At 43.3% G+C, this 72,089-nt stretch overlaps 1 protein-coding gene across 5 annotated transcripts; it reads left to right on the top strand.

The window, feature by feature from the left end:
- Nucleotides 1–11,998: 11,998 nt before the first annotated feature.
- MSRB2 (methionine sulfoxide reductase B2) lies at nt 11,999–51,056 on the top strand. Of its 5 annotated transcripts, XR_003519903.2 has the most exons (6): nt 11,999–12,161; nt 20,504–20,604; nt 32,092–32,168; nt 37,382–37,559; nt 43,919–44,112; nt 47,262–51,056. XR_003519903.2 is itself a non-coding variant. In XM_027593950.1 (5 exons), exons 1-5 carry the CDS (start codon nt 12,050–12,052, stop codon nt 43,952–43,954), a joined length of 504 nt encoding a protein of 167 aa, XP_027449751.1. In that variant the 5' UTR covers nt 11,999–12,049; the 3' UTR covers nt 43,955–44,161. The 5 variants fall into 5 exon arrangements, 4 of the variants coding, with proteins under 4 accessions (XP_027449751.1, XP_027449750.1, XP_027449749.1 ...); XM_027593950.1 differs by lacking the exon at nt 47,262–51,056 and having other exon boundaries at nt 43,919–44,161; XM_027593949.1 differs by lacking the exons at nt 43,919–44,112; nt 47,262–51,056 and adding an exon at nt 38,699–39,463 and having other exon boundaries at nt 37,412–37,559.
- Nucleotides 51,057–72,089: the final 21,033 nt, after the last annotated feature.

The following is a 72,089-nucleotide window of genomic DNA, read 5'->3' as shown; positions in this document are numbered from 1 at the left end:
ATCAGATACCAAAGAAACAAAAAAAATTATTTAAAAAATCAGGGAATGAGATAAAAAGAAGCAAAAAACACAATTGGACAACTGGGAAACAAAAAGCAAATAACTACACACCCCCCTCCCCCAGCCAAGTGTTATGGCGCTGGGGGTAGCTCAGTTCCTGTGGGAAAAGCCCTTACAAATACTGTTATAGTCACAAAATCACATAAACATAGCAGCACACAAAATCACTAGTAACACCTATGATAATTTACATACTCATATTAATTCTAATTAATTAATTCTAATATTAAATTAGTATGAATGGGTTTTTAATAATCCCCACCGACTCTCTTGTACGCCAAAAAAACTTTAGGACCTTCTTTCCTAAGCAGTTTGAACAAGAAGCTTGGGAGTCTGCCTTGCCTCAGATAAAATACATCTTAAGACTAAGAGCTATTTCCCCAGTGATTTGAGGTATTTCTGATTCTGTGTCTGGGAGTTCCACTGTGGCTGCTAGAGATAAAAAGCTCTGGTTGTCACCTTTTATTTAAGTTGCCTGGCTTAATGATTCTGATGCTCTCTCCGCCTGCAGGAGGAAGTGGAAGATATTAAACTCGGAGCCATACAGACCTGCCCTTGGGGTGTCGAATTGTCAGTCCTCTAGATCACCCAGCAGTTAGGCTGCAGAGAAAGACAAAGAGCCAGGTGCAAATGCCCTCAGTGCATGGGGGAGAGTGACCTGAAGTTTGACATATGGCGGGACTGAGGAACAGGTCATGGGTGTTGTAGACATAAGTAACCCGAGCCTCAAAGCAGGAGGTTGTTTATGGCAGAAGGAGTTACAGAGGGCACACTGGAAGGGAAGCCGGGGGAGGAAGAGTTTGGGCACAATGAAATCAGCTTAGCGGGGAGAAGAAGCGAATGGAGGAGGCTTAATTCTGTTTGTTTCCTTTGATTTTCCTTTTGCGTTGACTCCCATTCTTTAGAAATTGCCCTTCTGCCTGGGCTGTGCTAAGGGGGAATCCAGTACATTCTTCCGTTGTTATTGTTGTTGGCAGCACAGGACCCTGGACACTGATAGCTCTGAAGGGGCAGGCAATGTCCAACCGGAAAGGACTGAGACCCATGTGTGGATGCTCTCTCTACAGTTTGGAGATACCCTTCTATAGCTCCTCTCTGCCAACACAGTGGAGGGCTCCGGGTTTCACGTATTAAGGCAAGTCCTTCCTTTACAGATAATGTCTCGGATTTAATTCTACCACTGTCATTGTAATGTGAACACAAGCAACTTAACCTCCATGTACTTTGTTATCTCCATCTAGAAACGGTGGAACGGGAGATTTACAATGCACCCAACTGGTGGGGAGTCTCCTGAGACAAAGTCATTACAAAGACTTTTATATCATGTGTGATAAAATAGAATTAGGATTCCATTTCTCCAGCTTTTAAAAGCAATGTGTAATGAAGTCAATGCACCATTTTACAATGACTAATAAAATCTAATTTAAATACAAACTTTAGTAATTTATAAAATTGAAAGAAATGCCAAGACTTACTAAGGTTTGTTTTTTTTTTTTACTTTATTCAAAACATATGAACACTATTTTCTTGTTCTTTCATGACCTCTTGATAGTCATAAAAGCCAAGATAGTACCCACATCAAAAATGTTTTAAGTCTATTACAGTTTCTAAAGGTGGATTTTTACTCCGTGATCTTGGTAGTATTTCTAAAGAGGCATTGAGCGCAAGGACTAGACTCACTTTCATCGGCTTGGTGACTGATTTCCTTGCTTTCCTAGTGGAATTTAGAAAGCTTCGCTTTTTAAACCTCACAGCGGCCATCAAATTGAGGAAAAACATTGACTCAACTCCCAATCTTTCCTGGGGTAGAGCTTCAGTCCTGGAGTATAAATCGGACTTCTATGGCTTGCTGAAGGTGGTGTCCAAGGGTTTGCGATTTCCATTGCAGAGCTGGCCCTCTAACGAGCTCTAGAGATGACTCAGATTGCCTCAGACCGGAAGCCAATCAGCAGGGATAGGTGAGTCCAGTTACGTGATTATTTCCCAAATCCAGTGTTTTGATGCTTTTGTTTTACTTTTAAGTGTGGCCAAATCCAGACGTCTCTTAGCTCACGAGCAAAATTAAAACAGATACACACATTGATGCAGAGCAGCAGACAACCGCTCTCACACTCAGACATAACGCAACTCAATCAGACTCAGCTGTCTGCATGGCAAAGGTCCGTAAAGAAAGGCTTTGCACAAAGCTTCTGAGGTTGAGAAACCCAGGGCTCTGTGGAATAATTTGTTCTTAGTTTGTTTTTTTCTTCCCCATGGTTCTGATTTTTTAAGTGTAGGGGATTACCCATTGCCTGTAGCTCATTAATCACAGGAGCTTTTGATTATGAAAAGTGCAATCCAAAAGATAGTACTCTGAGGACTTGGCAGAGAGGTTCTATGCCCATCCCTTAAGTGTGCCAGAACACCCTGCACCCTGCCAACTATGATTACACTTGGCATTAATTGAAAATGCTGAGAGCTCTAAGCCTTCCTGAATTTCGCCACCTGGAGCAGATTAAAATCTGGGTCCTGCTGGTGAGGAGGTCTGAGGGATTGGGAATACAAGGCTGTTTTAATCTTTTCCAAGTCAGGCTGTTTAGAAATATCCATACATCAAATGTTCATGGATCTCATACAATTTCCTTCTCTGAGGAGAATTCAATTACCAGTAACATGAAGTGGGATTAGCTTGTTGTGGTGAGCCATCTGGAGAGAAGAGATTCACCATCACTGGGAAATATGTTCAGAGATTTGCCACCATGATTTTGAAGGAGTTGCTGAAGGTGCTCAAAGGTGCAGTGATGTTTCTTATGAAAGCCTTGTTCAGTTGGCCCAGTGAAATTAAAATGCAATGGGAGGAAAATCTAGACCTCCCTCCATGCTGAAATATTCCTCTGCCTCAGGAGGATGATGTTTGGGTTTTAAGGACTGGCTTGGGTACTTTGTAAAGCTACAACAATAACAAAAACCCCACGGTGGAAACTGTAATGTATATAGATAAACAGAAAGGCTCATGAACAGGAAAGGGAGTGAAAGGAGGGACTAATGGGGAAATCACTCTGAATCAGAATTCAGCTCTCTGGATCGTTCTAGAGGGTCAGATAATGGCCGACTCCCTTGAAGAACATAGAAACAAATTTAAATTAAGCTCAGAAAGCTGAGGACTCAAAGGAGCACAGAAGGCAAAGAAAATCTTCACATTTTAATGGGAAAAAATAAATCAGCATAGTCTGGGGATGGAGACAAGATGGTGCAGGAGATCCCAGGCCAACCCAAAGCTCCCTGGGCCAGCTCAGGTCATCTGAAATGAGGTTGGTCTTCAGAGCAGTATGTCGGTCGTCTGGAGGGAGAACTGAGCCTCAGTGAAAAAGCAAGTGCCAGCCACACCAATTTGGCCAGGAAATGTCTGTGATATGGGGGCAGAACCAGATAGGTCAGGAAAATAACAGATTATTTTAAAATTGATTTTATTAATTATTTACCACCCTCACAATTAAAATTAGTAACGAACTATACGTAGTGTCTTCTTCAATTTGTAAATAAATTATGATAATCCAAGTAATAGTGAAGCCATTAAAATTATGATACATAGCTATATCGACTGATTTTTAACAATAGGCATAAGAACTTCTAGACTCATTTGGTGAGACTAGCATAAGTTTGATATTAAAACCAGCCAATGGCACCATGAGAAAGGAAGATAACAAAGTAAACTCAGTTTTTAATATAAATGTGAAAATCCTGAATAAAATATTGGCAAACTGTCTGAAAATGTGTAAAAAAATACATCATGACCAAGCTGGGTTGATCTCAAGATTTCAATGATGGTTTACCATGAGTAGAGAATCTATTACTGTAATATACTACATTCACATAGTAAAAAAGAAAGGCCATATGATCATCTCATTAGATACAAGAAAGCCAACAAATAAAAGTCAACACTCATTCATGACAAAAACTCAGTATACTAGGAATAGAAAGGAACATCTCCATCCTAGTAAAGATTACCAGAAACCTACAACAAACATAATGTATATTGGAGAAATGTTAGAAGCATTTCTGTTAGAGTCAGAACGAAACAAAGGTGCCTGCTATCCCTATATCTGTTCAACATTTACTGCAGGTCCAAGCCAGCACAATAAGAAATTAAAGATATAAGGACTAGAAAGAAAGAAAGATGATGTAACAATAAGATTGTTTTCATAGAAAATTCAAGAAACTCCTCAAGACAAACTACTGAATATAAGAAGACAGTTTGGAAAGATTACTGGATAAAATATTAATATGCCCAAATTGTGTTCAAATACACAATAAATAATTAGAAATTAGAATATGTAATTTAACACACACAAAAGCAACAAAAGTTAGAGTTTCTATAAATAAATGTAACTAAATATGGGCAACCCTTCTATTGATAATAACATAAAACTTATGGAAAAATGCAAAGGAAAACCAAAATAAATGAAGACCTACATTACTTTTATCAATATTATCAAAAATAGCAACTGTCTACCCCTTAGTTTACAAATTCAATGCAATTCCAACCAGCAGTCCAATAGAGTGATTTTCACACAACTAAATAAATATATGGAAGGCGCTTCTATATTTTACTTGGATGATTGTAAAGCCAAGAATAGCCAATACATTTTTGAAGAAGGGAGATTTATATTTACTAAATCTTAAAGCTTAATATAAAATTATAGCACTGAAAAGGTGTGGTATTGGTACAGGGATAAACACATAGGCCAAGGGAACAGAATAGACTCTTTGACAAATGGTTTAGTAAATGAACAGTTATAAATAGTTCTGACAATTGGTTCTCCATGTAGAAAAAGACAAAAGTAGGCCCTTACCTCATACTATACACAGAAATTAATTTCACACAAAAATTAATTTCAAGTGGACTAAAAACGTAAAATGTGAAAAATAAAACTAGGAGCTTAATATAAAATTATAGCACTGAAAAAGTATGGTATTGGTACAGGGATAAACACATAGGCCAATGGAACAGAATAGACTCTTTGACAGATGGTTTAGTAAATGAACAGTTATAAATAGTTCTGACAATTGGCTCTCCACGTAGAAAAAGACAAAAGTAGGCCCTTACCTCATACTATACACAAAAATTAATTTCACACAAAAATTAATTTCAAGTGGACTAAAAACGTAAAATGTGAAAAATAAAACTAGGAGCTTTAGATGGTGACATGAAAGAATGTCATTATTACATAAGATCCATTAAAATAAATAAGAGATTTTTTTAAATCCATACAGGTAAGATTTTAAAACAAAATATTAAGAAAAGCAAGTTGGAGAAGGATACATACAGTATGATGACTACAGTGTGTACTGTTTGTGGAACATCAGACCCATACACATATGTGAATAAATACAATAAAAGAGCATAAACAAACTCTAAAGGTAAAGGTAAGTAGACTTGACTACTTAAAAGTTAAAACTTCCATACAAAAGAGATAACGAGCAAAGTAAAAATCCAATTCACATCATAGCAGAAAACAATTGGAATATAATCACCAAATAATCACCGTATAATCACCAAAAAATCGGTATGTGTAATAATAAAAAATTCTAACAAGCTGTAAAATAAAGAGAAACAATCTAAAAGAAAAAGAGACAAGAATGCACACAATTCACAAACGGAAAACTTTAGTGGGTAGTAAATGTCTGAAAAGATTCTCAACCCCATTAACATTCAGGGAAATGAAAATTAAAGACCAATGAAACCCCGTTTTGTACCCATCATATTGGTAAAAATTAGTAAATCCCATAACCTGAAATACTGACGAAGATGTGAGGAAACAAGGACTCGTGCATGTTGTTGGTAGCACCCCTTTGAAGAGCAATAGGAAAGGCCTGGGAAAGCTGAAGATATTTGTTTGATTGTTTGATCCAGCAAGTCCACTTCTAGAAATCTACTCTAGAGAAATCCGGCATGAACAAGGTTTGTACACAGTTATGCATTCATAGCATGGTAGCCTGGTTTGCAAGAGCTGAAGAATGAAAACATCCCACTGTCTCTAAGTAGAATAGTGCGTATCTTCTGGCTTATCGCTACAACATATTCCATACAGCAGTTAAATGAATGAACTAAACCTATATCTATCTATATATAAAGTACTGAATGATAAAATCAAGTTATAAAAGCATAGCAACAGTATGATACCTCTTACGTGGGGCTTAAAAACACCCTAAACAATAGTTTAAAGTGTTTTAAGATGTAGTTATTTGTATCCCATGAATGGTGCCCAACCGAGGGTGAATTTGCCCCCGAGGGACATTTGATAATGTCACAACTGGAGGAGGATACTCCTGGTGTCTAGTGTCTTTAGACATTTGGGGACAAATAATCCTTTGATGTGCGTTGGAGGGAGGGTGGGAAACTGTTGTACAATAAATGCATTGTAGCGTATTTAGCAGCATTCCTGGGTATTACCTATTTTGTTTTCTGCCTTTCGCCTTGACATTATTTCATATAGATCATTCCATAAATCCAAATATTCTTCATATTGGATATTTTAATGGTTCTCTAATGTTTCACTGTATTACTATGTCGAGATTTACTTAACCACTTCCCGGCTGTTAACGATTTTAGATTCTTCCACCATTATGAAAGTCACAGCTATAAACATCTTTGCAAAAATTGCGTATTTCCCCTTACTGAGTTCTTTCCTTAGGATTTGCTCTCCAAAGCAGATTTGCCAAATCAAAGGATAGGATGGGTTCAGTGATACATGAACTTTGGTACATGTTGTCAGATTTCTTTCTAGAAAAATGATGCTACCATTTCTACAATTAATGTATGAGTATACTTGTGTCCCCAAAGCACTATTAACTCTGGTTTAAAAAATTGTTATTAATAATTTAATACATATAAGACAGTATCTTGGGCTATTTTAATTTGCAATTCTTTAATTATTAGGGAAATTAAACATTTTTCCCAGCATTAGTTCATTATTTGTATTTTCCCTTGTGTAAACCATTTGTTTATACCCTTTTACCATCTGTCCAGTCATATCTGAGTTTGCCCATATAGATAATATTAATTTCCCTTATATTATAACAGTAAATGTTTATAGGTTAATACAATGCTCCCCTGTTGTTTTCCTTTTTTACTTTTCCAATTTGGGACTGTGATGGTTCATTTTATGTGTCAATTTGACTGGGCCACGGGATACCCAGATAACTAGTTGAACATTATTTCTGGGTGTGTCTGTGCGGGCGATTCTAGAAGAGATTCATGTTTGAATTGGTGGACTGAGTAAAGCCAGCGGCCCTCCCCAGCGTGGACCAGCATCCCATCACTGAAGGCAGAGGAAGGTTGAATTGCTCTCTGCCTGACTCCTTGAACTGGGTCATCGGTCTCCTACTGACCTCAGCACTCCTGCTTCTGAACACTCCATCTCTCAGAGCTTGAACTACAACCAGCTTCCTGGGTCTCCTGCTTGTAGACTTCTCCATCTCCATAATCATGTGTGCCAACCCCTTATAATAAATTTCTCTATATTATATACATCTCCCATTGGTTCCGTGTCTCTGGACAACCCTGACTAATACAGGACTAATCATTTTTTGTTCTGTACTTTGTGGTCAGCATGTACGCATTTTAACCTCCCTGCACTGAACCTGTCCATCTCTGCATTGGTTCATTGGTAATTCCTTTAGCTGCTTCCATTGCTCGAAAATCCTTTTCTTTCCAAATGGATATGTGTAGCCTTGTTTTATTTCATAGGTATATATGTACACACACATATATATGACACTAAATTTAACTCAAAAATTACTACTTTTGGTTGAAGTAAGTTATCATTCTAAGCCTTAGACTCTAAGCTTATTTTCCTGTCTTGATAGTAACCTTCCCCCAGAACACATATTGAAGGATTTTATCTCCCATTGTTTATAATAGATTAAATATATATTGATTTGGGGAATCTCTATTTGCCTCCCAGGCCTAATTTTTGGTTAGCCCATTTTTGATAAATACTGTTTCCTAACAAGGAACTTTAGTATATGGTGTAGCCAGTGTTACTTTTATTACAAAAGTATTCTTTTTCTCCACACTTATTTGAGTTATTTTGTCAATTTTTACAAAGTAACCCATTGGAATTATAAATGATATTGCTTAAGTCTATAAGCTAACTTAAATATTATTTTAATCTTCACCATTCCAGCTCTCTGGTCAGCGGGGAAGTATAACTTCCCATTTTTCACCAGAAGTCATATGATTACAGACTTAAGAGAATTCAGATATCAGTTAATTTCTAGTTCTAGGCCATCCTGCTCTGCGCTTATCCCATTTTACAGATGATCACCAAGGCCCCCAAACCTATATCTGGTTAGGGAATGGCTGAAAATAAGACCTATTTCATCTGGCACTTTTTCTATCACACCATTTACTCAAGTCTTCATTCGCTTCTTTTAATGCTTTAAAACGTTTACAGATGTGGATGCACGGGTGGCTCAGCTGGTTGAGCGTCCGACTCTTGATTTCAGGTCAGGTCATGACCTCGGGGTAATGGGATCAAGCCCTGGGATGGGCCTGTGACAGGCCCATGACAGGCCACCAGTGGGCTCCAAGCACAGTGGAGAGTCTGCTTGAGATTCTCTCCCTCTGCCCCTTCCCACACACACACACTCTCTCTCTCTTTCTCAAAAGAATAAATCTTAAAAAAAATAAAATGTTTACAGATGTTAGTTAGGTGTATCCCAGTTGGCTCATTTCTAGGACTTTTCTAGATTGCCATAGAAAGTATGGGCATTGATACTGAACTTTACGCATATGGTTTCTTCAGTGGAGAAAAAATGCACACAGCTTATTCTCTCTTTTTTTTTTTTTTTTTTTGGTAGGGAAAAGCAAACCGGCTTTTGAACTGACCTCCCATTTTCTGGGTCACTCTTATCTTTTTAGGGATTTTATTATGGACAGTAGTTTCTTATGTACCACAATCTGCGGGGAAGTATGTTAGGTACACAAAGAGGTAAAGTTACAGAATCTTGCCTTTCTAAGAGATTCTCACAATCAAATTCAAAACATTAGATATAGAGTATCAGTTTCAAACAATAGAAAATCCCAAGTAACAGTGGTTTAAAGAAAATATGGACTTGTCCATGTAATGAGAAATCTGAAGATAGGAAATCCATTACATTGGTTACACAATGTCATCAGGGACCTAGGCCAACTGCCTGACTTCCACTTTGATATCAGGGTGTGGGGCTCGTAATCATGTATATCAGAAGATTGCTAATGCTCTAGCCATCATGACTAATTTCCAGGGTGAAGGAAGACCAATAGGCCAGTACTAACCCAGTCAGATCTTTCTAAACTGGTTTTCCTGGAAGCCTCTAGATGATGTCTGCTTTTGTCATTGTCCAGAACTGTGTCAAATGACCACCACTAGCAAAAAGGGAGCTGGTGGGTGAAACAGTTTTAGCTAGGCACACTGCTACCCTCAATAAAATCAAAGATCTGTCTGTAAATAAAGACGGGAGAATGGATATTGACCCAGTAGCTTATAGTCTCTACCACTCAGCATCCGTGGTAAAACATAAACAAGGGTTTTCTTTAGACTAAGACCATTTGCTAATGAGAGATCGGCACATGGTCTTCATGGTTAAGTTGGACTTAGACAAATGGTGGTGGGCAATAACCCCAGTTTAGAGATAAAGAAACTGAATATTTGGCCAAGGTCATGCATCTTAAAATGTAAGATACCCTGAATTGGGTCTTAGGCCAGACTCCATGTTTTTTCACAATGTCACAAGGTTAAATTTATTTCTGGAGAATAAGTATTTATTGGGATTAGGAGGGAGGAAGATGAGTCGGATACACTTCTGCTATTTCTTGACAGTTTCTAAAATCGAAACCTTAGGGGGACTCTACAAACTCTTCAACCAACTAGCCATGGGACCATGGACAAGCTACTTAACCTGCCTGGATCTGAATCAAATATGAAACCAGTCAGACATTAGAAGAAAAGAATACTACAGACCACTATCCCTCATGAACACGGATGCAAAAGCTCTAAACAAAATTTTTAATAAAATTAGATGAATAAAAAATTTAAAAATGCAATCTAACTATATTTTCTGATCCAGCATATATGTGTGTGTATAGATCTATATCTTTATCTATAAATCCTGGATTCATTCTTTTTTTTATTTATTGTAATTTTTGAAGATCTACCTAGGAGGTTCCCAACAGTGAGCTAAACACTATACATTGTGGAAGGAGAATGAACAAGGCTGAAGCTTACAGTATTGGGCTAGGGAAGATTAAAAAAAAAAAAAGCTTCAAATGCTGTTCTATGGTTTATTGGTTTTGCTACCATTTCTGAATTGATATCGTGCATCAAAAGCTAAAAAAGAGGCATAACTTTATTGGAAGCCTCCTCTATCAAAATTCAAAAGAGAGGAAGGGGGAATGGCAAGAGCAATCTCAGAAGAGGATACAAAACGCTGCCTTTAGAGTAAAGCACACACTAAACAGCACACGCAAGTTCCACAGGTATAGATTGGAGGATGGGAGATGCTTGGTGCTAAATGTACCTTCCAGATGATATATTGTATAGTACCTTTCAAGTGGAAAGTGTAAGAATTAGGAATTTTTGGCACTGAGAGAGGGCTGTATGTGTGTGTGTGTGTGTGTGTGTGTGTGTGTGTGTGTGTGTGTATCTCTATCAAGAAAAATCTCAAGAACATCCTTCTGACTTCTCTTGTCTTCTGTTTGGTGACACTTCCATTTATCTCTATAAAAAATAGTGCTGTCCTGGCTTTGGAAAGCCACACTTCTGATCCTGATTCCTACATACTGGTTGGTTGTTATAATAGTGATAAACCACTAGCTACACTGGCCCCATTTTCACCATGGACGATTTAAGGTAGGTGGCCAGATGATCTTGCCCGCACCTTCCAGCTCTAAACAAAATGCATGGCCTAGGTGAGTGATTTCTGCCACTTGGATCCCAAGCATACAGCATGCTTAAAGTAATCACATTATTTTATTTTTTTTTAAAGATTTTTTTTTTTTTTTTATTCATTTGCGGGAGAGACAGAGAGAGAAGAAGCAGGGGGAAAGGCAGAGGGAGAGGGAGAAGCAGACTCCCTGCTTAACAAGGAGCCCGATGCGGGACTCGATCCCAGGACCCTGGGATCATGACCTGAGCCGAAGGCAGACGCTTAACGACTGAGCCACCCAGGCACCCGTAATCACATTATTTTAATATGAATTCTATACATACAACCTTATGACATGGCATGCAAAACACTGGAAAAATTACATCACTGGAATCATCCAAAATGAGGTCGATCACTTAACATTGCAGTGCTGTGACATCTTTGATAATATTATTTACCCAAGAGAAAAGGAAGCACATATGCATACAAAGATTTGTACAGGAATGTTCCTAGCAGCTTTATTTCTAATAAGGAAAAATTGGAAATAATATACATGTCTATCAATAGATGACTAAATATATATATAAATATATCCATAAATGGGATACTACTCAGCATGAACAAGGATTCCATTTATATGCAACTCAAGAAAATGCAAAATAATCTGTAGTTCCACGATACATACAATTCTGCAAACAAAGTAAAACAGATCGGTGTTTGGGCTGGGGCGTGGGAAATGGAGTGGGGAAGGGTGGTGGAGGGAAGGGCCGGGGGAGAAGCATGGGGAGGCGGTGGGCACGCAGGAGCAATCAGGTGGGCAAGGGAGAAGGGGGCTAGGGAGGCCGGTAGGGGTAGGCGCGGGAGATAAGTAGGAGGAGGTACTGGGCGGGGAGTTGGGTGGTGGCAGGACTTGCGAGGGTGGTGGCAAGGGTGCCAGAAGCAGTGGGAGGAGAGAAGCAGGAGGAGGAGAGGCAAGGGTAGGAGCCCGGCGCGACGGAGGGAGGCGGGGCGCGACGGAGGGAGGCGGGGCGCGCGGGGAGGGAGGCGGGGCGCGCGGGGACGGCCTGCGTCGGCTCTGAGGGCCCCCGCGTGCGGCGTCATGGCGCGCCTGCTTCGTGCGCTCTGGGGTTCGCCCTTTCGAGGGGCGCCCTTGCGGGCCGTGGGGGGCCCAGCGGGCAGAGGCGGCGCGGGGGCCGGTCCCGAGGACGCAGGTAGGACGCGGGCCGCGCAAGCCCCGCCGCCGCCTCCTGGCTTTCGGTTTTACTTCACCTGCCTGGACTAGAGGGCCTGAGCCCTGGTTCTGCACCTGGCGCTTCCTTCTCGAGAAACTATTTGGGTGCGCCCGTGTCCGCCCCTCCTTGCGGTCTTGGACGGTGGGTGGTACATTTAGAGGGGTGTGGGCGGTTGTTACTGATTTCCTCACCCCCCCGTAAAATGTCGGGCTCAGGAGCCCCTGGCTCTTATCCCCGGACTGCAGGTGAACTGTCGCGGTGGTTGGGTCAGCGACCCGACACCGCGCGCTCCCTCCTGTAATGGCCTGTGGTCTTTCACACTGTCCCCCTCTTAAATTCTGCGTGCTGCTTTTCCTAGGTGAGAAGCAAGCAGTTCAGACTTTGGATTCCTGTGGATTTGCTTCCTGCCCTGCTGTTTCTCTGTGTGTGTCCCGGAGCCAGGGAGACGTGTGGGCTAATAACTAGTTCCCCTTTAGACTGATAATCATTGTCCGTCATTGGCTACGAGACAGACCAGGGAAGTGTGTGTGTGTGTGTGTGTGTGTGTGTGTTTCTTCGAAATGCCTTTGGCTCCTCTGTTGGACTGTGGCACTTTTGCCTTTCACCTTTTAGTATGGAGTCACCTGTGGAGACCTGTGTCAACGGCCCTGTATTTCAGATATATTTCAGGGTAATTTAGTGCTCCCTGTGCTTTGGCTTCATGGGCAACTGCCCCGCTGTCCCATCTCTGAATCCGATTGTGTTATGTAGCCATTGAAGAAATGTAAAGATACCTATCTCCTCTGAAAATGTATCCAGTCACTTGGACTTCTTTTTATCCCCTGAAGTTTTCAAAATGTAGTTTTAAATAAATAAAAGCACAGGCAGTGTGGAGTAGTGGCTGATCCAACATGACTTCCAGTCATGGCCTTCCGCACCTCTTGGTGTCGTCATAGTCAGCCAGTCTGATGATATTTGTTGCATACCTACTGTGTGCCAAGCATTGGTTTTCTGAGAACCACAGGTGATGGAAACATCATACTTGTAGGCTGGAGCTCTCCTCATTCCCCTTTATAGGATAGTGGTTTCAGTGGAAACTTGTCCTTTATGTTTGTCCTGGTGTTGTCAGAAATAGCCTAATGAATTGCCTTAGGATCTGAAGTTCTTCAGCAGCATTTAAAATTTGGCCAAACTCCAGTACATAACAGGAGCTGTGTAACTTATCAGACACCCCCTCCCGGGGGTGTCTCCCTTCCTTATTCTAAGGAACTAATTCAAAAGAACGAAACTGTGTGTACAAAGGTGTTTTTAACAGCACTACTCTTAAGAACCAGAAACTGGCTATAACCCAAATGTCCATCAGTTAAAGAATGCTTAAGTAAGCCAGAAAAGTTCAGTTCAGCAAACTATTAGGCACCCATTAAAAATTATAGACAGGTAATAGTTGGTGGCTAAGGGCTTTGGTGTTGACAGTGCCACTTACTGGCTCTATGTCTTTGGGCACGTTCTAAACTTGGGCACGTCCTAAACTTGGTAAGCTTAAAGCTGTTTTTTCTTCTATAGAATAAGAATAATGATAATAATAGGGTTGTACAGAATAAATGAAAAAAATTAAAATGCTTCATCAAAATGGCACTTAGTAAGCACACAAATGTTAATTATAATTACATAAATAAATGGAAAGGACAAAATGCAGCTACATTTAACCTATGTTATAGACTTAGGGAAGGTTGAAAGAGAAACAATAAGATGTTGATAGTGATGGAGGACAGTTCCACAGCACTAAGATTTCTGATATGCAAGAGGTACCACCCCTATGATTTTGTCGTCAAGATTAACAAGAGCAAAGTCAATGCTCAGTCTCTCAGTCGAGACTGAAAGAGGAAAGTAAGAAGTATCCTGGAGAAAACTGTTGTTTCAGGAAAACACTCCAGAAATACTTGGCTAGGAATCCATCCTGAGCATTGCTTCAACCAGTCCAGTCACTGGGGTGGGAAAGAAGACTAGTCTGCAAATTAGAGTGGGCTGGGGATTCGTTCTGTGCCAGTTCGTAATAGATTCTGTTAGTATCAACAAGTATTTATTGAAACAAGGCTTGTTTGTGTGTGACACTTGGCAGTATATCAGCTGTGGCCAGAAAGGTTAGCAAAACCAGAAGGAGGTAACCAGTAGGTGACCATATGACCAAGAGAGGGTGTTCTTCAAAGATGAGAAGATGTAAGCCCACCTCAGGAAACACGTGACCAAGAAGAAAGACGGCCTGTGCAAATCACAGCACAAAGAGAGAAAGGAACCCAAAGGACTCTGAGTTTTTCAAAGCCTAGTTCAAAGGAAAGCTGTGTAGCTATCTAGTACAAGAGCAGAGCACCCAAGTCTTTTGATAGTGAAGATAGCAAGAGAATGCAGAAGGAATCTGGAAGACATGCGGCCCCAAAAGGACCAACTCAAGGTGCAGATGATGTGGGTTGAGAACATAAAACACCTCAGTCACGCACAAAAGGATGGGAGGACCAATGCAGAATCCTCTCTGGCCACTGTTGGCCACGTGACCTTACTCATTCCTAAATTCTCACTTGTTGTGTGTTGTATGTACAGGTACCAAATTGCTGTTTGGTAAAACCATGCAGAATTTACTCGTGATACAATTTTCATTCAGAATTTAGTTTCCAAAAGCATGGTATATTAGTTGGCTGGAACAGCCACAACAAAACACCACAGGCTGGAAGGTTGAAACACAGAAATTTACTTTCTCATCATTCTGGAGGCTGGAAGTTCAAGATCAAAGTATCAGCAGGGTTGGTTTCTCCTGGGGCCTCTCTGGTTTGCAGATGGCCGTTTCTCTGCTCACGCATCCCTAGAGTCTCTTCTTCTTCATGTAAGGATACTGGTCAGATTGGGTCCATCCTTACGGCCCCATTTTAACATAATCACCTCTTTAAAGGTCCCATCTCCAAGATACAGCCAAATAGATTAGGGCCTACCCATATAAACTCGTTTGACCTTACATATCTCTTTAAAGGCCATATCACCAAATACAGTTGCATTCTGAGGTACTGAGGTGTAGGACTTCGACATGAATTTTGGGAGGACACAGTTCAGCCCATAACACCATGGTTACAGAAACCTCTGTAAGTGATGCAGACCACATACATGCTGACGTGAGGGCACCTAGCTGTCCACCGGTCATTTTGCTATCGAGGCAGAGTTTTCTTCTCTTGACAGAGTCTTCCAGGCTGGCAGATTTACAGTTAAATTTTGCACAGTTGGTGCTCGAAGAGCAACTAGTCTGAACATCGTTACCTACCTATGAAATCTTTCATGCACACAGTGTAAAAGGTACATACTGATAAGGATTAGCGGAGCCATGAAAAATGTACTTTCTGATTTAGATGAAGGAGTAATTCTTCCATCTAACAATTTAAGTATTAGTTTTAAATTTTAAGCTAAAAAGAAAAAGAGGGAGAAGGGGAGTATCTGAAAACAAGTAGTCATTCTAATAGGTACAGTAAAATACAGAACAATTGGAGAGGGAGCTGGGGTCTCATCCGGGATTCAGATTTTAGGTTCAAAGCTGAAGTGTGGGAGTCCCACTGAATTTTAGCCCTTCTGGAATTTCCACTTTCTCGCGTCAACTGTTGTATTGTATTGCATGTGGAAAGACACTAAGGACGATGCTTCCAGGAGACAATCCAGTTTGTTTTTTTCCACTAATCCATTCCACTTCCTCCCCAAAAGGGGAAGGGAAGATAATAGCAGCTTTCCAGATTATAATTACTAATCTGCGTACCAAGAGTCAGTTTTCCTCTTAGAAATCCGTAGAAATAAGGCAAGATCTTTGCCAAAGCCAAGAATGTAGGTGGAGTGACATGGCAGGCCGGGTACTTGCAGGGTAAAGAAAGTGTTTTATCATGGTGCGCTGTTGCCCTTTCCTTAACAGATGTCAGTGATAGCCAGGGTTCGGGTTACGCACATTCCCCTCAAGACCAGTTTAGATTCTGGGAGGAGGAATCAAATCCTACTAGCAAATCCTGCTCATGCTCTTGCATTCCTTTTTTTCACTGTATGAGGTGGCCTCTGTGTGACCGATCCCAGCTTAGGTCATGCTGACAACATTGGCTCTGGCCAAATTTTGGATCTTGCCCTTTGTTGAAGGCTTACAAAATATACACATCTCTCGATCTTTTAAAGTGCCTAAAATGGAATGCCTTCCACTTCCCTTATGATTCAGCACATAGTTCACATCCATTAAAACCAGTTCTAATCCTACTTGCCCTGGAGCCCAATGCAGGGCTTGAACTCACGACCTGGTCGAGACCTGAGCTGAGGTCAAGAGTCTGACCGACTGAGCCACTCAGGTGCCCCTCCCACTTGCTGTTAAAACAGCAAAAACACCTTTCCCTGCTAAGCCAGCCTGAAAAGATTTCACAGTGTTCCCACCACTCAGCTGGTGGTTAAGCCAGCATTGCTTTGTAAAACTCTTCTATTGTTACCTTGATAGTTATCTAAAGCTTATACAGTCAATAAAATTTTCACAATTTAACTGGTCTCCCATATTTCATTTACCCAAGGTCAAGCTCAAGAACAGCTCCACAGCTCTTGCCTTTTTCTCCTAAATGATCAATTTATCCTCTTCACTGGATCATTCCCAGCAGCATACTAGAATACTGTGATCTTTCTCATCCTAAAAAATGCTCTTGACCTCACTTCCCCTTCCAGCTACCTCCGGAACTCCTGAAAGGACTTACCTGTTTGCACTGTCTCCCTTTCCTTCTTCCTATTCTGTATCAAATCTGTTCCAGCCAGATTCACACACCCACACACACACCCACTCCTCCACCTAAACTGCTTTTTCAGGGCACCGCTGACCGCCATATTGCTAAACCCAATGAATAATTATTAGTCATCTCTGTCTAGGACACCACATTCTTGCAGTATTCTTCCTGCCTCTCTGCTTGTCCCCATCTCCTCAACCTGTGTATCTTGGAATCCCTCCAAGTCCAGCCCTTGGGCCTCTCTGTTTTCTCGACAGTCTTTGACTTGGGAATTTTCCAGGCTGATGGCTTTAAATAACATCGTAACACTGAGGAGTCCCAGATTTATATCTCCACCTTGGACTTCTCCCCAGTTTCTAAATCTATGTATCCAACTGCCTACTTGACGTCTCCATTTGAATATTGAACTGAACATTGAATTTTGAAAATACTGAATTTTTATTAACAAGCCTCCAAACCTGTTCCTCCTGTAGGCTTCCCCATCTTCTACTGCTCAGACAAAGAAACTTGGAGTAGTGCCCCTTGACCGTATTCTTTCACGTACTTCACATCCGCTCTGTCAGCAAATCCTCCAGCTCTGCCATCAGAATACATCTGGTGTGTGACCCCTCTAAGCTTTACTACTACCACCACCCTGACGCAGAACTCTTCCATCTCTCAGCCAGGTTGTTAAAGTGCCCTCTGTCTTGGGTGCCCTGCTGCAATCTTTGGCCTCCTTCAATTTCTTTTAGTATATCAGCCAGGAATCCTTTTAAATATGCTAGGTCATGTCATGCCTCTGCTTACCTTCCAGTGACTTAGAATAAAAGCCACCATCCTTAGGGTAGCCTTCAAGACCCTCGTTGGTCTTCCCCCTTCCCCATTAGCTTTCTGCTCTCACTTCTAATAACTTTCCTGTTCACTCCACCCATTCCCCCTGGCCTTCCTGCTATTCATCAAACATACCAGGCACACCCAACTAGTTTTTTCTCTTGCCTACATGCTCTTCTCCTAGATATTCCCATGGCATATTTTCTCATTTTAGTGTGACAACATTGAACAGTTTGGGCAGTGAGAAAAAAGAAGTGGTGCAAATAGGGGAGAGCATAAAACTTAGGAGACTTTTGTGATCATCTTTACTGGAGTTAATGGTGGCCTCATCCAAGGTAGTGGCAGATATGTGAGAATGAGCAGATCCTAGAGTTATTTAGGAAGTAGAAGCAACAGGGCTTGGGGCAAGGAAAAGGGAAGAGTCGTGTATGATGGCCTGGCATTCTGATTTGAGGCATGGGGTCAATGAGAACACATGAGAGGAGGGGCAGATTTGGGTTGGGGCAGGGGAGATACGCGAAGTCCTTCTGTGTGTGGTGTTTGAAATGGGACATCCTCGTGGAGGTCTCCAGGTGTGGTTATATATGGATCTAGAACTCAGCAGAGATCTAGGATGGAGGGTAAAATAGATTTGGGAGTCTCATCATGTGGATGGTACTGTAAGCTACTCATTGGATAAAATCACCCAAGGGGCAGGTGTGGTGTGGTGATAGGAGCGAGCCTAGGATGATAGATTCATCTGAAAACCACCAGTATTCCAGGGATGGCTAGAAGAAGTGGGGCTGAGGAAGGACGCTGAAAGGGAATAACAGGAGAGACAAGAGTATGGGGCACCAGGGAGGCCACGGGAAATAAAAGCTACCACAGAAGAATGTCAGGTGTCAATACTGTGGAGAAGTGAGAGAGAAGGATGAGGTATTCTAGGTTTTACCGAGAAGTCCTCAGTGGACTCTCTGAGAATGGATGCAGTGCAGTGCGGGGGAGGGAGGGTGCTGTGTCTTCAGGGCGTCACACCGGAGGCACGCGACATCGGCTTGCCCCACTGTTGGTCGTGCTTACTTGGCTTGCTTGGTTAAGGTGGTGACTTGTACATTTTTCCATTGTAAAGGTACATTTTCTTCCTTTGTAATTAATAATATTTTGAAAATGTGTGACTCTTCCATTCTTCAGCAGTTTCCCACCCAGGGTTTTAGAATTCCCTGATGATTCTTGCTTGAGTCACTTACTATTTTAGTGATTATAAAGATTTTTTAAAAGGTTTATCGTTCTGGGCACCTGGGTGGCTCAGTCAGTTAAGTGTCTGCCTTCGGCTCAGGTCATGATCCCAGGGTCCTGGGATCGAGTCCCACATCGGGCTTCCTGCTTGGAGGGGAGACTGCTGCCTGCTTCTCCTTCTCCCTCTGCCATTCCCCGCCCCCCCCACCCCCGCCTTGTGCTGTCTGGTTCTCTCTCTCTGTCAAATAAATAAATAAAATCTTTTTAAAAAATAAAAATAAAAGGTTTATCATTCCTTGTCCATTTATTACTTGGCATTCTGCCTGGTAACTCTGAAAGCCACTGAGCAGCAATAATTGTCACATAAATACATTCTGCTTTGCTCCCCAAGAAATGAGTTCCAGAAAAATTGTGTATACCTGAGCTATATTTTCATAGGCAATTTCAGAGGTGCATTTCCAGAGTAAACAAGAAATCCCCATAGCCTTGTAAAAAGTATTTAAGAAAGGACAACTATTAATATATTTAACAGATTAAAAACCTTTTAATAAAATGTAAACAACCATAAGCAATCAACAATATACAATATGGAACATACCATATTGTATAGTATTATGAGCTAGCAATGAAGACGGTAGTCTTTTCTTACCTGAAAGATAATTTAGGACTTTTGGTAACCAAAAATGAATCTCAGATATGATTTTCAGACATGTTTCATATTTGGTGGTGATACCACAAATGTCTCACCTTTCATCTGTGTTCCTGTGATCAGGTTACTAAGCCTCCAGGCCTCTGTTTTCTCATTTGTAAGTCGAGGTGGACAGATTATAAAATCCTTTCCAATTCTTAGTGTTAGATGATTGACACATTGATTATATACGTCAGGCTTCCTATTCCCCTTTGGCTAAAAGGAGTATTGTCCTACTTGCTTTGTTTACACTCACTGGAGTAAAAGTAGTAAGACTGAAGCATAAGAATAGATTCTGGTAGGTCTCCATTTCCTTTCAGGGGCATCGGCTAGTCTCTTCTTTTTGCCACACAAGAAGATTTTTTAATAAAGACCTCCATTGACAAACAAAATCAGAGAGATTTTTATAAACCAGCGAAGGAGAAGAGTTTAATAACCCACTAGCTCAAGGTTCTTTCCTCTCCAATCACTCAGCTACTCCCAGCTGTATCCTGACGGGAAATACTCCTCTGAACGTAGTCATAGAAGAAGGATCAATTTCTACCCCCCGGGTACCTGAGGAGAATTTATTCTGCATTATTTCATATTTGAGCTGCCTCTTTAGCTTCTGTACCCCAGTGGGACTGGAAAACTGGCTGGCGGCTGGCTGCTCCTTTCTTGTTAAACTAATGAGTCAATGGAAGCATTTTGTACTGGGGCTTTCTGGTCCCTGTGAAGAAGGAAGATGAAGGAGAGGTAGGGGACGGCCTTGTTCTGCTGGGGGAGGGGGTCATGCACTTCAGGAGAAAAGCTGAAGAAAAAACGTCATTGTGCCTTTTTGTTTTAATTTTTTTAAAAATTCCTCTTGAACCACACAGGGTCTCTCCCAAAGCATGGGCCGTCTCTCACCAAGAGTGAATGGCAAAAGAAGCTGACTCCAGAGCAGTTCTATGTTACGAGAGAAAAAGGAACCGAAGCGGTAAGCTGCGCCCATGACAGTTTTGCGATTGGATGGGTCCGGGATGGCGGGAGGGCGGGTTGGGAGAGATGTAGCTCCAGAAGCCGACTCACCCGCATCTGCTCTGCCAGTCTGGTCCTCCTGTGTGCTCCTCCCTCTCGGGCACCGCCGCCCATCCACTGGTAGGAGGCCCCGGATGCCTTCCCTCCCTTGCCTCCCCGCCTCTTCTGCCCCCTCAGTAACCTTCCAGTTGCTCTGCTTCTCTTGCCCGATCTTGCCTCCACGCTGCCCCAGGTCTCCCCCGGCCTCTCGCTGGGTGGATGGCGTGTGGCAGCCTCAGGCCGTTCTGGCTGCCATTCTCTACGAGGCTGCCAAAGAGGAGTGCCTGGGTGGCTCAGTCGGTTAAGCAGTTAAGCGGTTAAGCGTTTGCCTTTGGCTCAGGCCATGATCCCAGGATCCTGGTGCAGGGAGCCTGCTTCTCCTTCTCCCGCTCCCCCTGCTTGTGCCTTGTGCACTCTGTGTGTATGTGTGTGTGTGTGTGTGTGTGTCAAATAAATAAAATATTAAAAAAAGGCAGAAGAGATCTAAAAAACACAAATCCAACCACATCCCTGCACTGCTAACAATCCCTCAGTGGCTTCCCACTACTTCCAAGGTAAAGAAAAAAGTTTACAAATGGCTTATTAAGCCCTACCGACTCTGCCCCCTGCCTTCTGCCCCTATCCTCAGTCTGGCTGTTTTTCCTCTTTATCTCCACACTTCGACCACACTGCCCTTCTTTCAGCTCTCAGACACCCTGGGCTCCCTTGTCCCTAAGGCCCTCGACTGCTGCGACCTTCTTCTCTCCCCTCACCTCGCCCTGTTCATTCAGACATACCTCCTCCCTCAGCTCCAATCCCATGTGCTCGGCCCCAAGCTGGGCTTGCTTTTCCCAGCACTCTCCCTTTAGAGCATTTGCCATTGTTGGGACAGTCCTGGCACCTAACATCGTGCCCGGCTAGAATCTGCACTCAGAGAGTAAATTTTTGTGAGTACTGCATGAGTGCAGGCTGAGAGGCGCAAACATTATTTAAATGGCATTCATCAAGCTCAGCTTCCGTTCATTTCCGGAGGGAATTGTCCTCAGTGGTTCCTCATTATAGTTCTGTTTTCCCAACACAGTGTTTCTTCACAAGTCGTCTGTCTTAGACCCAAATATAACCCTTGGAATAGAGCTGTTGAACGTGGTTATTAGACATTTTCATTTGTGAAGCAGACCCCACAGAGTGGACCACGGTGGTTTTGCAAAGTTGTAGAGTATATATATCTTTTCGTCAGCAGTCCCTGCAAAGTCCAGACAGCTGTCCATGTGCACATGGCCTTATCATCATGGTGAACCCTCGGCTTCTCTGATGCTGAAGTCGTTAGGTCAGCAGATCCCAATGGAGTCTTGTAAAGTACTGGTATTTTTTAAAACCTCCTGTGGGTGGGATTTTAATAATCCTTCATGGGGAGGAAAGAGACACAGTCATTTATTGCAAATGGTTGGGGGAGCCACATGTGATGCTCTGTGTGCAGTTGGGTGTATCCCAGGATATTTAAGCCAGCCCTTTCTCAGGGACACAGCCAGGTGGGGTTTGGTATATGTACAGAGCCCGGAGATGAGCTGACAGATGTTGAGGAGAATAAATCTGTGGGATTCGCAAACAGATGGTGCAGTATACTCTGTGCATTTGGCCATTTTACAAAATGAGCATCATCCATTATTTTAAGTAATGTTATAAATCCCTTTCAGTTGATCCATTTCCACATGTAACTTTTTAGAATATTGCAGAACCAACTGTAAGCCTGGCTAACGAAAGGGAAGTAACACATCTCAGCTTTCTGTTTGGTGACTCAAACTTAAGAATTCAGTTGCATGTGTTTTGATCGGGCAGCAATAAAAACGTGCACTCTACTAGACACAACAAAGGAGTTTATAGCCTGGTTGCACAACAGCTAAAAGTCAAATATCAGTAGAAGGCCAGTTTCCTGCAGGCCTTCCTCTCTGTCCCCTACAGATCTGCTCTCCATATGCTTCACTCTGCTCTGGGAAGAATAACATGCTCCCTTCCCTTCTGACTACTGCTCAGGTTTGGCCAGTGGATGATGCTAGCAAGGTCAGAGGACACAACAGAGAAATGGGATCCAGGGTCCTCTAGTGCAGGCTGTAGCTCCCGCAGGCTGCCCTTACCTACAGGCTCTGGTAACTGCCTCTTCCTTTGTCCCATGGGCCTAGTTGGGGTGGGGTGTTCTCAGAGCGCTCCCAGTGCTTCACCCTCCCTTGCTAGTTTTCACTGGCCCTGTTCCCACCTTTGTAAATCGTTCTGTATGAAATTATCTGCAAATCACCCCTTTGGGTGTGCCGTCTGTTTCCAACAGGTATGTTGTATTGACCAAATCAAAGGAGAGGTCCCATTAGTCCAGACAGACTGCCTTTGGGCCACTGTAGCAGGATACCACAGACTAAGGGGCTTAAGCAACAGACATTTATTTCTCACAGTTCTGGAGGCTGGGAAGTCCAAGATTAGGATGCTGGCCAGTTCAGTTCCTGGTTTTTCCCCCCATCTCTGTAACCTTAGCACCCAGACCAGCACTGGGTACATACCAGGTTTTCAAGTAAATACGAGAATGAACAATTGAGATAGAAGTTGAGTTTGGCTCTAAATAAATGATAGGACTTCTACAGAATTGAGGGAGGGGGAGGGAGACATCAGGAAATCAGTCTAGGAGGCAGTGGATAGATGTCACTTCATAAAAATGCCTCCGCTAAGGATTTCTTTTTATTTATTTTTTTTACTGTGATACCTGTTGCCTGTTACTTCCTCTGTTCACCTCTCCCCTGCAATGACAAAATTATATTTTGATTTTGATCACACTGTCTGGATCCTATGAGTAGGCTTTCCAGATCAGCTTCAGGACAGGTAGCCTTTTGGCACATGTGTCTCGTCAGCCCAGGTGGGAGGGGTGTGAAACTTCATGGCAGATTCCGATCTGTGCCAAGGTTGGGAGCGGCATGCAGGGGGACAGGCCATAAAAAGATCAGCTTACTACTGTTCAGATTTCTGCAGCTAAGTTTAGAGTCTTTAAAGAGGGAAAACGTCCAAGTGTGCCCAGATGGTAGGCTCAGTGGGTTATTTTAAAATTGTCCATTATGTGGCTTGCTGAAAATGTGCTGTTAGTACTACTATAGGGAATTTGAATGTTTGACCTGTGAATTGGTTGAGTTGGGGAGTCTAGAAAGAGCAGAAGAGTCCAGCTTATTTTCTAAGTCAGTTCTGTGACTTGGTGACCCATTCTGTGCATTGACTTCTCTTTCATCCCGTGAAATGGGATAGTGCTTGCCACCAGGCTCTGGTTATGGATCTTCCGTGGTTGGTTTATTGGGTTTTATTTTTTCCTTTTAATTTACTTTAACAAAAGGAATTGGGCAAGAAGATCTTTGTTCCTTTTTTAACAATGAAATCCAGTTTTCAAAATAGCATTTTGAAAGGTACTGACTTGGCAGACTCATTGCCTCAAGTCTCCTGTGTTCTTCTTGGGAGACCTTTGAAAACCTATACAGACTCTTTAAGCCACAGTTAATGAAGTAATTTCATCTAAGTAGTAACTTCAGCACTGGGATAGTCTAACTCATTATTTAAACATTTATTAAGTATGCTGTGTCCTAAACACCATGACGTGAGGCATATTAAAGGCATAGCCACAGCCCACAGAGCTATGCTTTTTATGTATTTATAGTCTATCTTTAATTGGGGATTTCACAGTGTTTTATTTTTTATTTTTTTTAATAATTTTTTATTGTTATGTTAATCACCATACATTACATCATTAGTTTTTGATGTAGTGTTCCATGATTCATTGTTTGTGCATAACACCCAGTGCTCCACGCAGAACGTGCCCTCTTTAATACCCATCACCAGGCTAACCCATCCCCCCACCCCCCCTCCCCTCTAGAACCCTCAGTTTGTTTTTCAGAGTCCATCGTCTCTCATGGTTCGTTTCCCCCTCCGACTTACTCCCCTTCATTCTTCCCCTCCTGCTATCTTCGTCTTCTTTTTTTTTCTTAACATATATTGCATTATTTATTTCAGAAGTACAGATCTGTGATTCATCAGTCTTGTACAATTCACAGTGCTCACCATAGCACATACCCTCCCCAATGTCTATCACCCAGCCACCCAATCCCTCCCACCCCCCACCACTCCAGCAACCCTCAGTTTGTTTCCTGAGATTAAGAATTCCTCATATCAGTGGGGTCATATGATACATGTCTTTCTCTGATTGACTTATTTCACTCAGCATAACACCCTCCAGTTCCATCCACGTCGTTGCAAATGGCAAGATCTCATTCCTTTTGATGGCTGCATAATATTCCATTGTGTATATATACCACCTCTTCTTTATCCATTCATCTGTCGATGGACATCTTGGCTCTTTCCACAGTTTGGCTATTGTGGACACTGCTGCTATAAACATTGGGGTGCACGTACCCCTTCGGATCCCTACATTTGTATCTTTGGGGTAAATACCCAGTAGTGCAATGGCTGGATCGTATGGTAGCTCTATTTTCCACTTTTTGAGGAACCTCCATACTGTTTTCCAGAGGGGTTGCACCAGCTTGCATTCCCACCAACAGTGTAGGACGGTTCCCCTTTCTCCGCATCCCCGCCAACATCTGTCGTTTCCTGACTTGTTCATTTTAGCCATTCTGACTGGTGTGAGGTGGTATCTCATTGAGGATTTTGATTTGGATTTCCCTCATGCCGAGCGATGTTGAGCACTTTTTCATGTGTCTGTTGGCAATTTGGATGTCTTCTTTGGAAAAATGTCTGTTCATGTCTTCTGCCCATGTCTTGATTGGATCATTTGTTCTTTGGGTGTTGAGTTTGATAAGTTCTTTATAGATTTTGGAAACTAGCCCTTTATCTGATATGTCATTTGCAAATATCTTCTCCCATTCTGTCGGTTGTCTTTTGGTTTTGTGGACTGTTTCTTTTGCTGTGCAAAAGCTTTTTATCTTGATGAAGTCCCAATAGTTCATTTTTGCCCTTGCTTCCCTTGCCTTTGGCGATGTTCCTAGGAAGAAGTTGCTTTGGCTGAGGTGAAAGAGGTTGCTGCCAGTGATCTCCTTTAGGATTTGGATGGACTCCTGTCTCACGTTTAGGTCTTTCAACCATTTGGAGTCTATTTTTGTGTGTGGTGTAAGGAAATGGTCCAGTTTCATTCTTCTGCATGTGGCTGTCCAATTTTCCCAACACCATTTGTTGAAGAGACTGTCTTTTTTCCATTGGACATTCTTTCCTGCTTTGTCAAAGATGAGTTGACCATAGAGTTGAGGGTCCATTTCTGGGCTCTCTATTCTGTTCCATTGATCTATGTGTCTCTTTTTGTGCCAGTACCATACTGTCTTGATGATTACAGCTTTGTAATGGAGCTGGAAGTCCGGAATTGTGATGCCACCAGCTTTGCTTTTCTTTTTCAATATTCCTCTGGCTATTCGGGGTTTCTTCTGGTTCCATACAAATTTTAGGATTATTTGTTCCATTTCTTTGAAAAAAGTGGATGGTGTTTTGATGGGGATTGCATTGAATGTGTAGATTGCTTTAGGTAGCACTGACATCTTCACAATGTTTGTTCTTCCAATCCATGAGCATGGAAAGTTTTTCCATTTCTTTGTGTCTTCCTCAATTTCTTTCATGAGTATTTTATAGTTTTCTGAGTACAGATCCTTTGCCTCTTTGATTAAATTTATTCCTAGGTATCTTATGGTTTTGGGTGCAATTGTAAATGGGATCGACTCCTTGATTTGTCTTTCTTCTGTCTTGTTGGTGTATAGGAATGCCACTGATTTCTGTGCATTGATTTTATATCCTGCTACTTTACTGAATTCCTGTATGAGTTCTAGTAGTTTTGGGGTGGAGTCTTTTGGGTTTTCCACATACAGTATCATATCATCTGCAAAGAGTGAGAGTTTGACTTCCTCTTTGCCAATTTGGATGCCTTTGATTTCTTTTTGTTGTCTGATTGCTATGGCTAGGACTTCTAATACTATGTTGACTAGGTGAGAATGGACATCCCTGCCACGTTCCTGACCTTAGGGGAAAAGCTCTCAGCTTTTCCCCGTTGAGAATGATATTCGCTGTAGGTTTTTCATAGATGGCTTTTATGATATTGAGGTATGTACCCTCTATCCCTATACTCTGAAGAGTTTTGATCAAGAAAGGATGCTGTACTTGGTCAAATGCTTTTTCTGCATCTATTGAGAGGATCCTATGATTCTTGTTCTTTCTTTTGTTAATGTATTGTATCACGTTGATTGATTTGCGGATGTTGAACCAGCCTTGCAGCCCAGGGATAAATCCCACTTGGTCATGGTGAATAATCCTTTTAATGTACTGTTGGATCCTATTGGCTAGTATTTTGGTGAGAATTTTTGCATCCATGTTTATCAAGGATATTGGTCTGTAATTCTCCTTTTTGATGGGGTCTTTGGTTTGGGGATCAAGGTAATGGTGGCCTCATAAAATGAGTTTGGAAGTTTTCCTTCCATTTCTATTTTTTGGAACAGTTTCAGGGGAATAGGTATTAATTCTTCTTTAAATGTCTGATAGAATTCCCCTGGGAAGCCATCTGGCCCTGGGCTTTTGTTTGTTGGGAAATTATTGATGACTGCTTCAATTTCCTTAGTGGTTGTAGGTCTGTTCAGGTTTTCTATTTCTTCCTGGTTCAATTTTGGTAGTTGATACATCTCTAGGAATGCACCCATTTCTTCCAGGTTATCTAATTTGCTGGCATAGAGTTGCTCATAATATGTTCTTATAATTGTTTGTATTTCTTTGGTGTTGTTTGTGATCTCTCCCTTTCATTCATGATTTTCTTGATTTGGGTCATTTCTCTTTTCTTTTTGATAAGTCTGGCCAGGGGTTTATCAGTCTTGTTAATTCTTTCAAAGAACCAGCTCCTAGTTTCGTTGATCTGTTCTACTGTTCTTTTGGTTTCTACTTCATTGATTTCTGCTCTGATCTTTATTATTCCTCTTCTCCTGCTGGGTTTAGGCTTTATTTGCTGTTCTTTCTCCAGCTCCTTTAGGTGTAGGGTTAGGTTGTGTATTTGAGACCTTTCTTGTTTCTTGAGAAAGGCTTGTATTGCTATATACTTTCCTCTCAGGACTGCCTTTGCTGCATCCCAAAGATTTTGAACAGTTGTGTTTTCATTTTCATTGGTTTCCATGAATTTTTTTAATTCTTCTTTAATTTCCTGGTTGACCCATTCATTCTTTAGTAGGATGCTCTTTCGCCTCCATGTATTTGAGTTCGTTCCGACTTTCCTCTTGTGATTGAGTTCTAGTTTCAAAGCATTGTGGTCTGAAAATATGCAGGGAATAATCCCAATCTTTTGGTACCAGTTGAGACCTGATTTGTGACCTAGGATGTGATCAATTCTGGAGAATGTTCCCTGGGCACTAGAGAAGAATGTGTATTCTGTTGCTTTGGGATGGAATGTTCTGAATATGCCTGTGAAGTCCATTTGGTCCAGGGTGTCATTTAAAGTCTTTATTTCCTTGTTGATCTTTTGCTTAGATGATCTGTCCATTTCAGTGAGGCGGGTGTTAAAGTCCCCCAATATTATTGTATTGTTGTCAATGTGTTTCTTTGCTTTTGTTATTAATTGCCTTATATAATTGGCTGCTCCCATGTTAGGGGCATAGATATTTACAATTGTTAGATCTTCTTGTTGGATAGACCCTTTAAGTAGGATATAGTGTCCTTCTTCATCTCTTATTACAGGCTTTGTTTTAAAATCTAATTTGTCTGATATAAGGATTGCCACCCCAGCTTTCTCTTGGTGTCCATTAGCATGGTAAATGGTTTTCCACCCCCTCACTTTCAATCTGGGGGTGTCTTTGGGTCTAAAATGAGTCTCTTGCAGACAGCATATTGATGGGTCTTGTTTTTTAATCCAACCTGATAGCCTGTGTCTTTTGATTGGGGCATTGAGCCCATTTACATTCAGGGTAACTATTGAAAGGTATGAATTTAGTGCCATTGTATTGCCTGTAAGGTGACTGTTACTGTATATTGTCTGTGTTCCTTTCTGATCTATGCTGCTTTTAGGCTCTCTTTTTGCTTAGAGGACCTCTTTCAATATTTCTTGGAGGGCTGGTTTCGTGTTTGCAAATTCCTTTAGTTTTTGTTTGTCCTGGAAGCTTTTTATCTCTCCTTCTATTTTCAAAGACAGCCTAGCTGGATATAGTATTCTTGGCTGCATATTTTTCTCATTTAGTGCTCTGAAGATATCATGCCAGTCCTTTCTGGCCTGCCAGGTCTCTGTGGATAGGTCTGTTGCCAATCTAATGTTTCTACCATTGTAGGTTACATATCTCTTCTCCCGAGCTGCTTTCAGGATTTTCTCTTTGTCTCTGAGACTCGTAAGTTTTACTATTAGATGTCGGGGTGTTGACCCATTTTTATTGATTTTGAGAGGGGTTCTCTGTGCCTCCTGGATTTGGATGCCTGTTTCCTTCCCCACATTAGGGAAGTTCTCTGCTATTATTTGCTCCAATATACCTTCTGCCCCTCTCTCTCTTTCTTCTTCTTCTGGGATCCCAATTATTCTAATGTTGTTTCGTCTTATCGTATCGCTTATCTCTCGAATTCTGCCCTCGTGATCCTGTAGTTGTTTCTCTCTTTTTCTCAGCCTCTTTATTTTCCGTCATTTGGTCTTCTATATCGTTGATTCTTTCTTCTGCCTCATTTATCCTAGCCGTTAGTGCCCCCATTTTTGATTGCACCTCATTAATAGCCTTTTTGATTTCGACTTTAGTTTTTAGTTTTTTTATTTCTCCAGATTTTAGTTTTATTTTAGTTTTTTTATTTCTCCAGAAAGGGTTTCTCTCATAACTTCCAGACTTTTTTCAAGCCCAGCTAGTATCTTTAAAGTCATGATTCTGAACTCTAGGTCTGACATCGTAGTAATGTCCGTATTGAGTAGGTCCCTGGCAGAGGGTACTACCTCTTGTTCTTTTTGCTGAGGTGATTTTTTTCGTCTTGTCATTTTGTCCAGAGAACAGATGAATGAGAGAACAGAATGCTAACAGGTTAAGAACGTCTCCAGCAAATATACTCTGTACAAATCAGAAAAGACCTGAAACCAGGGGACAAGAAAGGGAAAGAAAGAAGAGAAAAAAAAAAAAAAGGAGAAAGAAAAAGATAAAAACAAACAAAAACAGAACAAAACAAAACAAAAAAAACAGAATATGATCAAATATGATCAGGCTAGTGCATAGATCAGTGCCACACACTAGCTTTTGGGCATATTTTGGTCTGTTAGAAGAAAGTGCCTGCTAAAATTTTAAAGGAAGAAAGACTTATATATGTACAAAATAAGGGTTGATACAATGAAGGGATGGCAGATGACTGTAAAGATGAAAATTATAAAAGATTTTATAAAAGGAATTGATAAGTTGTTTTTAAAAAGAAAGAAGATTTTTTTTTTTAAGATTTTATTTATTTATTTGACAGAGAGACACAGTGAGAGAGGGAACACAAGCAGGGGGAGCAGAAGAGGGAGAAGCAGGCTTCCCGTGGAGCGGGGAGCCGGATGCGGGGCTCGATCCCAGGACCCTGGGATCATGACCTGAGCTGAAGGCAGACGCTTAACGACTGAGCCACCCAGGCGCCCCATGAAAGAAGAAGATTTAAAAAGAAAAAGAAAAAAGGAAAAAAAAAGAAAAAAAAGGGAGAGAATGTGATCAGGCAGGAGAATAGAACAAAGCCATACACTAGTGATTTAGGGTATATTTTGATCTGTTAGAAGAAATTGTATCTCAAAATTTTAAAGAGAGAACAACTTATATATATATATATATGCCAAAAATAAGGGTAACTATGAAGGGATAAAAATATGACTCTAAAAATGAAAAATAAAAAATGTTTGTTTAAAAAAGGGATTGATAAGATGTTGTTTGAAAAAGGGAAAAAGAAAAATTCAAAAAAAAACAGTTAAAAAATTAACTTTGGGAAAAACTAATGAATTATGGTAAAAAAGCCATGAATTCTATGTGCAGTACTCCCCTAGCGCTGGAGTTCTCCCGTTCTCCTTGATCGGTAAACTTGGTCTTGGCTTGCTGGCTGTTCGTGCTGATCATCTGGGGGAGGGGCCTGTTGCCATGGTTCCCAAATGTCTTTGCCGGAGGCGGAATTGCCCCGCCCTTGTGAGTCCGGGCTAAGCAAGCTGCTCCGGTTTGCTCTCAGGAGCTTTTGTTCCCTGCAAGCTCTCGGTACAGCTTTGGAGGACCAGGGTGAAAATGATGGCCTCCCAATCTCCGCCCGGAGGAGCTGAGAACTCAGGGCCCCGCCTCTCACTGTGCCCCCAGAGAAAAGCAGTCAGTCACTCCCGTGTCCCCCGTCTTTGGCCGCACTCCGTGCTCACCCGGCCTGTGACTGAGCGTTTCTATGTCTGGCACCCGACCCTGTGTGGAGTCTCCAAACCCAGCAGATCCCTGCGGTGAGCTCCTGCGCCGCTCCTCCCTGGGGAGGAAGGGGAGTCTCCCCGGATCTGCCGCTTGTCGGGTCCCTGCTGGAGGAGCAGTGGCCCGACTGGGCCGCGGATCACAGTTTATGGCCACCCCGAGCTGAGAGCCCGCGCCTCGCCTCCGTCTCTGCAGCCGGCTTCCCCGCTCCGATGCCTGGGAGCTCTGCCGCACTCAGGCACCCCCGGTCTTTCTGTGACCCCGAGGGTCCCGAGACCACACTGTCCTGCGAGGGTTCCACCCCCCGCTTAGCCACTGGAGCGACGTCCCTCAGCGGAGCCGACTTCTCAAAGTTCCAATTTTGTGCTCCGCGGCTCTAGCACTTGCCAGAAGCGGCCGACGGAGGCCCCTCCCCCGCTGTCTGTCCTCCCGACTATCGCCTCGGATTCACTTCTCCGCACGTCCTACCTTCCAGAAAGTGGTCGCTTTTCTGTTCAGAGTGTTGTTACTCTTCTTATCTTCGATCTCCTGTTGAGTTCGTAGGTGTTCAGAATGGTTTGATCCCTACTCAGCTGAATTCCTGAGACCAGACGAAATCCAAGTCTCCTACTCCTCCGCCATCTTGCTCTGCCCCCCTTCACAGTGTTTTAGACAGTGGACTGGATTCCTATTGTATTAGCTCTTTTGAGATGAAGACTGAAATCTTACACAATCCAGAGGACTGTTCTCTCACTTTTTTCATGGACTTTGATGTTCTTGGATGAAAGGTGCTATATAAATACAAAGCATTATTAATGTCATAATTTGAATATTTGGCACTCAGGACAGGTTGTGATAAGCCTGCAAGGCTGCTTCATTGGGCGGGTTATGATTTCCTCTCCAGTGATATTTACACTTTGTCCAATTAGTACAAAAATTCCTTTATTTGGGGACTGAATCTTGGATTTAAATCTGCTGTATCATCTCCTGCTGGTGTTATGAGAAGCCTATACCTGATATGTCTAATTTACTTTCAGCCTTTCAGTGGGGTCTATCTGAATAACAAGGAATCAGGAATGTATCACTGTGTGTGCTGTGACAGCCCACTCTTCAGGTAAGGATCGAGAGAGGTACTGAAGGAGAACGGACCTCCAGATTTCTTACAGCTCTGTCTCATTCGAAGCCTGGGATAAATACGTGCCTGTGTTGTTTTTAATTGCCTTCCTCATTTTGCATGGCTGCTATCAGGAGAGCTATTTCTATAAAATACTTGCCCGTCTTGATTATTTCCAGCATTTAGGGCAGTTAACGAGACTTCTTAGCCTATATTCTTTCTTCCTGTATCCCTGAGAAATAGCAAACAAATAAAGCTTCGTAGGCACCTTAAGATAATGCTATTAGAATATTTTCCTGGGAAAGTATTTGAAGAAATCTAAACCATAATGGTATTTGCTTGGCCATGTGATTAAAACTATATCTCTCCAAGGGAAAATGGGTTTATAATTTAATTTGGGAAATGTAGAATTTTATGAGGATAGATTCCCCACAGTGCTTGACAGTAGTGAATACCATGCCCTCTTCTATATAGCTAAAAGTAAATTTAATTGTCCCTAGATTTCAAAGCCTCTTTTAAGTCAATCAGGATCTGAAATCTCTCAACAAAGGCTTTTTTGTTTAGACATGCCGGAAACAGTCTAAAAAAAGTAGATTCGATGAAGAAGAAAGGAAAACATCTTTGAAGTCCTGTTTTCAGAACTTCAAAGATATTTTCCTTTTTTCTGCATCAACTCTAAATTGGTTTAGAATAAAATATAAATCAAGCCAGCTCTGTGAATCTTCCATTAGGCAGTGCTTCATTACATCCTCTGGGCTTTGAGCAGACTGGGCTTTCTTGGGCTGCTGGCTGCTAATGTGGGCTGAATTTGGAAAGCCAGTCCCTGCCTGCAAGGATGAGGAACAATTAGGATTGATTTCCCTTCATGCTTACGGAAGGGCAGGTCTTTGCTCAGATTCGTTCACTATGTCAGTGGCTGGTGAGGAGACTTCTAGGTAGCGGTAGGCCCGGGATGGCCTGGGGAAAACTAAGAGAAGCAGGTTAATCTCAACAAAGTAAAATGTGGGACACATATTTCTGAGACATTAGTTATTCCTTGACATTTGGTTCTGTTAAGGAGGAGAAATAGGACCTTGAGGTGGCCAACCTGCTTTTAGTCAAAAAAAGGTGTGCCATGTGAAGATGTAAAGGACTGCCTTGTTACACTGTGGTAACCAGATGGATGTTCTTTTCTATCTTTGGACTGTGAAAACAAAAGATGAGAAGTTACCCTTATAAGAGCATTCTTCTAATTTGCATTCTTCAGTTTTTGACTTTATTGGTGTTCCGGTTTCTGCACTAGCAAAGTTGAGACCTTTTCCTACCTAGTGCCCACCATCCCTCACCACAGCAATCAGTCATGGATTCTCAGAATGCTGGAGCAGGGCGGGACCTGAGACCAGAGTGCAAAGTTCTGTCCAGTAGAGAATTCTGTGATCATGGAAATGTTCTGTATCTGCTCTATCAATATGGTAGCCACATGTGGCTCTTGAGGACTCACAATGCTGCTGGAAGATGAATCTTTAATTTTATTCAATTTTAACTAATTTAAACCTAAAAGCCCACATGTGACCAGTGGCTTCTGTATTAGCACAATGCTAGTCCAAATTAAGGAAGTTGAGTGACCAACCGCAGGTCATGGAGATAGTGAAGCAGCCAAGACTAGCGGGAGAACCAGCTGATTCTCCAAAGCCCGTTTACCAAAGGCCATTGTGCTGAGCTGCCAGTTCACCAGCCTGACTTGTTTCTTTTTTAATCATTTAGTTTTGGTTGAAAAGTTTCTATTTTCTTTTCTTAGGGACTTTGGAGTAAGTTTCTGTTCCACTTTCCTGCTACTGCTGTTGCTACTGTAACTGAGACTGGGAGAAATAAGAATATATTTGTAAGAATCTCTTATGTTCCAGAATGTACTCTTCTTAAAGATGTATTTGTTTATAGGAGAGATGGTATAGGAGAGTGGCTAGGGTGCCTGGGTATACATCACGGCTCCATTGCTGTGTGACCTTGGGCAAGTCTCTTAACCAGTCCATGCCTTGATTTCCTCACCTGTAACGTGGTCGCATGACTTCAGAAACCTGTGAGAGGATCAACTGAGTTACGAGGTAATGCATGCAAAAGCACCCGTGCCATGCTTGGCACGTGCCAAGCACTCAGTACACGTGAGCAACAGTTCTTCGTAGAGATAGATCCTTCTTCAGGCTATCTATATGAGTAAATCTCTGATAATGAGGAATTCTTGTGAATGTGTGCTAGTTAATGAGAGTCCGAAAGTGGAGATTATATTCCTGAGCATGCTTCCCATTCAAGAGGATAGTCTTAGGAAGATATTCTTGTTTTACATCTCATTCGCGTCTCTCCCTGCCATCCCAGTCTCCGGCCTTAGCGAGCAGGGCTGGAGAAAAAGTAATCGTTCCTTCAAATGCTCGTATAGGTAGAGTCAAAATGAGGCGAAAATTTGGTCAACCCAGAAAGAGTCAGGTAGATGTGGGACCGCTGCCTCTGGGCCGCTGGGCCGCCTGCTGCCTGCAACGCTGCTTTCACACACGGCCACCATGGTGCGTGTTCCGGGATACACACCTCCTCTCTGAGCCAGAGGCCTCTGATCCAGGGTTTCCAGGTCAGGAACACTCTTAGGATGTTATCGCTCCCCTGGGGACTCCAGTCTGTTGCTTTATTAACCTTGGAATCATGTGACTTTGCCCCCGCTTCCTGTGGTTCCCCTTTCTTCTCCTTCCCACTCTCGCCCAGCCATACCAATTCGGGAAGTGTTGATTAAAATCGACCGTGGGGCCACATATTTCATGCTCCTACATCTCCTCAGAATAGAGGGAATCTGAGAGCCTGATATTACTTACCTTTTTACATAATATCCGGATGTCCTGCATATTACAAGGAACTAAGTAACACTGGTGAAAAGCCTTTTGTGTGTACCCATTCCTCCAAACGAGTGGAAATTCTTCTAAGATGTTATAGAGTTGGCAGTTCTCACCAGGTGCCTCTGCTGTTGGTTTGGGAGCTGTAGAATTTCCAGAAATGAAGAAAAATCAATGCAAATAACCATATAACAAACATGCAAACACATAACACACAAACACATAAGAACAACAACAACAAAAAACACTAAAAAAAACCCACCTCTGTGTATATGAAAAGAGATGATCCATTATGGTTTTAGTTTTCCAAGGGAGAGCCTTATAATCTGCTAATCATTTAACTATGTATATTGGAACTTCAAACTGGCCTTAAAGTTAGATTTCCACTCTTAAATTATGTATGATGGGCCTCTCATATTCCCTGGTAAAATCTCCAGATTCTGTATATTGCATCAATAAAGATTTATTGTTTCCCATAAACATTTTAAATGACTTTTTATTAGCCTTAGATTCATTCATTAAAAAACTTAATATATTCATAATTCTCCATCAAAATGCCTTTAATGATCACCAGTTACATGTAACATTAAGGGTGGAAAGGCTGTGATAAAAAGACACTTAAAATGTTTTTCCCTGGGCCAGGGTAGCTCGGATGAATAGTTTTGAACCCTTTCAAAAAGGGTTGCAAAAAAAATTGGACCCAGGGCTGCTCAAATTTCATGGGTATCTGTTATTAACAGTAATGATGTTTAAAAAACATTGTAGCTACTGACTTACGTACCATATGTCTGACACTGTGCTAAATACACTGTACCTAGAAAATATGTCAGGTAACCCTCTCAGCAGCTTTGTGAGGTAATAAGGCCATTACAGTTCTACCCATTAGGGCACTGAGGCTTTAAAAGAGTAAATAACTGGCCAAGGTCACACAGATGTATCAGAGCCCGGATTCATGCGCAAACCTGTTGAAAGTCAAGGCCCTTATTCCTCAAAGTTCTAAAATCCTGGTCTGAAGACCCCGGGAGTTCCTGGGACCTTTTTCGGGGATCTACAAGGCCCTCTCTTGTCTAACTGCCTGCCCACGAGGCCACATCTTCCTATATACTTCAGTCAAAATAAGATTGCAGCAGATTGAATGTAGAAGCACATATGAAGAGTCAATGGTCTTTCCTTTTTTAAGCTAGACATTAAAGAGACTTACAGAATTGTAAAACAGTGCAACTCTTCTCACTAAATGTTCGTTTCATTTTGGAAAATAGAGTTATCTGTCAGAAGAAGAGGTTATTTATGCGACCAGGTAATGAATTTATTATTTTAAAAAATAATGTAGAAATATTTTTAAATTGTTATAATTTCTAATTTTGTTAAGCATTGATACACATGATTCATGTAAAGAAGAGATTCTCAGTAATTTTTTAGTATAAAGCAGTCTTGAGATGAAAACGTTTGAGAATGACTGCATTACCCTAGACTTTCTGCTGGGGTTTGTGCACTAAACTGAGCTTCCTTCTGTGTTCATAGTCTTGGGATTTGATTATTTGCCACTTTTCCTTCTCTTTGCTCAGCTTTTTGGGTTTTTTGTTTTGTTTTTTGTTTTTTGCAGAGTTTACAATGCATTTCTCTCCCTCTTCCTTAGAGAGAGAGCTGTCTCCCTGCCATTAAAAAACTTTCAGTCTATTTTCCTGGTGCCATTTGAGGGAGCTCACCTTCAGAGCACGTGGAGAGTGGTTCTGTGGCGAGTGGATTCGCTTGTTGCCCTCCCACTCTTCTGGTCGGCCCCTCTGGCCCTCTCCACCTTGGCATCATTAGCTCCTGTGGGACTTGCCCAGAAGGGTCCCTGCACTGGCAGTGACAGATGAGGCCTGGAGGGGGTACGGAGCCTGCCCAGTGTCGCCCAGCTAAGAAATGGCAGAGGCAGCTTTGGAATCCCCACAGGCAGGCAGGTAACCCGAAGGGCCCGCTGCTGACAGTGGGCGTTTCATCAGGCCTCTGGCTGCTGGGCCCAGACCCTCATGCCCTCCTGTGACCACGAGTGTCTCATTTCCATTTCCCCCTTGCCTACATTTTAGAGCTCTTGGATTTGATCTGGGTTTCCTAATACGCATCACAGGTCACAAAGCCCCTAGTGTTTTTCAGTCCCTGTCCGATAGAGAGAGGCCTTCAGCATCAAAGGAACAAGAGGTCCTTTGACAATGATGAGATGTGTTTAATAGTGAAAGTGCAGTGGACGAAGTTCCCATGGAATGGATTGCTCCTGTAACTGGCCTGGCGATCTGGCAGAGGAGAGAGGGGGTCAGACCCTGCTGGGTAGAAAAATGAGTTGGGTCATAAAATGCTCTTTGTATGTTAATAACGTCTTAGCAGCTGCAGGCTGGTGAATGTCTTCCACAGTTCCGAGAAAAAGTACTGCTCCGGCACCGGGTGGCCTGCCTTTTCGGAGGCGCACAGGGCGTCTGGCTCTGATGAAAGGGACACGGGCATCCTGAGACGTGTGGACACCTCATTAGGATTAACTCGCACCGAGGTTATCTGCAAGCAGGTGGGGTTTTTTGTGTTGTTTTGTCTGTTTGGTTTTCCCCGATGCTGCCCCAGCCCAGGTGCCACAGAGAGTCTATGTGGTGTTAAAACCTAGGAGTACTTTTGTCACTGCAGCATGCTGGGTTTCTATGCTTGCTGCTTCTCATCCCTCTCTCCCATGATTCTGGGCACCGTAAGGAAGAGAAAGAACCTTCCTGAGCCACGCTGAAGTAGCCTTTCCTGCTTCTAGCCTTCCAGAGATGGGCCAGAGTGAGGGTCTGAAAGAAGGAGTGGGCCCTGCATGTTGTTTTGAATGGGGACAGACAGCAGGAAGGCCCAGGGTGCTCGGCATCTCTCCGCCTCCTTCCCACTCTGCAGCACGTCACCAGAAGTCAGAGGGGCGCTGCAGGGAATGTTGGCACATTATTCCTCCCGCGGGTCTGGAAGGAGATGGTGCCTTAAATCCAGACAACAGGCTCATTTTTATATCCTTGGGTGCTTACTTTTTTAGTTTTTTAAAACACCAGAGGCAAGCAGATAAACATAGCGTAGTCTTATCCTCATCAAAAAACCATAATAATACACTGGTTGCAACATTACCGAGTACTTACCTAGGAATTGTATTAATGCTTTACGTGCACTGTATCAATTAATCATCACAAAAGCTTTAAGTAGGTATAATTGTTAGTTCCCATTTTATAGATGAATAAATCAAGACCTGAGTTAAATAACTTGCTCACATTCTCACTGATAGTTATTTACCTCTACCATGCCTTGCATTCTTTCATTTCTTTTTTTTAAAGATGTATTTATTTATTTGAGAGAGACAGAGAGTGCACACTCGCATGACTGTGGGAGTGGGGGGAGGGGAAGAGGGAAAGAATCCCAAGCAGACTCCCCACTGAGCATGGAGCCCAACTTGGGGCTCGATCTTGCAACCCATGAGATCATGACCTGAGCCAAAACCCAAGAGTCGGGCGCTCAACCAACAGCCACCCAGGCGCCCCGGCATTCTTTCATTTCCTACGTGCATTCTGCTGTGATGGACTTTTTCCCCCACACAAACACTGGAGTGGGGCAGCCATGTGGGGTTCACCAGTCTAGTTTGTCTAGAGAACTTTGTCTCAGTGGAGAAATGACAGAGGCTTCTCTCCTTTGCAGTGTGAAGCCCATCTTGGCCATGTGTTTCCTGATGGACCCGGGCCTAGTGGTCAGAGGTTTTGCATCAACAGTGTGGCCCTGAGGTTCAAACCAAGGAAACACTGACTGTCTCCAAGGATCCCTTTCTATCGCCACTGCTTCATTTACACCCTCAATTATCAGTTTATGTGAATGACTTGTTTTATTTACTACCAAACTAAGCAAAGTTTGCTGCTGGCACCAAGCAAGTCCCAACTTCTGTAATTGATTTACCTGGAATCAGCCCAACCCCAACTCCAGCTTGGATGGTGAAATTTCACAGAATGACAGAGGGGCAGCCATTTCCGTCCAATTGACTTCTGTAGGCTTTGCCTGGGACCAGAGGGCGTGGCTCTTTGGGAATATTAAGAAACTAATGGACTACAAAGCAAAAATTCCTACAAAACTACCCTGAACTTTCCATGGTGTTAAGTCCTTTGTGGACATACATAGGTGAGGGATCAAGAGAAAAGAGGAAGGAAATATGGGATCAGAGTAATCAATAATCCCAGCACTGAAAGAAGTACCAAGGACTGGAATTATGGAAGAGCAGCATTTGGGAGGCACATATGGTGATCAATGGGATGCATGATTCTTTTTCAAAATTTTAGAATGTCTTGGACATTCTGGTTTTGTCCCTTCTACTGGCAAATAAGTTCCAGTGGGAGTTAGTTAGATTTCAGTGATAATGAGTAAAAGTGGCTACAAAGTTAAGCTTTAACATGTTCAAATAAAATATTGAGTAAACTTTTATGTGTGCTTTTTGTCTGAGCCTATGAAGTTGCTCTTTTATAAAAACAACACTGTGGGGCGCCTGGGTGGCTCAGTTGGTTAAGCGTCTGCCTTCAGCTCAGGACATGATCCCGGGGTCCTGGGATTGAGCCCCACATTGGTCTCCCTGCTCAGCGGGGAGTCTGTTTCTCCCTCCCCCTCTGCCCTGCTCGTGCACACACACTCTCTCTCTCTCTCAAATAAATAAATAAAATCTTTAAAAACCTGGAATATTTTTTTTAAAATCTAAATCAAATACCAAAAAAAAAATTAGATTACATGTTAGTAGGCATTTGGTTATAGCAACACTAATAGGAACTCAACTGTTTCATAAATTGAGAGTCTTGAATAATTTGCTATTGAAAGTGTTTAAATTATTTGGGACATAATAGAAAGGAAACAGTTATTCCATTTCTTCTCCTTATCAGCTTGTAATGCATTATGCAGCTTTTTTAGTGGTTACCTTGGAAATAACAACATGCATCCTAAACTTGTCACAGTTGTATAAAAATTATTACTTTTTGCTACTTCTGCAAGGATGCTAACCTCAGAACACTTTAACCCCATTAACACCCTTCGGTATTTTGTGTTACTATCCCTATGTATTTAATTTTACACACATTTTAACCCCCACAAATCATTATTAATTTATATGTCAATATTTATATTTACCTACATTTTTGCCCTTTCTGTTCCTCCTTATTTCTTCCTAAAATCCTGTTTCCCTGTGGGATTATTTTTTTCTGCTTGAAGAATTCCTTTTTGTTTTAGTTCATGATTCCTAGTGACAGATCTTCTGTTTTTTGTTGGCTGAGAAATGTATTTATTCTCCTTTGAAATGTTTAAAGCTTTATTGAGGAAGAGTTGACATACAAAAAAGTTTCACATATTTAATGTATAATTTTGATGAGTTTTGTCTCCTTTCATTTTGGAAATATTATTTTCCCTGGCTATAGAATTCTAATATAGAAAAATTTTATTTCAGCATTTTTAAAATTTTGTTCCATTGTCTTTGGCTTCCATCATTTTCTCTGAGAAATAAGTTGTAAGTGATATTGTTGCTCCTTTGAAAGCAGCATATTCCCCTCCTCAACCCCAGCTATTTTTGTGAATTTCTCTTTTTATTTGATTTTCAGCAGTGTATGTTGTGCCCTGGTGTGGTTGTCCTTGTATTTATTGTGCTTGGGGTTCACAGAGTTCTTTGAATCTTTTCATCAGTTTTGGAAATTTTGATTTATTCTCTCTTCACTATTGCTTTTTCCCTGACCTCACTCCTGTCCTGCTGGAACCTGAATCACACAAAGTTAAGACCATTTATTGCATCCCACATATCTCTAAGATTCTTTTCTGAATTTTCCCATTCTTTTAAATTTCTGTACTTCAGTTTGCATATTTTTTGTCAACATGCTCTCTAACTTACCAGTCTTATCCTTTGGCTCCTCTAGTCTGCTTTTATTTATTATTTATTTTTTTAAATTTGTTTGTTTGAGAAAGAGAGCCCGTGAGTGGGGGAGGTGAAGGGTAGAGGGAGAGAGAGAATTACAAGCAGACTCCCCACTCAGTGCAGAGCCTGACATGGGGCTTGACCCCACGACCCTCAGATCATGACCTGGGCCAAAATCAAAAGTCGGACACAACTGAGTGAGTGCTCCATCTGCTTTTAAACACATCTTCTGAAGTCTTAATTTTAAGTGTTATACCTTTTTTAAGTGTTATACCTAAAATAACAATTTCTTTTTTATGCATTCTAATTCTCTGTTGAAGTTTGCCATCTTCAACAGAGAAAAATGTGTATTCCCCCCCTATTTTTAATCTTTGTTCTTGAACATATTAAGCAGTTTTAAAAGCCCTGGTTAGTCATCTTCACTATCTGGATCACCCATGGGTATATTTTTTCTTTTGATTTTTAGTCCTATGTTCTTGCCTTTTGGAATGTCCAGTAGTGGGCTCTCATACATCTCAGATGTAATCCTCCAGACTAAGAGGTTGGAGAAAAGGGCCATTCAGAAATACTGACTAATCGGAAAGGTTCCTTAGCCCCATTTAGTGACCATCTCTGTAGCACTTCTTGCCGTGGTGGTATGCCTGATTTCGGGAGTGTTTGCCACAATATCTGTTAAGTTTTCAGTCTGACCGTATTTTCATTTAAGAAAGGCCTCCCCTAGAAATAGGAACAGTTATTGGCATCCTAGTCTACCCACCTTTCTGGAGGCTTCTGCCATTCCAACCAAGTACCAACTGTGTAAGCACTCTCACACTGAAGCACTGAAAAATGCATGTGGAGGAATGATAGCAATTTAATAGAATATGATTTTCATCTACTTCCCAGACATGGTTTTCTTTGGCCACAGAAGAGAATATTAATAATTTTTTATTGGATTGGCAATTTTATAGATTAACTTCATATGCTGTAACTGTATTTCTACCTCTCACCATCAAATTAGCCCCCATACACACAGGGTTAAAAAAAAAAAAAAAGCCGTAGTCAGAAAGAAGTTGAAACCAATGACTTGTTTGAGTAGAGTCATGACTGATGAAATGATCATTGGATTATGTGTTGGGCTGGTTACACCCCTGTTCCTCTACCTTAGCGGCAACAACAAAAAGCCCAAAACATTCTATAAGAGACTAGTTTGACTTATATTGCAATTCTGATGCTAACCACCCAGAGTGTGGGGCACAGTCCTCAACAAGACTCCTCTCATGTCCATTGCCAGTTGCAAGTTAAGGGTACCTCCTAAGTTACTTGAACTTCCGACCAACTGGCTACAAATTCAGAGGTGCTCCTAGGACCTCCTTCAGTTTCAGTAATTCACTAGAATGACTCACAAAACTCAGGAAAGTGCTATACTTATTAGTACAGTTTTATTCTAAAGGACACAAATCAAGACCAGTCAGTGAAGAAACACATAGTGTGAGGGTCCAACACGGAGATTCTGTGCCCTCTCCCTGTGGAATTAGGTTGCATCACCCCCCGCAGCACATGGATATGCTCAGCAACCAGGATGCTCACCAGAGTTTCAGTGTTCAGTTTTTACTGGAATTTCATTACATAGGCGTGACGATTGAATCACGTGAATGAACTCAATGTCTATTCCCCCTTCCCTATCTCCCAGAGATAGGGAGGTTGGGCTGGTATCATGTGGCTCAAACTCAAAGCCACAATCCTCTAATCACATGGTTGGTCTTACCATCATAACCAGCCCCCAACCAGGTCATCTCCTTAGCATAAACTCAGGTAAGTTCCAATGGCCCTTCATGAATAAGACACTCTTACCACTCAGGAATTTCCAAGGGTTTAAAAGCTCTATCTCAGGAACCCAGAACAAGGATGAGACAAATTCTCTATTATATGACATTTAAGAAATAACACTACATATCAAATATTATAGGATATTGTCAATACTATATTCATAGCCTTAAATGCTTTTCTTTTTTTATAAAAGAAAGTAAGTGAAGTAAAAGATTCATTTAAAGAAGTTAGAAAAAAGAGTAAGGTAATCTTAGCAGATATCTTAATAGGATAAAGAAATGACAAATTAAGAGGACACAATGAATTAGGAGAGAAATTTATTAGAGTAAATTATCAAATGAGTCTCTGAAAAGCAGCAACAATGTAGAACAAACTTCCAGTAGCTTTAATCAAGAAGAAAGAATATCCATCTGAACTAAAATAGAAATAAAATATGGGGCATAAAAACAGATACAGGAAATTTTTAAATTGTTAACACATGCTCTGTAGAGCTCAACTGAGAAATACAGATGTGTGGATTTTTTTTTCACTGAAGTATAGTTGACATACACTATTAACATCAGTTTCAGGTATATAACATAGTGATTCGACAATTACATACATTACAAAATGCTCACCAAGGTTAAGTACAGTTACCATCTGTCATGATACAAAATTACTACAGTACTATGGACTGTATTCCCCATGCTGGACTTCTCATCCCTGTGACTGACTGACTTTATAAATGGAAGTGTTCAGTTCTTATTCCCCTTCACGTCTTTCATTCATCCTTCCATCCCCCTCTGCTCTGGCATCCACCCGTTTAGTCTCTATTTTTATGAGTCTGATTCTGTTTTTGCTTGTTTATTCATTTGTTTTGTTCTTTTAGATTCCACAGATAAGTGAGATCATATGGTGTTTGTCTTTATCTGACTTATTTTCTAGTTCCATGCGTGTTGTTGTGAATGAGAAGATGTCATTCTTTTTTACGGCTAAGTAATTTGTGTGTGTGTGTGTGTGTGTGTGTGTGTGTGTGTGTGTGTGTGTGTGTGTGTGTGTGTGTGTATACACCACATCTTTATTCACTTATCTTTCAATGGACGCTTGGGTTGCTTCCATGTCTTGGCTATTGTAAGTAATGTTGCAATAAACAGAGAGGTGCATATATCTTTTTAAATTAGTGTTTTCATTTTCTTTAGGTAAATACCCAGAAGTGGAATTACTGGATTATATGATATTTCCATTTTTAACTTTTGAGGAACTCCCATACTGATTGATTTCCATAGTGGCTGCACCAATTTACGTTCCTTCCAACAGTGCAGAAGTGTTCCTTTTCCTCCACATCCTCCCCAACGCTTGTCTTTTTGATACCAGCCATTCTGACCGGTGTGAGGTGATGTATCATTGTGGTTTTGATTTGCATTTCCCTGATGATGAGGGATGCTGAGCATCTTTTCATGTGTCTGATGGCCATCTGTATGTCTCTGTTGGAAAAATGTCTCTTTAGGTTCTCTGCCCCCATTTTTTAATTGGATGATTTATTTTTTGGTGTTGAGTTCTATGAGTTATTTGTATATTTTGGATATTAACCCCTTATTGGATATATGATTTGCAAATATCTTCTCCCATTCAGTAGGCTGCCTTTTTGTTGAAATGTATGATTTCTGTAGAAAACATTAAATTATCAAAATTGCTATAAGAAGATATTTAAAAAAAAAAAGAATTTATTTTTAAAAATTATCTCCACATCCAGCATGGGGCTCAAACTTAGAACTCTGAGATCAAGAGTTGCATGCTCTACCAACTGAGCCAGCCAGGACCCCAAGAAGATCTTAATATCTGAATAGACTAATATGCATAGAGCAAACGTTAGAAATTATTCATAGTTGCCTCTCAAAAATAACTCTGGACGTGGAGAGTTTCATGAGTGAATTCCTTCAAACCTCCAACAATTCATATGCCATATACATAGATTTAATATTTGCAAAACTAACACAACACTGACATTAAATCCTGTCAAGGTAGAGGATAACATAAAGGAAGGAAATAAATAAACCGATTTTACCTAAGAAAATAGATGTGGAAACATTAAGCAAATTACTGACAAAATGAATTTAATAGGATATTAAAAGAATAAAATGTAACTTTCACTTTGATCAGTATGAAAAACTAGATTCTTTAAGACAAAATAGTTTAAGACAAAACAGAACCTGCCCAAAACATATTGATTTTTTCAAATTATATCGCTAACCTACAAGACATAACAGAAATCTTCCAGACATGCTGGGGGTGGTGAGGGCAGGACTCTAACGAAGCGAGGGCCCTGAGCACTCAGAGAAGGCTGGGCTGCCTGGGTGTGGGGAGTGGTTAAGCCAACATCACTCGTCCATTCAAGTATTCATTCAACAAGTATTTAAGGGGTACTTGCTGTTTGCTGGGCTCTTCTCTAGTTACGACAGACACAGCAATCAACAACACAGATGAAATCTCTGAGCTCCTGCCTGCATTTGGAACGATAAGAGTCTGTAGTAGAGGAGATAGGCAGGGGATAAATTAATACGTATAATAAGGTTTTAGATGGTGCTAAGTGCTATGGAGAAAAATCACGCATGGAAGAGGACAAAGTATGTTGGGTGGGCTATAATTTTAGATCGGGTAGTTGGGGGAATGCCTCACTGGGAAGACGGGCAGAGGAGGGAAGAGCATTTGGGCAGAGAGAAACTCACGCCATAAAGTTCATGTGGTGGGAGTGTTCGTTATGAACAGCGAGGAGACCAGTGCGGCTGAAGGGGAGTGAGTGAGGAAAAGAATAACACACAGTAGGATGGATTAAAGGTAGATATACTGAGGACACCGAAATTTGGAAAAAAAAATAATGGGAATCATAGAATAAAAATTGGAATAATACAATTAGAAATTGCAGTAAAGCCCAGGAAGCAGGGCTCCTTTTCGTAGGGAGAGCTCCTCCTTGCTCGTCTCCGATTTTCTCCTTAGTTTGGGTGTATTCCTCTGAAGCCTGCTTCCTTCAGGCTGGTCAAAGGGTCCGAGTGGTTGGGTTGGCTGTAACTGCATTTAGGAAAGGAAAGGGGCGCCCGGGGGGCTTAGTTGGTTGAGCATCTCAGGTCATGAGTCCGGGGTCCTGGGATCGAGCCCCTCGTCGGGCTCCCCGCTCAGTGGGGAGTCTTGCTTCTCCCTCTGCCTCTCCTCCCTGCACATGCACTCTCTCTCTCTCTTTCTCATTCTCTCTCTCTCAAATAAATAAAAAATAAATTAAAAAGAAAGGAAAGAATGGAGCAGACACATGTCACATCGCCACCAGCGCATACATCCTGTCCTGAATCATGAAGTTAGGTTTAGCTTAAAAACCGAGTTGGAAACGTGCCCAGGTAGACGCTCACACGCTTACCAAGGTGTAAACCTCAGTCTGAAGGCTGATGACTCTGCAGGTGTTCTTCCCGTCCTCACAGGCGTGTTGGACACACCATTAGTGTGGGGGGTGTTAGGGGCCTGTTCCTCATATATTTGTTGAATCATATTGTACATCTGAAACTCATATAACACTGTATATTAACTATACTTAGATTTAAAAAAGAGTGAAAACCCAAGGACGTTTCTCAAAAGTTACCAGTTGTGGCTTGATCCTGCCCTGGCATAAGCCATAAACAGCATGACCCAGCCCCCCCCGACGCAAGGGTGACTTGAACACATAACATTACCAGTGACCTTCAGAGTCCCAGGCCTACTGATGCCCTGGCATTGTAAGGTGGCCCGCGAGAGGCCACTGGGGCTTGAGGGCTCCAGGAAAAGGCCATTTTATCAAGGCACCAGCAAGCGAGGAGTTCTTCAAAGAATGAGTCGTCCACAGGCTTGCTTTCTACATCTGTCCAGTCTCCTCTGCCCATACTCTCCGACCTTTCTCCCATCTTAGAACGCACCAACTGAGGGTCCCCCAAGTCTCGCTCTGGGGAGCAGGGGTGGGGAGGTGGCCTTCGTGGCTGGCCGGCTGAGGTGAAAAGGGGGCATCCCTTGGGGCTGCATCCCAGCCTGTGTGAGGGAGGTACATTTGTATCTGAGACGTTATCCAAGACAAGATCCTGGAGTGCTGGAACAGGATGCGCTCAAGGCTGACTCTTTATCCTCGTCCCAGAGAGTTCTGAACAAAAGAATAATTCCTGTTACATTTAGATGCCAATTATCCTGGGGGCGGGGGGAGGAAGAGATGAGGGTGGAGGGAACATTCCTAGTAATCGGAGTGTTTGGCTGATTGGTAACTGTTTACAGCTTGTTTCTTTCTAGTGCGTACCCCTTGAAATCATTTTCTTTGTAAATGTGAAAAGCCATATGAAAAAAAAACAACCACCTTGATTACCCTTCTTTGTATTTCAATCAGCAGCATGTCAGCCTCTGAATAAACTATCATTCCTTCACAGTGCCTGTTGAGGAGAACATTTAGACTACATTTAAAAAAAAAATACCTTGGTAGGGGTCTCAAGAACAATTAGCAATTAAAATAATCTATTTTCTACGCTTCCATATCAACAGGGCCGCTTGATTGAGTTCACAGTCTCAGGCACGGCTTTGCTCAGGAGGCTCGCCTTGCCCAATCCAAGCTGCTGGAATCACCCGAGGCATCTTAAATGTTGGGAGACAGCGCCCCGTGCTCCCAAATCTATTAGCGCGTCAGTCACTTTAGAACCGAACTTGATGCCTTTTCCAGAGAATATGCTTCTAGGGGTCACCAGGGCTCCCCTTGAGCCCTCCCACCCCCACCCTGGAGCCTGGCTTCGCCCACAGATGCTAGTCCGGCGGGGTCAGTCCCAGAGTAACAGACTCCCAGCACCAAGCCCTGCTACACAAAGAAGAGAACGAAAAGTCGCTGGGTCCAACCCCCAGTGGATTTTTACAGATAAACAACCCGAATCCCAGCGAGACTAAACTACCTCGTGATGGCCGTGGCACCCAAGGTTCCTGAACCTCATGCCAGTCGCCCCCCCGCCCCGGGGGTGGTCTTTATGGGTGGAAATTGGCTTAGGTGGTTTCTCTTGTGGAAAAAGCAAGGTGTGCGCTTTGCACAACAGTTCGCGTGTGATCCTGATTTCAGGCAGCGGAATAGACTTGAGGACTTCTCAAGGCCAAGGTCAGGCCCAAGAGTCTGAGAGCTGCAGAAAATATGGTAGAGCTCTGTATAAGTGGGTGGTCATCCTGCATGGCCTCCTTGCCCGCCCTCCGCAACCTTCCCGGAGCCCGCACACCAAGGCCTGCAGCAGGGCCAGCCCTTGCTGAGGGGGAGAGGCGCCACCTCCCTGGTCAGGGGGCACCGGCTCTCACACCCCCATGGGCAGCTGATGCTGTGATTTTGCAGCCTGGGTCCCTCTCTTGTCCCTGCAAGTACTCCAACGGGTGTAGGACCGGGGGATGCCAATGGCAAGGACCAGGGTGACCTGGGCAGGGGACTGACACTGAGAAGAGTCAGCAAGACACAGGTGCAGCAGAGAAGAAACATCCCCAACAGGAGCTAAGCCATTGCACCTGGGCCCGGAGTCTGGGTCAGGAATGGAAAGGAGGGTCCCTTTGTAGAGCCCCTTGGGTGACCATTTCCACCTTACCTAAGACATCCGTCATCCCTGGAGCCTAGGCTCAGCTGTCATTCCAGGATCAGAATAATGACTGCATGGTAAGAACCCTCCCTAGGGCCTCCTCCCTCAGGCAATTCAGAAGCAGGCAGGACTGGGAGGAACAGACAGAGGGTCCCCCATTGCCAACATGCATTGAGACCTGGTTACCACGTGACCCTCTACAGAATATCTTCAGTGGGCCGGTGAGGCCTAGACTAAACTCGGTTCAGCGACACTTGCAGAATGTCCGAGCTAAGCTTCAAAGGGCTTTGCCATTAACAGCAAGCCCCCAGAGCCCAGGGACCCCCCCCAACCACCAGAGATCAGGATGCACTTACCAAAAGTGGCTCGGGCTCATTCTAAAACTAACAGGTTGATAGTTTATGACACAGAATAACCAATTAATGAAAATGATAGTAAAAATAAACAGTAAAAAAAAAAAATCAACCTTTTATAAGCCTTTAAGCATTTTTTCACTTCTGTGATTTTTTTTTTTTGAAATGTAGGAGTGCTTGCATGAGAATTGCAATATTTATGAGTCCTAGGACTATTTTATGAATTTATGTACTTTTTTTTTCTTTAGGAAATTGATTCCAAAGTGGGGCATTTTTTCCTAATTCATTTCAATCAGTATGCTTACTCTTGCTTGCTTAACAATGCTTTTCTGTGAATTTAAAATCTCCTCTTCGGTTCTAGGTAAATCTCTGAAAGGCTATTGATCAAAACTAATCTTTCATATCACTAGTCTTTGTATTGTTAATGTGTGTGCGCTCCAGGATTACTTGTGTGTAAATGCATCCTCAAGTAATATTGTCCACTCCCTCAGTTATTTTGCTTTTTAAACTGATAGGAGTTAGTTTTCAGTGAGGAATTCCTGCTTCACTGTTCCAAGTAAGAGTCCCCGAATTGTGCGTTCTGCCTGAGTGCCGGCGAGATGGAAGGTCATGGCCGCAGGAGGGTACATCAGGCGCTAAGAAGATGCTGCGGGTGTAACTCATGTTCCCGTACCTGCCTGCACTCCAGGGTGTGTGTTTATAGAGCAGAGGACAGCCTCCGTTCTGCTTCTGGCCCCTGGGGGAGGGCCGGGGGGCTTCCACCATCCGAGGAAGGAACCCTTTTCATGAACATCTCTATAAGGTTCTAGAGAAGCGGCCGGAGCTCTTCAGGAGAGTCTTGAGGAGAATGGTGCACGATGGGGGGCAGAGGGCGGGAGAGGGGTTAGCACAGTGGTGGGGGCAGCCATTTTCCCGGCCTCTTCAGAGACATCCGAGCGGTGTCCTGCTACCTCCAGGGACCGTGGCCCTGCTGTGGTCAGCGCTGATGTCCTCCCAGCCAGCACCCACCAGCAGCAGGGATGCCTCATGGCCGCCAGCAGGAGCTACATGCAGGCCAGAGAGAGGGGCCAGCAACCTGCTGTGGTGACTGCAGCTAATAGCCTGCTTGGTGCTGCCTTCAAGGCCCCCTGTGGAGACTCCCCCATGAGTCTCCCCCATGAGACATGAGGATTGCTATGTCCCCTTTAAAGTATGTTTAGGGAACCTCAAACTATGGTAATCTGGGCATTAAAAATGAATGGGGGGGTGCCTGGGTGGGTCAGTTGGTTAAGCATCTGACTCTTGGTTTCGGCTCAGGCAGGTCACGATGTCAGAGTTGTGACATTGAGCCCTGCATCAGGCTCCATGCTTGCCCGCTTAAGTTTCTCTCTCTCCCTCTCCCTCTGCCCTCCACCACCGCTCTCTCTCCCTCTAAAAAAAAAAAAAAAAATAGATGGTACTTCATATTGTAGCCACAGGCTAGTGAAGCCTGGATGTACCCCGTGTACCTATGATGATTATAATGCTAAATTAAAGAGGTTAGCCAGACTAAACATTTCTTCCCTCTTTATCCTAATTTTGATAGTAAATACTGACATTAAAAAATTCAGTTAGGGGTTCTTGGGTGGCTCAGTCAGTTGAGTGCCTGCCTTCAACTCAGGTCATGATCCCGGGGTCCTGGGATCAAGCCCTGCATCGGGCTCCCTGCTCAGCAGGGGTCTGCCTCTCCCTCTCCTTCTGTGCTCACTCTCTCTCTCAAGTAAATAAACAAAATCTCAAAAAAAAATTAATTCAATTAAAACTTCACTGAGATTTTCTCACCTATGAAATCGGCAAAAGTCCAAAAATTTGCGGACATTCTCTGTTGGTGAGACTATGGAGAAACAGGTCTCATGATACAGAATGGCACGACCAATTTAAGGGCAATTTGACAATATCTACCGGAAAACCTACACCCACCCTTTGACCTGGCAATGTCACTCCTAGGAATTGATCCCAAAGATACATTGGCAAGACTACGCAATGGTATTCACTACAGCACTGTTAGTGAGACCAAGACTGGAAACGATCCAAATGTTCTTCAGTAGGCTGATGGTTGAATAAACTATGCTTGGGCACACAGTGGAGTATTATCCAATTATAAAAAGAAATGAAGAATATCTCTATATGCTATTCTGGAGCGATCTTCAGGATATAGTAAGTGAAAAAAATCACAGTGGAGAAAAATGTGGGTAGTATCCTACTATTCATCTAAAAAAGAGGGAGACTTCTCCAAATAAGCCCTCCTTTGTAGATTTGCATTGGAAACCATTATAATATTTTACATAATTTTAAAACAAATTAAATTTAAAAAAGCAATCCCCAGGGGCACCTGGGTGGCTCAGTCAGTTAAGCGTCTGACTCTTGATTTTGGCTCAGGTCATGATCTCAGGATCATGAGATCGAACTCCGTGTGGGGCTTTGGGCTGGGTGTGGAGCCTGCTTCAGATTCTCTCCCTCTACCTCTGCCCCCCCCCCCGCCTCCCCCTACCTCCCCAGTAATGCGCAAGCATGCATTTTCTCTCTCTCTCTTAAAAAAATAAAATAAAAAATAAAAAAGCAATCCCCAAATAATCAAGACCAAAGTGAAACAATGCACCTAACTGTCCATCATGTTGGTGTAATAACTACACAGAGAGGCACAGTTTTAAGTGATTCTACAACATGATAATTTGACTGTATATCCATAATGGGCTACTCCCTAGGCCAAAAAAAAAAAAAAAACTTCAAAAGAAAAAAAATTAAACCATTTTCAGTATCATATTTTTGGCATAATTACATTGGTGTCATTGAGAACTGGGATTTTCAGGATGGAAGAAAAGAGAAACCCATATAAGATGGATAAGGTTGAGTAAAGACCCTATAGTTTTCGATTTGAGTGAGAAATACCAGTATGCAATCATATTCAACTCATTTTTTTATCTTAAAAAGTTAATTTCCTAACTATCCATGAAAAGGCCTAAAAACAAGGAACATTCCAGTGGCAGGAAGTAGTTTGTGGTCTCTAAATATTTCCCACTGAAGGAACCCGGGCTCCTTGAAGAAACAGATGACCCCAGAGATGGGACAGGAAAAGTATAAGATGAACCTGGAGCATTTTGTCATAACCAGATGGCAAGCAAGCTATCAAACACGTAACCAGGATCATGTCAAAAGCACTCAAGGTCCAACTTGAGAGGGCCCACGCGGTTTGAAGATGGACAATCTGAGGATTAGTATGATTAGTGTCCACAAGAGAGTAAAACACTTCAAGGATGTGTAAATCTTGAATTCCTAATGATAAAAAATAAAACATCCATTGGTCAGGACGTCTAGGTGGCTCAGTCCTTAAGCGTCTGCCTTCAGCTCAGGTCATGATCTCAGGGTCCTGGGACTGAGCCTTGCATCGGGCTCCCTGCTCCATGGGGAGCCTGCTTCTCCCTCTGCCTACCGCTTCCCCTGCTTGTGCTCTCTGTGTCAAATAAATAAATAAAATCTTAAAAAAACACACACACAAAACATCCATTAGTCAACTTTTGAGGGTATTAGGTAACCAAGTAATTATTTTGAAAAGTGCCTGCTATATAACCAAAATGTTTGTGTCCTCCCAAAATTCACGCGTTGAAACCTAGTGCCCAGTGTGCTGGTATTTGGGGGTGGGGCCTTGGACAGTACTTATGTCGTGAGAGTGGAGTAATTGTGTCCTGAATAGGACTCCAGGGAGAGCTCATCCTGCTTCTGCAAGATGGCCGTCTGCCATCCAGGAATGGGCCTTCCCAGACATCGAATGTGCCAGTGCCTTGATCTTGGAATTCCCAGTCTCCAGCACTGTGAGAAATAAATTTCTCTTGTTTATAAACCACCCAGTCTACTGTATTCTGTTGTAGCAGTCCACGTGGATTACGAGACTGGCAAATAAAAGGAAGGTCTCAAGCACCAGTCCTGCCTTTCCTATAGGGACTGTATTCGGGGAGAGTCAAATCCTTGATTTGGGGGAGGTTTCTCTTTAAGGAAGTAATCCAGATGATCCGTAGGTATGTCATGCTGCACTACCACTTTGCAGTCCCTAATGAAAAGATGGATCCCGGTCACCATCATCAAAAAAAGAGAAACAAGCAGACATTTGCCGTAATCTTACCCCAAAATTCCACACTGAATCTGTGATGTCCTGACAGCGCCGACCTAGTTTCCCTGGTCCAGCCTCCAGAGCAGATGAGCTCTAGGGCAGCGTGTTTGAGGTTAAGAAGGGAGAAAAAAATCATTTCCTCCCTCGTTCAGATGGTTACTGAGAATGCGCCACCCTCTGAGATACGTATTGATGCTCCCATCTTACAGGTGAGGGGTTAAAGTGGCCAAGTTGAGATTCAAACCCAGGTCTTTCTGACTCCAAAATCTGTGTTTTTGGCACTTTATATGTAATGTGGACACTCTGCCTTCATCAAGTTCTGTGTCATGGATCTGACATCCCCCGTCCGTCTTCCAGTGAAGATCCTCAGGAAAGCTGCTGCCCCGAGAGCATGGCTGAGCTAGCCCTGCCTGATCCGCCCCTGGCCCAGTGATCAGCTGGGCCAGCCTGTCACTCTGAGGTCGCGTGGACACAGGATTTCTGGGCCACTTGAAAGACAAAACCCGAACACAGGAAGCGGCAGAGGAGCTTGGGACATGAAAACCAGTCAGCTCCTAAAAATGTGCGGTGGGCCGGGCGGGGGTGGGGGGCAACGGCTGAGAGGATACAGCTGTTCCCCCCCCACGCCCATGTGGAGCCCACATTGGGTGTCCCCCCTGTGGTCCGCAGCAGGAAGGGCCTGTCCAGCCACTCCCTTGCTGCCCTGGGAGCTTCTGGGCACTTCCCAGGAAACAGAGTGTGTCTGTTGACTGCTTTACTCCAAAACTCCACAAAGCCTTTTATCGATATGTCAAATGCATAAAATAAAGAGATAAACCAAGCCTGTGAACTTCTCTTCTTTCTGCTCCAGACACGTTGGCCTTGTTCGGATCCATAACCATGCCATGCTCCTTCTCACTTCGAGCATGCGGGGGGTCCTCTGCATGGAACCCACTTCCTTCCCTCTTAGCGGCCTAACTCCTAGGGCTCAGCTTACTGTCACTGGCTTGGGAAAAACGTGTGAGCTCCTGGACCAGCTCCCATCCTCCCATCACACACCCTGGATTTCTCAAATGACGTAATTACCCCTGCAATTCAAAAATGATGTAATTACTTATTTACATTCTTCCTCTCTTGATGATGAGCTGCAAGCATCTGGATCTGGTTTATCAGCTTCTACTTAACCACAGTCCCTCCAGTGTTTCCCATGAAGGAATTGAAGGCAGGATTAAATGGCAAGTCTCAGGTGTGGCTTAAGCCAGAGTCTGACATCGCCTTGCCTTCGAGCAGCAGGCCCTGGACACATCACCAAAGGTAAGTAGTCCTCTTGGTGGAGGTGATGGGCTCAGAGGGGGGATCCCCAAGGCTGTCGTGCTCACTGCTATTTTTTGCAGGACCTACAGAGTACCTGGGTCACGGTAGGTACTCCCCAAATACTCCACCGGATGACTGATGTTGGAGACCTGCCTGGTCGTCCGGGTCATGGGGTGCACAAAGAGTTTCCGAGGTGTGTGGTTAGGATGACCTTATGTCCCCCTGTGCCCGGACTGTCCTGGCGGTGTCCTTTCCCTTCCAAGAATGTCCTAGTTTGGAGCACCACGTATTTGGATGCCCTAGCGGAAGAATCAGCCAGTCCAAATTCTTCTTTCTATTAAATAGATATATCTCAGTAAATCAAAATCATTTCAAGGTATTCGTATTTTTGAACCAACTTCTACATGGTTTAGCCAAAGCCCTTTTAGACATACTCTGAGCTAGAAATGAAGGCAGAAGTTTCCTCTTATCTGCAGAAAGTGGTCAGCTACTGGCCTACCCTGACCCCATGTGTTTTATAAAGTTAATACTAACCCCAAATTCTTTTTGATGAGGAAAGGGAGAGTCAGTCATAATTCTATTTTTGTTCAGCAGCTAACACTCGAGTCCTGGGTGGAAACACTGGCCATAATGCAGGGCAGGGATGAAAACACCTCACTCAGGGCTCTAAATTCCTTTCTCACATGGATTCTAGATTCAAGAATTTCCATGCAAATCACTTTTTTCCCCCTTATATGAGAGTAATAAATGTTTAATTTGGAAAATTTAGAAAATAGTTATGCAAAAAGAAGAAAATCTAAATCTCCATAAACCGATGCCCAGAGATAGACACTCTAAATACTTTGAGGTCATTTTTCTCCCATGAAAATATATACTTCTTATTTTTAAAAAATGAAAGCACACTTGGGGAGCATTGAAAACAATTTAATACAGAAAGTATAGAGTAATCTAACAAGCATACCTGCACTGTTCCCCCGCAGCGTGGATGAATGCCAACATCTGGTAATAATGTACGTAGCTCTGTGTGTGCGTGTGTGTGTGTGTGTATGGAGTATCTCAGATAAAGTTGCTATCCCCTTGGTTTCTCTTTGTGATTCCACTCACCTTCCTCTTTCCCCAAGAGTAATCAATAACATGAATTGACATGTCTGTCTCTTTCCAGGCTGTGTGTGTGTGTGTGTGTGTGTGTGTCTAGTGTATGTGTTTACATTATTTAAATAAAAGGTAATATCTGTGCAGATTGATCGGAAACCTGTTACTTCCCATCTACAGTATTTAGATCTGTTAAATTTGTTACTGTTGATATAAGTAACACTAGCTGGTTTGCTTAAACAGCTGGTAGCATTCTGTTGTATGTATATTTCACTTACGCCTCTGTTGTTAAAATTTAGGTTGTAGCCAATATTTTACTATTACAACCATTGCTGCAAGGAAATCCCCATTGCAAGTTCCTGTGTGCCCTCCTTCAAGGGTTTCTTAAGATGTGTATGCCGAGCTGGAATGGCTGGTTGAAGGGTATCAGTATGTCAAGATGCCAGGGACTTCCACATTTCTCATCAGTGCTTGGTACTGTCAGGCTGTTTACATGGTTGCCAATCTAATGGGCTAGAAACCGTCTTTCCCTCTGTTTCATTACCCTTCTTCCCATGATCGCCTGTGAATCTAAGCCACACACTGTTTTGTAACTGCTTTGTGCACCTAATGCATCTTGAACACCTTCTCAACATACATAAATACCCTCACGCATAACTTTAAAGCATAATGTTTTGTTTGCCGGCGCCACTGTTTATGTAGCAAAGGGCCCACCATCGGGCATTTACACTTACGTTCCCGAGGGTTTGCCGTTGGAATGGCACCCAGGAGCTCTTGCAGCAGAGTACTGAAGAGGGCAGACTTCTGAATCAGATAAAACCCAGCGTTGCCTCTGGGACCCACCACTTGCCAGTCCTGCAGCCCTGCGCAGGCCCCTTGGAGGGAACCAGACCACCACTGCCCCGCTAGGGTCTCATGGTGCAGCAGGGCCCCTGACGCCAGCTACAGTCTGAATCACGAGTCTACCATTTACCAGCTGTGTGGCCCGAGGAAAGTTCTCCAACTCCTCGGCACCTCAGTTTCCTGTGTGTAAAATTGGACATGATAAGAACAAGACCCAGCTCGGAGGGTCGTTGGAAGGAGGAGGCGACATAATGGATGATGGTTTCAGCCCAGCCTGGCATAGAAGGATATCTAGCATCCTTTAGGTGCCCACCATTCAATCTAATTGGAATAAAATGGAATTGGCACTGAAAGGGATCATCATAGCCACGTCTGATTTGCCCAGATGGAGAAAGTGAAGCTTGGAGGAATTAGCGATTGGCCCGAGGTCGCACAGTGCGCTGCTGTCAGATCAATTTGTGGAAACGCGAGGAGAGGTTCCCCGGTCCCCGGGGTGCTTTCTTGGGCACCTCCAGCCCAGTCACGAGAGGAAAGCTGGAATGCCAAGAATCCGTGAGGTCTCATTCCGTCCACGTGTTCCTTCCATGGAGTCCCAGGACGGTTCTCCCAAGGAATGGCCCCACAGCCACTCTGGGGCTGCAGAGCGGCTCCAGGGCACCGCAAGGTAGGTGCTAACCTGCAGTTCCGAGCACCTTGTCGCCAAGCAGGGGATGCCAGTGCAGGGGAGGCACAAAGCTCTGTGTTCTGCTCACTGCCAGGAAACAGGGGGGCCTGATCAGTGACTGTGGCCACTAATAAATCAAAAGCTCTAATTGTCTGTCAGAGAACCCCCGGGGGGTGGAGGGTGGGCACAGGCTAAGATATGCAAGTTGCCGGGCAGCATGTAACCCTTCGTGACCCCAAACATCTTGTCGCTGTTCCCGTGATTTGTTATCTCACCCGGAGCAGGCTGGGGCCACCTCACCTCGTGGCTGCTCGGCCTGGGCCAGGCCAGACAGCAGGGGTGACAGGCAGGGGACCGCAGGGGACACTGCCACAGCCTGGACACCGAGAACCGCAGCTGGAGGTCTTTACTCTCCCGCCCCTTTCCTCTCTCTGTTCCCTCCCGGAGTAAGTCTTGGGCTTGCGTCACTGAAGCACAAGACAGGGACGTTTCTAAAAGGCAGTAAATACCGTTTTCCTTTCAGTGTAAATCTTGGGTATCAAGATTATCCAAACGTAGGAACATAACCAATGAGATTTCTGGAGATTCTTCTCAATCCTATGTCTACAATATCTAGGAAGATGTTCTAAAACTTTCTAAACCACTAGACATCTCAGTCCCCGTCAGTGCTTTTCCCTGTAGTCACAATAATGACAAGTGCTGGGACTCTTATTTTGATTAAGCTGAAAAAGTCTCTCCCTTTCAGGACCCTTCTAGAAGAAAAAAGAATATATACATATAAAAATAAATATATATATATAATTGACTTCGTGTATAGATTCTATTATATATATATGTGTGTATATATGTATGTATGTATTTATCTAATTGTTTCATTAAAAAACTCTCTGGATTCGAAAGCAAATTCACAATTCAGAGTGACTGCTAAAAATACATTAAAAAGCCAACATGCTTTATGTACCCACGCTAAGTTTGCAATACTTTCTGAGCTAGTCCAGTTGAGAGGTGCATCCCAAGCCACAGAGTTGGGAAGCTTGAAAATGGAGGGCGGATGGCCATGGCACTGGGGCCCAGTCCTGGGGAGGCCAGAGCGGACGGTGACGCAGAGGTCGGGGGCAGAGGCTGACCCTGGTGAGGAGGAGGGAAGGAGCCAGGTGACCGTTGGGTGAGAAGCTTGTCTCCAGGGAGCAGGAAGCTAAGGCAGCTAAGTCAATGGCCTCAAATTTTCTTCCTGTAGAGACTGAGCCGGGTTCCGGCACCTCTGCCCTGTAGCTGGTGAGGGGGAGGAAGGAAGCTTCCAGACGCATGTGACCAGGCTTTGGGAAAGTACTGGGCAGTGCAGGAAAAAATCTTCTGTTCCCTCTCTGGCGCAGAGAGGTTCTGATTCTCCTTCCCGTGACTCTGAGCTGGCCTCGGTGACGAGTGTGACCTGTGGATTGTGTCAGAGGCAAGGTCACGTAATGCCGGAGGCTTGATCAGAAGACATGTGCCTCAGTCTTCTTGAAGACTTGCTCTGGGGGATGCCAGCCGCCACAGAGGCCATGCCACCCCTGAGACGGCCACACTGGAGTGGCCCCACTGAGGGTCCCGACGGTCCCCGCGAGCCCAGCCGTGCAGCTATTGCCCCCCACCCGGCCCGAGGCACCAGCCAAGTGGGTGAAGCCATCTGGGTCCCTCCAGACCACGCGGTGGTTGCATCTACCTGACCTCAGTCAACGTCACATGGAGAGAACTGCCCCTCCAAGCCTGCCTGAATTCGTGGTCCCCCAAAAATAGAAACAGTAAAACACCGTTTTGTAAACCACTAAAGTTGGTTTAACGTTGTTCAGCAGCCATAGGTCACCAGAACAAGTAATAACCACTAAAGCTGAACATACCCACATCCTATGACCTACCAGTTCCACTCCTGGATATGCGTCTAACCACATTTACTTTATTTGCACCAAAAGACATACACAAGAAGGTCAGAGCAGTCCCAACACAGTCCCAAACCAGAAAGAACCCAAAAAAGGCAAGACGAGAATTACCCGTCTGCTCGATTGCGCTGGATGGAGCCAGAAAGGAGCAAGGAGAAGGTGTGGCAGGGAAGCCTGGACTGGCGGCTTGTGGGCTGATTAGGGGAACTCCCAGTTAGATACGTTTTTTTTTTTCTTTTCTTTTTTTAGGTAGACTCTACATGCAAAATGGGGCGTGGACTCATGACCCAGAGATCAAGAGTCACACGCTCTAGCAACTGAGCCAGCCAGGAACTCCCGATTAGGTGGCGGCAGAGTGCTGTGTATGACGTGAACCAGCCCCTGGACGAGGGGCGCCCCCACTCCATCCCATTCGTCTGCAGCCCCTCCCCGAACTAACCCCATCTTCCTTATATGTCTGCGTTCTCAGCATTGCAGACTCGCAGTGTGCGGGGCCTTGTGCCGGATGATAGGAGAGAAGAAAGGAAGGACAGATGGAGAGACCCAGGCCAGGGCTGGATGTGATTGGCGTTTCAATTCCCACAGTGTCCAGGCCGGTGCATAGGAGGTGCTTCAAACCTTTTTTTTTTTTTAAGCCGAAGAGGGGAAGTAAGCCAGAGCTAGTTGGGTTTAGGAGGTCCCCCTGTGAGGTCACCTGGAGCTGCTGTGAGCCCCTCTCCATGTGCAGTCAGGTTAGAGGAGATTTGCCTGTGAGAAACTAGCCCCTGGTGCCCTCTCGGTCGGTGGAGAGAAGCCAAGCTCTGTGGACAGCCTTCAAAGACTGACGCCCCTTCCCCAGCATCCCATGATGCTGCCATTATGATCAGCTCCAGGCACAATGGGCCCAACTAATAATGCAGCATCATAAAAAGGCAGATGGATCAAGGGGGGCAAGGTGGAGTCCTGGAGGCTGAGGAGGGAGTTCAGCTGACCCCACAGGTAGAAGGAAATACGCAGTAGGTGCGTGGCATCTTACTGGATCTACTTACTGGGTCTGGTTTTGTGCTCTGGAGGCAGGACCTCTGGGCCCTAGAGAGCCAGGGTGCCCTGAGTCTGGGCAGAGCTGAGCTGGGAAGCCCCTCGTCTGTCTGCTTCCACCACAAGGCCAGACAAACCTCTGTGATCCACATCCCCCTGACAGCTGTAATTTAGAAACTGTGCGTGGTTTAGAAAGTGTATGTGTACACATACACACATATACACACACATGCACGCGGTTAATAGAATGCAAATTGTGCCTTGGCATCATTGATCTTAACGGTAATGAGGTATCTTTTAATAGATAAAAGATTAGAAATTAGAGGGGTGCCTGAGTGGCTCAGTCGTTAATCGTCTGCCTTCGGCTCGGGTCATGATCCCAGGGTCCTGGGATCGAGCCCTGCATCAGGCTCCCTGCTCCGTGGGAAGCCTGCTTCTTCCTCTCCCACTCGCCCTGCTTGTGTTCCTGCTCTCGCTGTGTCTCTCTCTGTCAAATAAATAAATAAAATCTTTAAAAAAAATATTAGAAACTAGAAAAAAATAGTTACAATTAGAAATGTACAACTAATATCGTGTGTGATTGGGAAGGGGGGGTCTTGTAACTATTAAAGGCTCAGAAACATAGCTTAGCAGGCATAGACACTGAGAATTCCAAATGAAGGGGGGGAAAAATTCACGTGTGGGACTTCTCCATGCCAATAGAGGGCGCCCCTTACCTTTACAAGCGTCCAGCAGTTTGGGGGTTTTTTTGGAGGGGGTAGGCAAGACCCTGAGATGTATTTAGTGTTTGTTTTGTTTTGTTTTGCTGTAGACTAGGGCATTGGGTGTGTGTGGGGGGGTGGTAATTGATGGCTAAAAAATTAACAAATGAATATTGCCAAAATGCCAAATCCCTTTTGGGTGGAATAGAGCTTAACTTTATCTCTCCACTTAATCCCTAGGTCTGCCTAGATTGACCTAAAGTCCTTAGCCAGGTCCCCCCACCCTTGGCACGGAGCTAAGAGTTTAGGTTAACAGACTGGGTCGTTGTGTATTTCCATTTCCCACACAAGTGTGCGTTTATGTGTGACCAGCTACACGCGAGGGAATAAGCAATTCTAAGAAAGCCCACTAGAGGGAGCCAAATGACTGCTTTAGAAGCATTCACTGCAGGGTTCCTCTCTGGGAAAGGGCTTTGGTAACATTCATCGACATATCCTCCTTCCTCCCCTTTGCTTCCCCTCCCCAGAGATTTAAAAACTCAGAAGTAATCCTAGGACTAGAAATGCATATTCTGTATTTTATTGCTTAACAACTCACTTTAAACAAAAAACTAATTCCGCTGCAATAAAGCATTTAACAGTGTGAAGATTCTCTGCCTTCTTAATAAGGAGTAGAATCATTGAGGAAATCTTGCCTTAGGAAGAAAATTAAATTGTGGATGCATAGTGAGGAATAAACTCAGTCAAGTATATTGGTGGGCTAGGAGTTGAGGGCAGATGGGAGAATGATTTATGACTATAAACAATTTACCCAAATGAGTTGATCACTTTTCATGTATTCTCAACTAACAGCATTTTACGGATCTGTTTTATTGTTATTATTATTATTTTTAAAGATTTTATTTATTTGACACAGAGAGAGCGACAGCGAGAGAGGGAACACAAGCAGGGGGAGTGGAAGAGGGAGAAGCAGGCTTTCTGCGTAACAGGGAGCCCGATGCGGGGCTCGATCCCAGGACCCTGAGATCATGACCTGAGACGAAGGCAGCCGCTTAACCACTGAGCCACCCAAGTGCCCCGTTTTATTGTTATTATTATTATTGGAGTAGAGTTGGAATACAGTGTTGCATTTGTTTCATTAGAGTAGGACAGAGATATTTGACAATTCTGTATGTTACACTATGCTCACCACAGTGAGTGTAACCATCTGTCACCATACAACGTGATTACAATATTATTGACTAAGCATCTGTTTTAGAGAGGACTTGACCATGAATTTTTCTTCTTAGCTCTGCATTAGGAACTGTCTAGACAAATGCATCTTTCCCGCATCTGTCCTGCTTCGGACCTAGGAGACTCTCCATTGAGATCACCAGCTTTCTCCCATTGGCATTGCCTGTGACCGGGCACTCAGCATGCCAGGAACTGCTGGGGAAATGGGGCATCTGAATGCCAGCCGAGTTCTTTTAAAATAGACTCCCTTACTGATACCCAACCTCACCTTTCTATCCACAGCCTGGGGCTAATGGGTCCTTCTTCTGAGACCCCACACACTGTTACATATTATAGCTCCAATTCCATTATGTAGTTATTTAAATCTGATTTCCTTATAAAGCCGTCAGCATCTTGAGGAAAGAATCTGGTCTTGATTTTCTCTGTAGCTTCAGAACCCAGCAGAGTGCAAGGCACATCCTAGGACTTAGTGTTTGTGGAATATATAACATCTTTATGAGCACAGTGTACAATAAGAAAGAAGAGAAAACGAGTATTTACTGTGTGCTAGCCTGGCTCTAAGCAGTAGATACGTGTTAACTCATTTAATCTCCAGAAATAACTTATGAAATAGGTATTACTATTTTTTTAAAGATTTTTTTAAATTTATTTGAGAGAGAGCTATCGAGAGACAGCGAGAGAGAGAGAGAGAGAGAGAGAGAGCACAAGTGGGAGGGAGGAACAGGTTCCCCACCGAGCAGGGACCCCCGAATTGGGGCTCGATCCCAGGCCCCCAGGATCGTGACCTGAGCCAGACAGACACTTAACCAACTGAGCCACCCAGGCGCCCCATGGGTACTACTATTATCTGCGTTTTAAAATTGAGAAAACTGAGGTGATTGATAAGGATTAAGTAATTTTCCCAGGGTCCTAAGTGGTATAAACTATGGTTTGAATCCAGAAGGCCGATGCCAGAGCCAGCACACTCAGCCACCGTACCATGAACAACAGCAGCCGGGAATTAGAGAGAGGGTGGCTTTGCAGATCCTTCCCTGCTTACTGCCCACACATTAAGCTCACAATTGCGAAAAACCTGGAGTAGAGCAACATGCAACTTACCGAAAGCCTTAGGTGGGGCCAAAGGCCACACTGCTATAATGAGATCCCCTCCCTTCAAAAGAAATACAGTGACTGGAAGAGAAGAAAACCACTTGTTTCTGACTCCTGTAATAGTCTGGAGTGAGCATTCTGGCCCAGTGGGCAGCTCTACTCCATGTGGTCATCCAGGGACAGGGGCTCTTCCATCCTGTGGCCCTGCTGTTCCCAAGGGCCTTGTTCTCTCTGTGGCTGGGGCGTGGCCACACTGTGTCCAAGTCACAGCCAGCAGGAAGGTGGAAGAGAGCACGGGGGGGAGGCACACTCCCCTGTCTCAGGTGCCCCATCTTTGGGGAGAACTTGGTCGCAGGGCCACATGTAACAGCCGGGAAATGAGGTCTCATGGGGCAGCCGAGCACACGGCTCCCAGTCCATTACCATGGAGAAAGGCAAGGGGGATCTTGATGAGAAGTTAGCTCTCTCCACCCCACTCAGTGCTCAAGCCTGCGCCAGCCAACATTCACTTTCATAAGGATAGACATCGTCTGCTCATTAAAGAATAATAGTACATGGAAAAGAAATATATATATATATTGAATGACAGATGAGGATTTTTAAAAAATTCATAACTGGAGGCAATGGTTGCTTAGCTATGACACCAAAACCATAAGCAACAAAAGAAAAAAAAAAAAAACTAGAGGGGCGCCTGGGCGGTTTAGTCGGTTGAGCATCTGCCTTCGGCTCAGGTCATCATCCCAGGGTCCTGGGATCCAGTCCCGAGTCAGCCTCCTTGCTCAGTGGGGAGCCTGCTTCTCCCTCTGCCTGCCGCTCCCCCTGCTTGTGCTCTCTCTCTCTCTCTCTGTCAAATTAATAAATAAAATCTTTAAAAAAGAGAAAAACTGGGCATCATCAAAATTAAAAACTGTTGTGTTTCTGAAGACAACCTCAGGAAAGTGAAAAGAAGACCCATGGAATGGGAGGAAAACCTTTGCAAATTATATATCTGAGAAGGGCCTTGTGTCTAGAATATGGAAAGAATTATTACAGCTCCCATATAAAAAGACAAAGAACCCCGTTTTTAAAATTTGGCAATCTGAAGAGCTATTTCTCCCAAAAAGATGTACAAATGACCAATAAGCACATGAGAAGTGTTCCACCTCGTGAACGACCAGGTACGTGCAAATAAAAACCCAAACAAGATCCCTCACTCCATATCCACTCAGACAGCTGTATTAAAAGACGGATTATAGCAAGCGTTGGGGAGGATATGGGGAAACTGGGAGCCTTGTACCCTGCTATCGGCAAGGTAATATGGAGCAGTCACTTTGGAAAACAGTCTGACACAGGGTTACCATATTCTACCTCAAGTATACATCCAAGAGAAATAAGGACATATGTCTACACAAAAACTTGTACACAAACATTCACAGCAGGATTGCTCATCATGGCCAAAATGTGAAAACAACCCAAATGTCCATCCACTGATGTGTGATACCTGTATAATGGAATATTATCTGGTGTGTGTGGGGGTGGGGAGTAAAGTAGTGACACGCCGACAATATGCACAAACCTCAGAAACATGATGCTAAGGCAAAGAAGCTAGTCACACTGGACCACATATTGCACGATTCCGATTATATGTCACGTCCAGACCAGGGAAATCTATAGGGACAGAGAGCAGATTCGTGGTAGCCTAGAGCTGGACAATGGGGAAGCTGGAGGGTGAGAGCTAAGGGGTCTGGGTTGTTTTGGGGAATAATGGAAATGTTCTAGAACTGACTGTGGTGATGGATATGGTATATGGTAAGTACACCAAATACAGACGGTCCCTGACTTAGGATGGCTCAACTTACAATTTTTGGATTTAATGATGGTGGGAATGCGATACACATTCGGTAGAAACCGCACTTTGATTTTCAAATCTTGATTTTTTTTTCACTAGGCTGACGGTAGACAGCGTGATCCTCTCCAGTGATGCTGGGCAGCAAGTTGCAGCCCTGTGAGCCATGCGATCAAGAGGCACAACCATTCTGCACCGGCCATTTTGTTTTTCACTTTCAGCACAGTATCCAATAAATTACATAAGATATTCAACACTGGGTTATAAAATAGGCTTTGTATTCGATGATTTTGCCCAACTGTAGGCTAATGTATGTGTTCTGAGCCCATGTGAGGTCGACTAGATGAAGCTATGATGTTAGGTGTATTAAATGCATTCCCGACTGACAATATTTCAACTTAGAACTTACAATGGGTTTATTGAGATGTAACCCCACTGTAAGTTGAGGGAGATCTATATACTAAACACCACTGAACTGTAAACTTGAAATAGGTGCCGTGTCTATGGAATGTTCATGATTCCTCAATAAGCTGTTAGCAATCAGAAGCAGCTAGAACAAAGGGCTCCCACTAACAAGATGAAATTCATCATGGCTCCAAGTAACATCCAGCTCCTAGACTCTGAAAACCCACTGCACCAGTGCCGTGTGGGGGAGACGTGGCTTGACAGTGACCTCAGGGAAAGGGGGTCAAAATTTCAGCAGCTCCCAAGTGCATTATGAACAAACAGCAGGACAGAGCTGCCAGGACAGTTAAATATGCTGAGCTGAAGGGGATCCCCACCCAGCGGAAATTTCGGTGGCTGTTTGGAGCTTTAAGGCATAGGGTCCTCTGGAAAACGTGGTCAACAAAGACATCATTTAGTTCTAAATTCACTATCAAGAAAATTGCACATGAAAAACTAAGTCTCAACTGCAGTTACTCCCAAGGCTTTGGTGTCCAAGGGGTCTCGCTGGTGTCCCTCACTGTCACTCGGGGTCTGAGTGAGGACGGGCTGCACAGATCTGAAGGGGCAAGTCCCACAGTTTGGGGCTGTTGGCAGCCCTATTGCTAGGTGTCCTAATGAAAAAGGAAGAGGGGAGCGTGGGCGGTGAGTCGGGAGGCAAGTGGGTTTGCAAGAGGAAAATCAAAATTAGAACAGGTGTAATATTTTAAAAATATCTCCCGATTATGCTTTCTTATTAGTAAATAAGTCAGTCTCTCACTCTCTCTTCTTCCCAAAATGTCAGCCTGACTTTTCTTCATTTGCACTCCACCCTTCCCCCCAAAATAATCTGAAGACAGAACGGAAAGTTTGAGCCACATTAAGGACTTAATTTCATGTTTCCAATGTACCTTTGAGCTCTCTGGCAGAAGGAAAACAAAATTACTTACATAGTCCCCATTTTTCAGGAAGGAGAAAACATAACACATTTTTAAGATATAAAAGATTTTACCGACACAACAGCAAAATGAATTTTCTGACATGAATCTTGGTTTTAGGGGATAAAATGTAGGTAATGGAAAATCATTTTCAATAAAGCAGCATTTTATTTGATATGTGTTGCTCAGAAGTTACTGATCTTTCTATTATTTCTACCAGAGGTCCACATATGTCAGAAGTCCACTTAAATAGCTTAATTTCTGCTATAATCCAGCCAGAAAAATAAATAAACCAGCAGTTATTTATGTACCTTGTATGTCTCAGCACTGGTGTGAATGAAAGAAGAGATAGAGAAAATAAGAATGGAATTTGCCTTCTAGAAAATTCCTTGGAAGGTAGCAATAACACACAGGAAACCATCTGAAACATGAAACAGAAGAAACTCAGATACTGGGGTGGGTGGCGGCCAGGCACCTTACTTTTGTCGTGTAGGAATTCCAGAGGAGAGATCATGGAGAACCACAGTGGTAAATAAAGCAGAGTCAGAATGACAGTCTAGAAACCCAGTCTCAACAGTTCTGACCAGCCTTCTCCATAAAGAGGGCAGGAGGCTCACACCCATGTAAGAAAGGCTGGTCCCATGCCAACGAGGCCAGGGAGCAGAAACCACCACGCCATAGGCCTCATTACAGGACAGCCATCCCCCACAACAGATGCAGCCCCACCCAAACAAGAGAGTCTGGGGACAAAGGAGACCTAAATCCCTTGGCCACCCCCAGCCCCCGCCCCTCTTAGCATCGCTGCAGCCTCAAAGGGGCCAGGTGGCACTGAGGGCAAGTCTGCCATCCAATCCTGGGAATTGGCATTTTTAATTGCTCAATTAGAAATGTAATGACCTCTTGCTTCCCTTCACCAGGCTGGCATGGAGAAGGTACAGATATCCAAGCGTGCTCCGTGTCGCTTAGCAAAAGCTGCGAAAGCTCAACGAAAAAGCAATCTCCTTCAGAATGACAAGGATTCACGAGAGAAAAAAAAAACCAACCTGGATGTTCCCTGCTCTTCTTCCTGGCCATCCCTGTTTGGTCATGACTGCGGGACTGTAATAGCCACAGACATGGGCTATATGGCTCTTTTTCTCAACTCAGGTGTAGTAATCGATCATAGCTACTTTTGCAAAGACGAAGACAATGCATATAAAGTTCTTACACCTGATATCTGACTCAAAGAGGTGTCACTGTTGGCTGCTAAGACCCTGCTGATTTCTAGTGTGTTTATCCCTCCATCTGTCATTCTTAGTCCCTCCACCCCTCGGAGCAACATTCCAACAAGAGGTCCCCAGAGATGCCAGGGAAGGTGAATTCAGCCATACCACCACTCAGCCCAGCAGGTGTCTCTGCAACAAGCCAAGCAGTGGCCTGAAAATCCCCAGAAAGTGGACAGGGATGCCTCAGTAAATGCCAGGATGTCACTTCCAGGATTCCGATGCACAGTCACTTCATCTACAGTCTGCTCACCTACCAGGCACTCTGCCTCACCAGGAGGAAGCAGGTAGACAGCCATTTGCACACTTCTCCATTTCCACTCAGGTCCCCCTCCCCCTGTGCTGCCCCACGGCACACTCATCAACCATTCTGTTTCAGAGGGTCTGAGGGAGGCTGAATAGTGTACCCACCCCCAGCCCCTGGGACATGTGATTATGCTAGGTTCCACAGCAAAGGGGAATTAAGGGTGCAGATGGAATTAGGGTTGCCAATCAGCTGATCACAAAACAGATTATCCAGCATGACACTGGTGGGCTCTAAGTGACCACAGGGTTCTTAAAAGTGGAAGAGGGAGGCAGAAGAAGAGAGGCAGAGGGAGGTGTGGCTACAGGAAAAAAATAGTCAAAGAGATGCAAGGTCATGGCTTTGCAGATGGAGGAAGGAGGGCGGCACACCAAGGAATGTGGGCAGCCCCCAAAAGCTGGAAAAAGCAAGGCAAGAGATTCTCCCCTAGAGCTTCCAGAAAGGAACACATCCCTGCTGATATTAGTCCAGTGAGACCTGTGCCAGACTTTCAACCTATAGACAGCGAGACAATACATTTGTACGGTTTTAAGCCACCAGATTTGTGGTAATTTGCTACGGAAACCATAAAAAATGAATACAGGGTGTTTCTGCTCATCATCTGGTGACCCCATTCTGCTTCCCAAGGTGTATTTCTCAGGGATGTGGCACGTGTCATCTCCACGATCCGTTCTTTCATCCTGGTGTAACAGGTTCATTGAATACTCAGTCGCTATGCCCCACAAATATGCGTGAAAGTGTCATCACACATGGGAACCCAGTGACAGCCTGCCCTAGAAGTACAGAGTGGCCAAGAAGGAGTTATTGGAGCCAGAAGTTATGGGCGTGTTCAGGGGTGGCCAAGAGCACCCATATTCTTCTTCATAAAGCCTTCAGTGCCTGCCAACCTCATCATCACCATGGACCCTATGAATCCCAACGTTTAAGAGATTATTCTTTTCTATTTTTATTCATCAGAGATACATATAACTTCCAACCAAAGCTTATGATTAGCCTGAAATAGCCCGAGCTTGAAATGATTCATAGCATTCCAGGCAAAAACAAAGCCAGGAAGCTTTGGAAATTCAACCTTCAGTAAATGTTTGATTTTTCTAATTTTGACTTAATATTTAAAATACTTGGTGAAGCCCCATTACCACCTCTACGTCTTCCTAAAGGCCTCAGATTGAGAACTACTGAAAATATTTCATTTGTGTGATGCATTTACTCCTCAGTATCTAACTCTGTTCACACGACTGTTGAGTTTCTGGGTACCTCTCAGCTCCCTAGGTGGCGGGGTTTTTCATTGTATTGGTAGATTCACTTCAAAGTCAGCTTGGATTCTGATCTGTCAAGTGTACAGCAATGGTGATATCCATTGTGAGCCTTGAGGCCTCCATAATCTGATACTGAAGCTCCCCTCCGTCTGTCCCCAGGGAAACAAAGGGGCTGAAAAACAAATCCCCTACAATCTTCTTTTTTGGGCCATAGACTCACATTACAAAACTAGTTAAAGCACATGCTTCTGGTTTATGGGAGCGTAAACTATTAGATCCCCTGGTGAAAACAGCTCGGCATTAGCTATCTACTGAAGTTAAAGACATGCATACCCTATCACCCAGAAATTCCACTTCTAGGTTTGTGCTCAAAGAAATGTCTGCACGTGTGCACTAAGAGACATGTGGAAGAATGCTCATAGCATCGTTCATAATGGCCCAAACTGGAAACATCTACGGGGAAATACTACATATACAGTGGGATGTTCCTATGATGGAATACTATACAGCAATGCGATGAATGTTGCTACATGCAGCAACAGGGATGTATCTCTCTTTGTAGTGTTGAATGAAAGAAAGCAGATAGATGGTAATGTTCTGTGATCCCATTTATACAACACTCAAAAAGCAGATGAAATCATAGTTTTTAAGGATTCAAGCTTAGGAGACAGAATTTTAAAGAAAAAGAAGGAAATGGGGGGCCTGGAAGGGGACATGAGAGGGGCTCCTGGGGCACTGGCCATGTTTTACTTCTTCACCTCGGTGGTGCTCATCTTTTGGTAAATTTCTGAGCTGTGTATTTGATCTATTTTTCTGTCTGCATGCTTTATTTCATGCTTTTAGAAAGAAAGGTTAAAATTCTTATTCTAAACGATTTCCTTTAAAAATGCATTACATCTGAAATTTTCTTATGTTATGATTTCCCATTATAAAACATACTTGTGAGCAAAAGAGAACTTGTGAAAACAATCAGGAAAGTGGGAAAAATTGCTTCTAATTTTTTCTCCCAAAGACAAACACTGTTAACCTTTGGTATATTTCTTCCCAGTCTTTTTTCTATAATTAGTTTTTGATGTTTTTATTTCTTGTTGTAGATGGCCATATTTTTTTAAATCCATATTTTAGTGTTTTTCACTTAACACTATCCTGTATGCATTTTAAAAGTAATTGCAAACCCTTTGCATGATTATTTTTAATGACTATGTATTTTACTTAACAATGCATCATTAAATGACAAACCAACTTGAACAACATTTAGGTCATTTCCTCTTTTAGAAAATTCTACTTGTAAATAGTGTCATGGCGGAACTTTTGTATACAGTCTTTTACATAGTTCAAATTATTTCCTTAGAATTGATCCCTAGAAATGGAGTTTCTAGAGCCAAAAATAGTACCTCTCTAAGATGTGAAACATGTCCCTTTTCCAGAGTCAGAGTTCAGGGAACTTACCACATCCAAACAGGTTCATCTTAAGTCCATTTAGAATAGCTCCTCCCAGAACTGGGCCAACAGGTCTATTTGCTCTCTCCAAACTGTGTGTCAGTCCAGTGGTACCACTAAAATTGAGTTCACATCCCTTTCTCTCTCTTGCCATTGAGATGCATAGTCCGGGTGTACTTAGAACGCCCAGTAAGATTCCTTAAAGGTGCAGAGCTATGAGCTCACCAGTCAGTCTCTAAATGCTTAGAGCAAGAATTCTGACAAGATTTTTAGAGTCTTCCCTGTGAAATGAGAATATTGATGCTGATTTTGGAGGAATCTATGTGAGCATAAAGAAGATAATGCATGAGGGGCGCCTGGGTGGCTCGGTCGGTTAAGCGTCTGCCTTCAGCTCAGGTCATGATCCCAGAGTCCTGGAATCGAGTCCTGCATCGGGCTCCCTGCTCAGCTGGAAGCCTGCCTCTCCCTGTGTCCCTCACCCCGCTCATGCTCTCTCTCTCACTCTCTCTCTCTCAAATAAATAAAATCTTTTAAAAAAGAAGATAATGCATGCAAAGTATTAAGTATAGTGTCTGCCACACAGACTGTCTTACACACCTGAGTGCTCTTCCTTCCTTCCTTTTTTTTTTTCCTGATACTCATCTTTTTCCCCCAGTGGTGACAAGATCAAGGAAGAAAGAGAAAGACAAGAGGAATTTTCAGAAAAAAATACCACAAAAACTTTAACTTCCAAGTATATTTTATGAGGTGCATCATTTATAAGATGTGATTAGAGAGGCCTTTCCCCCAAACCTTGCATTCACCTGGACTGCTACCATACCCGGTAGTCTTACCATTTGAGTCATTCTTACAAGCTAAGGAATGGTCACCAGAAAGCTGAATCATTTGCTTTGTCATAGTTTTGCATAGGGTAGTGTTTCTCCAATTGTTGTTATTGGACCATCTTAGAATTACCTGGTGTATTAGGGTGAGTAAAGCTAGATGCTGTAATAAACAGTCCCGAAATCTCAGTAGCTTACCAGCACAGAACTGCAGTTATTGCTCATCTCATAGTTCATTACCAGGTTGCAAAGGGTGGTCTTCCCTTCCAGGGGCACAGATTCTCTCTACCTAATGTCTCTGCGATCATCTAGGGCCTCAGAGCCCTCTGCTAGATCCTGTGTATCCTGCTGGCAGATAACAAGAGGAGAAAGGGTCAATGTTGAGAATTCAAGAGTGGCTTTAGCGGCCAATGCTAGAAGTCATCTACATCACTTTTGCTTACATTCTATTGTTAAGGACTCAATTACACAGTAGAGCTCTGGTTAGCTCTATTCAAGAAGAAAAGGAAACAATTTTGGTGATCTCATTGTATACCTGGGGTGATTGTAAATACATGAATTTCAGCATACATATTTGTACTATACTTACACATATATTTTTTTAGTGGGCCTGAAAAAAATACTGAATCAAAATCTCTGGGGCCTAGGAACGTGACATTGAAACATGATTTTCATGGACACTAAGCCTGGAGCACCGGCCCAGAGGTGGTTTTGATGGCTCCAGCACAAGTGACAGGGGCAGCCCTGTCATTGATCACACCTTAGATGCCAGGCTGCATACCCAGAGTATTTTTGCAAATCTTTTAGAACCTGCAACAACTGTAGTGCAAGGACTCCCAGGATGGCTTGCCCTCAATACTCAGATTCCAACATTGCACTGAGAATGGGTATGGCATTTGCCAGATCTTTCTCTCAGCAGTTTTATTCTTCCTCAGACAAAGGGAATATTGTAGGGCTATACTGAGTAACAGTAATAGGAGCCAGCCCGCATAACTTAAATCCATTTACTTTAGGGATATTGTTGAGGTCAGTGTTCAAGATACCATTTTATGCGAACACATGGAAGAAATTTCTCTCAGGTGTCGGTACCATAAAGAGTTGTTTTACTGTGAGAAAGCAGTTTATTTTATTTTACACACCATAAATCATGACATTTATTGTGTTTCCTCTTTGCACTAAC

This window comes from Zalophus californianus, chromosome 9 (assembly GCF_009762305.2).
Source record: "Zalophus californianus isolate mZalCal1 chromosome 9, mZalCal1.pri.v2, whole genome shotgun sequence".
NCBI classification, from domain to species: Eukaryota; Metazoa; Chordata; class Mammalia; order Carnivora; family Otariidae; genus Zalophus; species Zalophus californianus.
Note: the sequence above shows the minus strand (reverse complement) of the source record. Positions and strands in the feature narration are given on the sequence as shown.

Excerpts from the sequence above, each read along its gene's own strand:
- MSRB2 (XM_027593947.1), top strand. The coding sequence starts at position 12,050 with ATGGCGCGCCTGCTTCGTGCGCTCTGGGGTTCGCCCTTTCGAGGGGCG. Across the intron at positions 12,162-20,503 it reads GGCCGGTCCCGAGGACGCAG|GGTCTCTCCCAAAGCATGGG; the intron begins GTAGGACGCGGG and ends TGAACCACACAG. Across the intron at positions 32,169-37,381 it reads TGTGACAGCCCACTCTTCAG|CAGCTGCAGGCTGGTGAATG; the intron begins GTAAGGATCGAG and ends ATAACGTCTTAG.